The sequence below is a fragment of the Lolium perenne genome, chromosome 6 (assembly GCF_019359855.2).
Source record: "Lolium perenne isolate Kyuss_39 chromosome 6, Kyuss_2.0, whole genome shotgun sequence".
Lineage (NCBI taxonomy): Eukaryota > Viridiplantae > Streptophyta > Magnoliopsida > Poales > Poaceae > Lolium > Lolium perenne.
In genome coordinates, this window is record NC_067249.2 from 152735104 (window position 1) to 152806059 (window position 70956).

Below are 70956 nucleotides of genomic sequence, written 5' to 3' on the forward strand. Positions count from 1 at the left end.
CTCGCCGTGCCACCGCGAACGCGTAGGACACGCGCGCGACACCAACCCTGGACCGCTGCCGCCGGCGACGTTGAGCAAACCCCGCCACTGCCGCGACATGCCTGGAAGCAATGCGACCAAACCAAGCCCTGCCCGACCAAGCTGTCGCCGCCCAGAGGACTGCCATGAGGTACTGAGCAGTGCGCCGCCCTCGCCTAGCTCGATAGCTCGCCGGAGAAGCCGCGCCATGGTCGACTTCTCCACGGCCCCTCAGCACCCTCGCGTTGCTATAAATAGAGCACTCCCCTCGTCGATCCAAGCACACCATCGTCTTCCCCTCTTCTCACTCGACCACCTGCGCCACTCCACTGCCTCGATTAGCCACCACCGCCGCTCAATTGCTACACCACTGCCCGTGACCGCCGCCGAAGCTCGCCGTCGATTGGAGCCGCCCCAGGACAAGCCGACGGTACCAGGAGCTTCGCCGTCGTCGACATCGTCCCCGAGCACACTGCCCACCCTAGCTGGAGCTACGGTGAGCTCTCCGACCCCCTAGGCTCGCCGCCAGACCTTCGGCATCTCGCCGGAGAAGAAGATGACCCTGAGCCGTTAGATCAGGATCTAATCCAACGCTCCACCTTAAAACGTACCGATTCGGGTTTTAATAGCCGCTGACATGCGGGACCCACCCTGTCAGCGCGCCGTGCGTCTGTGGACCGTGGCTGGGCTGGACTGGGCCGTTTTATTCGAATCTGGCCCAGTTTCATTTCCCGCCGGCCCCATTAATTCAAATGACATTTAAACATTTCCAAATAATTTCAATACTGCCCAAACTTTGAAAATCAATAGATTCAAATTGGCTTAACCAAATTCAATGAATTTTATATGGTTGGAAAGCTAGTAAAAAGATATAAAGAATGCCACTGGTCCCATGCCAGGATGTGCTGTAGAATTAATCTGATAAAAAGAAGAAGGCAGGGACTTTTCCATATTCAAATAATTATTAAAAATCAACCAAAATAGATATTAAGTTAATTCCAACTCTAATAGCTCACATCTGACTTACACTAATTGTTTATGCAATAAAATCGTGTGGTCACTTTGCATGATCATGCCCTAGTTTAATTAATGGACAATATGGCTAGTTTATGTAGTTGATATTGTCCAAAACTATTAAGTAAATCTTATGAAGTATTATACTTCATTTAAAGCTTGTCTCCAATGAATTCATGTGATGTTTGGACCCCTGGCCAAACTCACTTATATGAATTACTTAGAGATTTAAATCATTTGTAGCATTACTAAATGGTATGAGGTGGTCTACCTCATTTAAATCATTTTCTCAAATGATAATGATGAATATTTGACTTAGGTCAATATAAGTTCACATATGATTGTTTGAGAAATTAAATCTTAAGAAGATTTCAATGAGAGGAAATTATTTCTCAAGAACCCTATGGAAACTATCATTTACATATTAAATACAAAGAGGTAAATTCTCCTCAAGCAACACAACCCATGCACCCAAACTAGATTATTTATGTGCATAGAGTAGTTTGTGTGATTATATGTGATGTATGGAATAGCCATTGAATTAGTGAGTAATTATACTCGTATTCAAATTTAGACGCTAGCACCGGAGAGTACACGGAAGAAGAAGGTTGCTACCAGGAGGAGGAGGAGGAGAATTTTGAGAACTACCAAGGCAAGCTAATATTCTTGCAAAGTGCAAAGCCCCTTGGGGCAAGGCACCATGAATCTTACCTTTTCTTACATAAGCCTATCCCAAGTTTATACATTACAAGTTTTTACTTGTTTTCTCAAGAAGTTACTTTTATAGTTAACTTTGGTCAAAGTACAAGAGGTTACTAGAGTAGTGAAGTTATTCTCAATCAAGCAAAGCAAGATAGCACCCCTCATGAATTAGAGCTAGTGCTAATGAAATAAAACTTGACTACTCTAGATGGGAACAATGTGACTTGAATTGAAATTTGAAACCTTGGAATGGTGAAGCATTCCATTGAATGATTTTTGAAGGTGATTATGACCAAGAGAAGATAGTGATTTTTGATAAACATGATATTGGTTTGAATGCGATACCTTTCCAATAGTAAGTACCCCCACAATACCTGATTATGGGTAGGGATTAACTGGAAGTTTATGCATCTTAGTATGGGTTCCCTCTGAACACACATCATAGGGGTTATGCTTGAGGCTGCCTCCGTTGTTGAGCAAAGATGTGAATTGAGGTGAATTGTACGGCCAAGCCCTGTGCAGTTCCCAGGTTGACAGTTGGTCTTCACTGGGAGGCCAAGCTCATGGGGAGAGGTGCTCATACTAGGATTTATAAGTGAAAGGTTATGGTTGATGATCCGCGTACTGTGTTACGATGATTCGGGGTAATCCCGACGGATGAAATCAAATGTTGTGGCACAAGTGTGCAACCTCTGCAGAGTGTAAATCTATTCGAATAGCCGCGTCCACGGTTACGGACGGTTGGAAAGGCCATATAGTTTCCGATGTCATATCTTTGAAAATGATGTTGAAAGAAGATGGTGAAATGACTTGTGGTGAATTGAATTGAAATCACCACTTGAATGGTGGGAATGACACTAATGTTCCCACTTGAGTTAGTTAGCACTTGAATAAGCTTTTCTCAAATACTTGTGAACAAAAACTAGCTTTATGCAAATAAACTAGAGCTTAGCAAACCTTACTAGAATGTCTAGCACTTTGATGTCTACGGGAGCTTCTATTCTTGTAGACAGTGTTGGGCCTCCAAGAGTAGAGGTTTGTAGAACAGCAGCAAGTTTCCCTTAAGTGGATCACCCAAGGTTTATCGATCTCAGGGAGGAAGAGGTCAAAGATATCCCTCTCATGCAACCCTGCAACCACAAAGCAAGAAGTCTCTTGTGTCCCCAACACACCTAATAGGTGCACTAGTTCGGCAAAGAGATAGTGAAATACAGGTGGTATGAATAAATATGAGCAGTAGCAATGGCACCAGAAAAGTGCTTTGCTGTCCAGGACTGGCGTGTAGTTGATGGTGGTAATATTGTGGACAGTACAGATGCAGTAGAACAGTAAACAAGCAGTGATTTCAGTATTTGGGAACAAGGCCTAGGGATTATACTTTCACTAGTGGACACTCTCAACATTGATCACATAACAGAATAGATAAATGCTATACTCTACATTCTCTTGTTGGATGATGAACACCACTAATTGTGTAGGATTACATGAACCCTCAATGTCGGAGTTAACAAGCTCCACAATATTCGATATTCATGTTTAAATAACCTTAGAGTGCATGATAGATCAACACAACTACACCAAGTACTAACATAGCATGCACACTGTCACCATCACACTATGAAGGAGGCATAGATCACATCAATACTATCATAGCAATAATTAACTTCATAATCTACAAGAGATTACAATCATAACCTACGCCAAGTACTACACGATGCACACACTGTCACCATTACACCGTGCAGGAGGAATAGAGTACTTTAATAACATCACTAGAGTAGCACATATAATAGTAGTGATACAAAGCACATTGCAATCATAAAGGGATATAAATAAGCACCTCACTATGCTATTCATAACAGTGAATAAGTATTCTGTGAAATATAGCCTAAGAGACCCACACGGTGCACACACTGTCACCTTTACACACGTGGGACAAGGAGTCTCCGGAGATCACATAAGTAAAATCCACTTGACTAGCATAATGACATCTAGATTACAAGCATCATCATATGAATCTCAATCATGTAAGGCAGCTCATGAGATTATTGTATTGAAGTACATAGGGAGAGAGATGAACCACATAGCTACCGGTACAGCCCCGAGCCTCGATGGAGAACTACTCCCTCCTCATGGGAGACAGCAGCGTTGATGAAGATGGCGGTGGTGATGGCAGCGGTGTCGATGGAGAAGCCTTCCGGGGGCACTTCCCCGTCCCGGCGGCGTGCCGGAACAGAGACTCCTGTCCCCCAGATCTTGGCTTCGCGATGGCGGCGGCTCTGGAAGGTTTCTCGTACCGTGGCTTTTCCGTCTCGAAGTTTTAGGTCAGGGACCTTTTTATAGGCGAAGAGGCGGCGTCAGAAGGTCAACGAGGCGACGACACACTAGGGGGGCGCGGGCCCCCCCTTGGCCGCGCCAGGGTCATGTGTGGTGGGCCTGTGGCCCCCCTCTGGCCTCTCTCGGGTGTTCTGGATGCTTCCGGGGATTCTAAGATGCTGGGCATTGATTTCGTCCAATTCCGAGAATATTTCCTTACTAGGATTTCTGAAACCAAAAACAGCAGAAAACAGCAACTGGCCCTTCGGCATCTCGTCAATAGGTTAGTTCCGGAAAACGCAGAAAAACGATATAAAGTGTGCATAAAACATGTAGATATCATCAATAATGTGGCATGGAACATAAGAAATTATCGATATGTCGGAGACGTATCAGCATCCCCAAGCTTAGTTTCTGCTCGTCCCGAGCAGGTAAACGATAACAAAGATAATTTCTGGAGTGACATGCCATCATAACCTTGATCATACTATTGTAAACACATGTAATGAATGCAGCGATCAAAGCAATGGTAATGACATGAGTAAACAAATGAATCATATAGCAAAGACTTTTCATGAATAGTACTTTCAAGACAAGCATCAATAAGTCTTGCATAAGAGTTAACTCATAAAGCAATAAATCAAAGTAAAGGTATTGAAGCAACACAAAGGAAGATGAAGTTTCAGCGGTTGCTTTCAACTTATAACATGTAAATCTCATGGATAGTTGTCAACATAGAGTAATATAACAAATGCAATATGCAAGTATGTAGGAATCAATGCACAGTTCACACAAGTGTTTGCTTCTTGAGGTGGAGAGAAATAGGTGAACTGACTCAACATAAAAGTGAAAGAATGGTCCTTCAAAGAGGAAAGCATCGATTGCTATATTTGTGCTAGAGCTTTGGTTTTGAAAACATCAAGAGAGTATAAAAGTAAAGTTTTGAGAGGTGTTTGTTGTTGTCAACGAATGGTAATGGGCACTCTAACCCCCTTGCCAGACAAACCTTCAAAGAGCGGCTCTCATTTTATTTTATTTTTTGTGTGGCACTCCTTCCAACCTTTCTTTCACAAACCATGGCTAACCGAATCCTCGGGTGCCTCCCAACAATCTCATACCATGAAGGAGTGCCTTTTTATTTTAGTTTTATTATGATGACACTCCTCCCCACCTTTGCTTTCTCAAGCCATGGCTAACCGAATCCTTTGGGTGCCGTCCAACAATCACATACCATGGAGGAGTGTCTATTTTTGGTTAATTAATTTGGGACTGGGAATCCCATTGCTAGCTCTTTTTGCAAAATTATTGGATAAGCGGATGAAGCCACTAGTCCATTGGTGAAAGTTGCCCAACAAGATTGAAAGATAAACACCACATACTTCCTCATGAGCTATAAAACATTAACACAAATCAGAGGTGATAAATTTTGAATTGTTTAAAGGTAGCACTCAAGCAATTTACTTTGGAATGGCGGAGAAATACCATGTAGTAGGCAGGTATGGTGGACACAAATGGCATAGTGGTTGGCTCAAGGATTTGGATGCATGAGAAGTATTCCCTCTCGATACAAGGCTTAGGCTAGCAAGGTTATTTGAAACAAACACAAGTATGAACCGGTGCAGCAAAACTCACATAAAAGACATATTGTAAACATTATAAGACTCTACACCGTCTTCCTTGTTGTTCAAACTCAATACTAGAAATTATCTAGACCTTAGAGAGACCAATTAAGCAAACCAAATTTTAGCAAGCTCTATGTATTTCTTCATTAATAGGTGCAAAGTATATGATGCAAGAGTTTAAACATGAGCACAACAATTGCCAAGTGTCAAGTTATTCAAGACATCATACCAATTACTACATGTAGCATTTTCCGTTTCCAACCATATAACAATTAACGAAGCAGTTTCAACCTTCGCCATGAAAATTAAAAGCTAAGAACACATGTGTTCATATGAACCAGCGGAGCGTGTCTCTCTCCCACACAAGCATTTATTCAAACAAAAGCAAAAACAAAAACACACAGACGCTCCAAGTAAAGTACATAAGATGTGACCGAATAAAAATATAGTTTCAAGAGAAGGAACCTGATAATTTGTCGATGAAGAAGGGGATGCCTTGGGCATCCCCAAGCTTAGATGCTTGAGTCTTCTTGAAATATGCAGGGGTGAACCACTGGGACATCCCCAAGCTTAGAGCTTTCACTCTTCTTGATCACACTGTATCATCCTCCTCTCTTGACCCTTGAAAACTTCCTCCACACCAAACTCAAAACAAACTCATTAGAGGGTTAGTGCATAATCAAAAACTCACATGTTCAGAGGTGAAAAAATAATTCTTAACACTTCTGGACATTGCCCAAAGCTACTGGAAGTTAATGGAACAAAGAAATCCATCCCACATAGCAAAAGAGTCAATGCGAAATAAAAGGCAGAATCTGTCAAAACAGAACAGTCCGTAAAGACGAATTTTATTGAGGCACCAGACTTGCTCAAATGAAAATGCTCAAATTGAATGAAAGTTGCGTACATATCTGAGGATCACTCACGTAAATTCGCATAATTTTCTGAGCTACCTACAGAGAATTTGGCCCAGATTCGTGACAGCAAAGAAATCTGTTTCTGCGCAGTAATCCAAATCTAGTATGAACCTTACTATCAACGACTTTACTTGGCACAACAATGCACAAAACTAAGATAAGGAGAGGTTTCTACAGTAGTAACAACTTCCAAGACACAAATATAAAACAAAATTACTGTAGCAAAATAAACACATGGGTTATCTCCCAAGAAGTGCTTTCTTTATAGCCATTAAGATGGGCTCAGCAGTTTTAATGATGCACTCGCAAGAAATAGTATTTGAGGCAAAAGAGAGAATCAAGAAGCAAATTCAAAACACATTTAAGTCTAACATGCTTCCTATTAAAAGGAATCTTGTAAATAAACAAGTTCATGAAGAGCAAAGTAACAAGCATAGGAAAACTAGACAACCTCATCTTCAAGATTTTTAGCATATAGAGAGGTGTTTTAGTAACATGAAAATTTCTACAACCATATTTTCCTCTCTCATAATAACTTTCAGTAGCAACATGAGCAAACTCAACAATATAACTATCACATAAAGCATTCTTATCATGAGTCTCATGCATAAAATTATTACTCTCCACATAAGCATAGTCAATTTTATTAGTAATAGTGGGAGCAAATTCAACAAAGTAGCTATCATTATTATTCTCATCAAGTGTAGGAGGCATAGTATAATCATCATAAAATGTACTCTCCATATTAGGTGGCACCAAAAGGCTACTATCATTATAATCATCATAAATAGGAGGTAAAGTATCATCAAAGTAAATTTTCTCCTCAATGCTTGGGGGACTAAAAAGATCATGCTCATCAAAACCAGCTTCCCCAAGCTTAGAATTTTCCATATCATTAGCAACAATGGTGTTCAAAGTGTTCATACTAATATGTTCCATGGGTTTTTTAATTTTCGAATCAAACCATCCATGTTTTAAATCAGGAAATAGAATAAGAAGCTCATTGTTGTCCATTATGCCTAACTAGTGTAAACAAGAAACAAAAAGATGCAATTGCAGGATCTAAAGGAAATAGCTTCGAGCACAAACACAATGGCGCCAGAAAAATCGTTACAGGAACCGGAGTATGAGTGCCTTTTACCTTTCCTCCCCGGCAACGGCGCCAGAAAAGTGCTTGATGTCTACGGGAGCTTCTATTCTTGTAGACAGTGTTGGGCCTCCAAGAGCAGAGGTTTGTAGAACAGCAGCAAGTTTCCCTTAAGTGGATCACCCAAGGTTTATCGATCTCAGGGAGGAAGAGGTCAAAGATATCCCTCTCATGCAACCCTGCAACCACAAAGCAAGAAGTCTCTTGTGTCCCCAACACACCTAATAGGTGCACTAGTTCGGCGAAGAGATAGTGAAATACAGGTGGTATGAATAAATATGAGCAGTAGCAATGGCACCAGAAAAGTGCTTTGCTGTCCAGGACTGGCGTGTAGTTGATGGTGGTAATATTGTAGACAGTACAGATGCAGTAGAACAGTAAACAAGCAGTGATTTCAGTATTTGGGAACAAGGCCTAGGGATTATACTTTCACTAGTGGACACTCTCAACATTGATCACATAACAAAATAGATAAATGCTATACTCTACACTCTCTTGTTGGATGATGAACACCACTAATTGTGTAGGATTACACGAACCCTCAATGCCGGAGTTAACAAGCTCCACAATATTCGATATTCATGTTTAAATAACCTTAGAGTGCATGATAGATCAACACAACTACACCAAGTACTAACATAGCATGCACACTGTCACCATCACACTATGAAGGAGGCATAGATCACATCAATACTATCATAGCAATAATTAACTTCATAATCTACAAGAGATTACAATCATAACCTATGCCAAGTACTACACGATGCACACACTGTCACCATTACACCGTGCAGGAGGAATAGAGTACTTTAATAACATCACTAGAGTAGCACATATAATAGTAGTGATACAAAGCACATTACAATCATAAAGGGATATAAATAAGCACCTCACTATGCTATTCATAACAGTGAATAAGTATTCTGTGAAATATAGCCTAAGAGACCCACACGGTGCACACACTGTCACCTTTACACAAGTGGGACAAGGAGTCTCCGGAGATCACATAAGTAAAATCCACTTGACTAGCATAATGACATCTAGATTACAAGCATCATCATATGAATCTCAATCATGTAAGGCAGCTCATGAGATTATTGTATTGAAGTACATAGGGAGAGAGATGAACCACATAGCTACCGGTACAGCCCCGAGCCTCGATGGAGAACTACTCCCTCCTCATGGGAGACAGCAGCGTTGATGAAGATGGCGGTGGTGATGGCAGCGGTGTCGATGGAGAAGCCTTCCGAGGGCACGTCCCCGTCCCGGCGGCATGCCGGAACAGAGACTCCTGTCCCCCAGATCTTGGCTTCGCGATGGCGGCGGCTCTGGAAGGTTTCTCGTACCGTGGCTTTTCCGTCTCGAAGTTTTAGGTCAGGGACCTTTTTATAGGCGAAGAGGCGGCGTCAGAAGGTCAACGAGGCGACGACACACTAGGGGGGCGCGGGCCCCCCTTGGCCGCGCCAGGGTCATGTGTGGTGGGCCTGTGGCCCCCCTCTGGCCTCTCTCGGGTGTTCTGGATGCTTCCGGGGATTCTAAGATGCTGGGCATTGATTTCGTCCGATTCCGAGAATATTTCCTTACTAGGATTTCTGAAACCAAAAACAGCAGAAAATAGCAACTGGCCCTTTGGCATCTCGTCAATAGGTTAGTTCCGGAAAATGCATAAAAACGATATAAAGTGTGCATAAAACATGTAGCTATCATCAATAATGTGGCATGGAACATAAGAAATTATCGATACGTCGGAGACGTATCACACTTACATTAGTATTAGTTTGCGAGTACTTGAAGTACTCACGGCTTTATCCCTGGCTATTCAAATGGCCAGAGTATGAAGATGAACAAGGAGATGACCAGCAGGACGCCTACGACAACTAGGAGTCTTCCGACGTCAAGCGTTGGCCTGTGGACTAGAGAGTCCTTGTATCTTATGCTTCCGCTATGAACTTGTGTTTGTTCCTTGATCAATGGATCAACTATTCGTGTAATATGGATGATGTGATTCCAAGTTGTAAGACATTATGGTTTGTAATGAATGATGACTGTGATACTTAACTATTATGCCTCGCAACAACAATATTCCTGGGATTGCGATGTATGACATAATAGGCATTCAGACTTAAAAATCCGGGTGTTGACATGAGGCATCTGCAGAGGCTGCCACCAAGTTACTGTCAGCCCCACCTTCTGGATGCTTATATAAGCTCAAGTCCAAGGACCAGCCGGGCCGTAACCATCCAAGGGTTCGGGTATATTTTCTTAAGCCACATATACATGCCATGATTTATGTCTGATATTATCACCGGCTCTGTCTAATGCTTTTTGGAATTCGGAAACACCAAATTAGCATGCTTATATTCATCATACACTAAATTTTGACTGTTCAGTTTGTAACATAGTGTTATGCACTCTCTTGTCAACATTTGCATTGCTCTGAACTATGCACTTTACACAACCTAATTCTTCCACTTACATTCAGCGCTACGCACCAGTAGTACCTCCCATGTTTCCTTCACCATCCCGATGCCGAGCTTGCGGGAATATGGCTGGCCCATGTACATACCCCGCATATAACACCTCCTATGGCTCTATCTACCTTTCTAATAACTCCTTCACAGAGTTACAGGTATGTATTCTCAGTGGTTTAGCATGAATTGGCATATAGTAAAGTTTTGTTTTTAGTCTTTCTGCTGTTACATTAGTATCAATTTTCACCTGCAGACTGTACCTTGTGAACTTCGTCCAATGATTAACCAGATGTGTCCGCATGAAGGGTCTTTCACTATGCATGGCAATGGAAAATTGATGAACACCTACACGGTCTATGAGGTGTATGTCTACAAGACGCAGGCCATCACATATTTGTATGGACATGATTGGAGAAAGTTTGCTTTTGACTACGGTCTGAAGAAGGGCGACGAGCTGAGGATCAGAAACTCAAACGGGCAGATATACGTAACTGCTTACAGAGTTGGAGACACTTCCAAATATATAATATGTAACTTTTTTGTACTCATATCCTTTGATTACTGCATTTTGAGCAGTTGTTCTAAACCATTCCCTCTGTTCTAGCTTGCTGGGTTTAACATGATCAAAGCTGCAGATCCCCTGATGGAACAGGAGCGGATGTCACAAAGGGCACCCACACCAGCACCGGCACCGGCTTCCCACTCTCCTGCATCAGCACCGGTTCCTGTACCAGCTCCGTTCTTGCATCTACCCAATGAGGCCCCTACATCAGCATTGGTTCCTGTAGAGGCCCCATATACTACACCTGCCCAGCAGGCTCCTGCATCAGCACTGGTTCCTCTAGCTACACCATTTACTGCACCTGCCCAACAGTCTCCTGCATCTGCACCGATTCCTCTAGAGGCACCGTTTATTGCACCTGCCCAGTAGTCTCCTGCATCAGCACCAGCTCGTGTACCAGCCCAGGCTCCTGCACCTGCCCCAGCCAAATCACCGAGGTCTCAGCTTATTGCTGTGGCCACCCGTGTGGTGACCAGGACGCATCTGAAGGCTATGTTCATGAGTATATGACAGCATAACTGCTCTTATCTTGATGTCTTCTCTGCTCAAAGTCTCACATGGTTCAGTCTTTAGTGCATTGGTGCCATTGACTAATTTTTGGTGGTATCTCTTGCTTTGAATCAGAAATTGCCTAAAAGTATCTCCAAGGATCTCAATGCTGGCCAAAGGGGCAAGATTTCCCTCATCATGGAGAGTGAAGGTCTCACCGTGGAGGGACGGTACTCCGTCAGTCCCACAGATGGCCGCTTGGCTGTTACTTCCAGGTGGAAAAAGTTCATTGACGGTGCCAAACTTCAGATTGGATCAAAGTTGAAGGTCAAGATCTTTCGATGCCACTGTGACATGCTGGTCATAAAGTTTGCGGTTGTCTAGTTCTGTTGTCCCATGAGCCCTTAGCAAATGCATTTGTAGTTATACTTATATAAGGTTATCCTATCTGAACTGCTAATTAATTGTATGGGTGGTAAAACACTGGCAAGTTTTTGCTCTTAGCAAGTATGTATGTATGATCAGCTATTATGATAACTAATGTTTGTGTTCATCTTAATTTGCATTTTCGTTTTAGAAAAAAACTTAATTTCTATTTTGGCTGACCTGTTAGAGAACTATCAGATTGAATCCACAACATGATTCAAATAGATTCATTACACCGAGCCACATGTCTTGACCTTGCTATACACTAGTTCCATTAATCAGTGCAAGAAGGCTTACCTGAGCTGCCTGAACCACGGCAGATTCGAATCCACCTTAGCTATCTAGCTAGAAATACAACCTTTGCAGAAAGAGGATTTGCGATGACGGGAGGCTGACATTGGGGACCCATGAGCCAGCAGCGTCGTCAACGTTTTAAAGGCGGCAGGAGATCGAAACAAAAAAAATAAGCCAAAAATCAGTTGGTAAACAAAATCCAAGAAATGAAACATTTACCTTTCTGAGAGGATGACATGCGGGACCCATGAGGCAGCAGCATCCTCAACTATTCCAAGGCGGCAGGGGATCAAAATAAAAAAAGGAAATAGCCAGAAATTAATTAGGGTCAAAAATAAATCTATCAAAGGAAACCTTTATTGTTCATAGAGGATGACATGTGGGACCGACTTGCCAGCTGCGTCGTCATCGTTTCAAAGGGGCAGGGGATCAAAAGAAAAAGGCAAATAGCCAGAAATTAGGGGTAAAAAATAAATCCAACAAAGGAAACTTTTATTGTTCATAGAGGATGACATGCGGGACCCATGAGCCAGCAGGTTCCTCAACGTTTCAAACTCGGCATGAGATTGAAAGAAAAAGGCAAGTGATAAAATATCAGGAGCCAAAAATAATCTAAGAAAAGAAATTTTATTGTACATAGAGGATGACATGCGGGTCCCATTTTGCAGCAGCGGTCTCAACGTTTCCAAAGCGGCACAAGACCAAAAGAAAAATGAAGTAGCCAGAAATTAGGGGGTGAAAAAATCCAAGAAAAGAAAGATTTCAATTGGGCTGCATCTAGACATCTGGGCCTTCGAACTATCCTCCTGGGCCTTTTGACTCGTACAATTTCAGCCCACTCCAAAACAGGAAAGTTCGGATTTATCTAAAAAAACAGGAAAGTCCTATGCTTCGCAAAAACACAAAACAAGGAGATTCAACATATAAGTTTGTTTATGTAAAAATAAATATTTAATTTATCAGTTTGCAATAGCTTAGAGCGAAATACAATGTTTATTGTCTGCAAAATAATCAAGATATCACATGTTTCTTGTACGGGGAGGCTGATGATACGTCTCCGACGTATCGATAATTTCTTATGTTCCATGCCACATTATTGATGATATCTACATGTTTTATGCATACTTTATGTCATATTTATGCGTTTTCCGGAACTAACCTATTGACGAGATGCCGAAGGGCCAGTTGCTGTTTTCTGCTGTTTTTGGGTTCAGAAATCCTAGTAAGGAAATATTCTCGGAATCGGACGAAATCAACGCCCAGCATCTTAGAATCCCCGGAAGCATCCAGAACACCCGAGAGTCGCCAGAGGGGGGCCACAGGGGCCCCAGATGATAGGCCGGCGCGGCCCAGGCCCTGGCCGCGCCGCCCTATGGTGTCGTCGCCTCGTTGACCTTCTGACGCCGCCTCTTTGCCTATTTAAGCCCCCTCGACCTAAAACCTCGATACGAAAAAGCCACGGTACGAGAAACCTTCCAGAGCCGCCGCCATCGCGAAGCCAAGATCTGGGGGACAGGAGTCTCTGTTCCGGCACACCGCCGGGACGGGGAAGTGCCCCCGGAAGGCTCCTCCATCGACACCATCGCCATCTCCATCAACGCTGCTGTCTCCCATGAGGAGGGAGTAGTTCTCCATCGAGGCTCGGGGCTGTACCGGTAGCTATGTGGTTAATCTCTCTCCTATGTACTTCAATACAATAATCTCATGAGCTGCCTTACATGATTGAGATTCATATGATGATGCTTGTAATCTAGATGTCGTTATGCTAGTCAAGTGAATTTTACTTATGTGATCTCCGGAGACTCCTTGTCTCACGTGTGTAAAGGTGACAGTGTGTGCACCGTGTGGGTCTCTTAGGCTATATTTCACAGAATACTTATTCACTGTTATGAATGGCATAGTGAAGTGCTTATTTATATCTCTTTATGATTGCAATGTGTTTTGTATCACAATTTATCTGTGTGCTACTCTAGTGATGTTATTAAAGTAGTTTATTCCTCCTGCACGGTGTAATGGTGACAGTGTGTGCATCCGTGTTAGTACTTGGCGTAGGCTATGATTATGATCTCTTGTAGATTATGAAGTTAACTATTGCTATGATGGTATTGATGTGATCTATGCCTCCTTTCGTAGCGTGAAGGTGACAGTGTGCATGCTACGTTAGTACTTGGTTTAGTTGTGTTGATCTGTCATGCACTCTAAGGTTATTTAAATATGAACATTGAATATTGTGGAGCTTGTTAACTCCGGCATTGAGGGTTCGTGTAATCCTACGCAATTAGTGGTGTTCATCATCCAACAAGAGAGTGTAGAGTATGCATTTATCTACTCTGTTATGTGATCAAAGTTGAGAGTGTCCACTAGTGAAAGTATGATCCCTAGGCCTTGTTCCTAAATACTGCTATCGCTTGTTTACTGTTTTACTGCATTACTACTACTGCGTTACTACTGCTTGTTTACTGTCCTGGGCAAAGCACTTTTCTGGTGCCGTTGCTACTACTTATTCATACCACCTGTATTTCACTATCTCTTCGCCGAACTAGTGCACCTATTAGGTGTGTTGGGGACACAAGATACTTCTTGCTTTGTGGTTGCAGGGTTGCATGAGAGGGATATCTTTGACCTCTTCCTCCCTGAGATCGATAAACCTTGGGTGATCCACTTAAGGGAAACTTGCTGCTGTTCTACAAACCTCTGCTCTTGGAGGCCCAACACTGTCTACAAGAATAGAAGCACCCGTAGACATCAAGCTATTTTTCTCGGCGCCGTTGCTTCGTGAGGAAAGGTAAAAGGCACTCATACTTCGGTTCCAGGTTAAGTACTTTTCTGGCGCCGTTGTGTGTGTGCTCGAAGCTATTTCCTTTAGATCCTGCAATTGCATCTTTTTGTTTCTTGTTTACACTAGTTAGGCATAATGGAAAACAACAAAAATATGAGAGATCTTTATGAACTTTATCTTGAATTAGGACATGATGTGTTTGAAGAGAGAATTAAAAAACCCATGGAACTTTATATGCATGCTAATGGGAATGTTATTAATATGAATGCTTTGAACACTATTGTTGCTAATGCTATGGAAAATTCTAAGCTTGGGGAAGCTGGTTTTGATGAGCATGATCTTTTTAGTCCCCCAAGCATTGAGGAGGAAATTTACTTTGATGATACTTTACCTCCTATTTATGATGATTATAATGATAGTAGCCTTTTGGTGCCACCTACTATGGAGAGTACATTTTATGATGATTATACTATACCTCCTACACTTGATGAGAATAATAATGATAGCTACTTTGTTGAATTTGCTCCCGCTATTACTAATAAAATTGATTATGCTTATGTGGAGAGTAATAATTTTATGCATGAGACTCATGATAAGAATGCTTTATGTGATAGTTATATTGTTGAGTTTGCTCATGATGCTACTGAAAGTTATTATGAGAGAGGAAAATATGGTTGTAGAAATTTTCATGTTACTAAAATGCCTCTCTATGTGCTGAAATTTTTGAAGCTACACTTGTTTTATCTTTCTATGCTTGTTGCATTATGCTTCATGAACTTGTTTATTTACAAGATTCCTATGCATAGGAAGCATGTTAGACTTAAATGTGTTTTGAATTTGCCTCTTGATGCTCTCTTTTGCTTCAAATACTATTTCTTGCGAGTGCATCATTAAAACTGCTGAGCCCATCTTAATGGCTATAAAGAAAGAACTTCTTGGGAGATAACCCATGTGTTATTTTGCTACAGTACTTTGTTTTATATTTGTGTCTTGGAAGTTGTTACTACTGTAGAAACCTCTCCTTATCTTATTTTGTTGCATTGTTGTGCCAAGTAAAGTCGTTGATAGTAAAGTTCATACTAGATTTGGATTACTGCGCAGAAACAGATTTCTTTGCTGTTACGAATCTGGGCAAAATTATCTGTAGGTAACTCAGAAAATTATGCCAATTTACGTGAGTGATCCTCAGATATGTACGCAACTTTCATTCAATTTGAGCATTTTCATTTGAGCAAGTCTGGTGCCTCAATAAAATTTGTCTTTACGGACTGTTCTGTTTTGACAGATTCTGCCTTTTATTTCGCATTGCTTCTTTTGCTATGTGGGATGGATTTCTTTGTTCCATTAACTTCTAGTAGCTTTGGGCAATGTCCAGAAGTGTTAAGAATGATTGTGTCACCTCTGAACATGTGAATTTTGATTATGCACTAACCCTCTAATGAGTTTGTTTCGAGTTTGGTGTGGAGGAAGTTTTCAAGGGTCAAGAGAGGAGGATGATATACTATGATCAAGGAGAGTGAAAGCTCTAAGCTTGGGGATGCCCCGGTGGTTCACCCCTGCATATTTCAAGAAGACTCAAGCATCTAAGCTTGGGGATGCCCAAGGCATCCCCTTCTTCATCGACAACATTATCAGGTTCCTCCCCTGAAACTATATTTTTATTCCATCACATCTTATGTGTTTTGCTTGGAGCGTTGGTTTGTTTTTGTTTTTGTTTTGTTTGAATAAAATGGATCCTAGCATTCTTTGTGTGGGAGAGAGACACGCTCCGCTGTAGCATATGGACAAGTATGTCCTTAGGCTTTACTCATAATATTCATGGCGAAGTTTCTTCTTCGTTAAATTGTTATATGGTTGGAATTGGAAAATGCTACATGTAGTAATTTGCTAAAATGTCTTGGATAATGTGATACTTGGCAATTGTTGTGCTCATGTTTAAGCTCTTGCATCATATGCTTTGCACCCATTAATGAAGAAATACATAGAACATGCTAAAATTTGGTTTGCATAATTGGTCTCTCTAAGGTCTAGATAATTTCTAGTAAAGAGTTTGAACAACAAGGAAGATGGTGTAGAGTCTTATAATGTTTACAATATGTCTTTTATGTGAGTTTTGCTGCACCGGTTCATCCTTGTGTTTGTTTCAAATAACCTTGCTAGCCTAAACCTTGTATCGAGAGGGAATACTTCTCATGCATCCAAAATCCTTGAGCCAACCACTATGCCATTTGTGTCCACCATACCTACCTACTACATGGTATTTCTCCGCCATTCCAAAGCAAATTGCTTGAGTGCTACCTTTAAACAATTCAAAATTTATTACCTCTGATTTGTGTCAATGTTTTATAGCTCATGAGGAAGTATGTGGTGTTTATCTTTCAATCTTGTTGGGCAACTTTCACCAATGGACTAGTGGCTTCATCCGCTTATCCAATAATTTTGCAAAAAGAGCTGGCAATGGGATTCCCAGTCCCAAATTAATTAATAAAAATAGACACTCCTCCATGGTATGTGATTGTTGGACGGCACCCGAAGATTCGGTTAGCCATGGCTTGAGAAAGCAAAGGTGGGGAGGAGTGTCATCATAATAAAACTAAAATAAAAAGGCACTCCTTCATGGCATGAGATTGTTGGCAGGCACCCGAGGATTCGGTTAGCCATGGTTTGTGAAAGAAAGGTTGGAAGGAGTGCCACCCAAAAACAAAAATAATTCATGGGAGCCGCTCTTTGAAGGTTTGTCTGGCAAGGGGGTTAGAGTGCCCACTACCATTCGTTGACAACAACAAACACCTCTCAAAATTTTACTTTTATGCTCTCTTTATGTTTTCAAAATCAAAGCTCTAGCACAAATATAGCAATCGATGCTTTCCTCTTTGAAGGACCATTCTTTTACTTTTATGTTGATTCAGTTCACCTATTTCTCTCCACCTCAAGAAGCAAACACTTGTGTGAACTGTGCATTGATTCTTACATACTTGCATATTGCACTTATTATATTACTCTATGTTGACAATATCCATGAGATATACATGTTATAAGTTGAAAGCAACCGCTGAAACTTCATCTTCCTTTGTGTTGCTTCAATACCTCTACTATGAATTATTGCTTTATGAGTTAACTCTTATGCAAGACTTATTGATGCTTGTCTTGAAGTACTATTCATGAAAAGTCTTTGCTATATGATTCACTTGTTTACTCATGTCATATACATTGTTTTGATCGCTGCATTCACTACATATGCTGACAATAGTATGATCAAGGTTATGATGGCATGTCACTCCAGAAATTATCTTTGTTATCGTTTACCTGCTCGGGACGAGCAGAAACTAAGCTTGGGGATGCTGATACGTCTCCGAAGTATCGATAATTTCTTATGTTCCATGCCACATTATTGATGATATCTACATGTTTTATGCATACTTTATGTCATATTTATGCGTTTTCCGGAACTAACCTATTGACGAGATGCCGAAGGGCCAGTTGCTGTTTTCTGCTGTTTTTGGTTTCAGAAATCCTAGTAAGGAAATATTCTCGGAATCGGACGAAATCAACGCCCAGCATCTTAGAATCCCCGGAAGCATCCAGAACACCCGAGAGTCACCAGAGGGGGGCCACAGGGGCCCCAGATGATAGGCCAGCGCGGCCCAGGCCCTGGCCGCGCCGCCCTATGGTGTCGTCGCCTCGTTGACCTTCTGACGCCGCCTCTTCGCCTATTTAAGCCCCCTCGACCTAAAACCTCGATACGAAAAAGCCACGGTACGAGAAACCTTCCAGAGCCGCCGCCATCGCGAAGCCAAGATGCGGGGACAGAGTCTCTGTTCCGGCACGCCGCCGGGACGGGGAAGTGCCCCCGGAAGGCTCCTCCATCGACACCACCGCCATCTCCATCAACGCTGCTGTCTCCCATGAGGAGGGAGTAGTTCTCCATCGAGGCTCGGGGCTGTACCGGTAGCTATGTGGTTAATCTCTCTCCTATGTACTTCAATACAATAATCTCATGAGCTGCCTTACATGATTGAGATTCATATGATGATGCTTGTAATCTAGATGTCGTTATGCTAGTCAAGTGAATTTTACTTATGTGATCTCCGGAGACTCCTTGTCCCACGTGTGTAAAGGTGACAGTGTGTGCACCGTGTGGGTCTCTTAGGCTATATTTCACAGAATACTTATTCACTGTTATGAATGGCATAGTGAAGTGCTTATTTATATCTCTTTATGATTGCAATGTGTTTTGTATCACAATTTATCTGTGTGCTACTCTAGTGATGTTATTAAAGTAGTTTATTCCTCCTGCACGGTGTAATGGTGACAGTGTGTGCATCCGTGTTAGTACTTGGCGTAGGCTATGATTATGATCTCTTGTAGATTATGAAGTTAACTATTGCTATGATGGTATTGATGTGATCTATGCCTCCTTTCGTAGCGTGAAGGTGACAGTGTGCATGCTACGTTAGTACTTGGTTTAGTTGTGTTGATCTGTCATGCACTCTAAGGTTATTTAAATATGAACATTGAATATTGTGGAGCTTGTTAACTCCGGCATTGAGGGTTCGTGTAATCCTACGCAATTAGTGGTGTTCATCATCCAACAAGAGAGTGTAGAGTATGCATTTATCTACTCTGTTATGTGATCAAAGTTGAGAGTGTCCACTAGTGAAAGTATGATCCCTAGGCCTTGTTCCTAAATACTGCTATCGCTTGTTTACTGTTTTACTGCGTTACTACTGCTGCGTTACTATTGCTTGTTTACTGTCCTGGGCAAAGCACTTTTCTGGTGCCGTTGCTACTACTTATTCATACCACCTGTATTTCACTATCTCTTCGCCGAACTAGTGCACCTATTAGGTGTGTTGGGGACACAAGAGACTTCTTGCTTTGTGGTTGCAGGGTTGCATGAGAGGGATATCTTTGACCTCTTCCTCCCTGAGATCGATAAACCTTGGGTGATCCACTTAAGGGAAACTTGCTGCTGTTCTACAAACCTCTGCTCTTGGAGGCCCAACACTATCTACAAGAATAGAAGCACCCGTAGACATCAGCTGACATCAGGGACCCATGAGCCAGCAGCGTCGTCAACGTTTTAAAGGCGGCAGGGGATGAAAAAAAAACCAAAAATCAGTTGGTAAAAAAATCGAAGAAAAGAAAACATTTATCGTTCTGAGAGGATGGCATGCGGGACCCATGAGGCAGCATCCTCAACGTTTATTGTTTATAGAGGCTGACATGTGGGACCCGTTAGCCAGCAGCCTCTCGACAACGTTTTAAAGGCGGCAGGAGATCGAAAGGAAAAATAAGACAAAAACCAGTTGGTAAACAAAATCCAAGTAAAGAAATATTTACCGTTCTGAGAGGATGACATGCGGGACCCATGAGGCAGCAGCATCCTCAACGATTCCAAGGTGGCAGGGGATCAAAAGAAAAAAAGGAAATAGCCAGAAATTAATTAGGGGTCAAAAATAAATCCACCAAAGGAAACTTTTATTGTTCATAGAGGATGACATGTGGGACCGACCTGCCAACAGCGTCCTCATCGTTTCAAAGGGGGCAGGGGATCAAAAGAAAAAGGCAAATAGCCAGAAATTAGGGGTCAAAAAATAACTCCAAGAAAGGAAACTTTTATTGTTCGTAGAGGATGACATGCGGGACCCATGAGCCAGCAGCTTAGTCAACGTTTCAAAGGCGGCATGAGATCGAAAGAAAAAGGCACTTGACAAAATATCAGGAGCCAAAGATAATCCAAGAGAAGAAACTTTATTGTACATAGAGGATGACATGCGGGTCCCATTTAGCAGCAGCGGTCTCAACGTTTCAAATGCGGCTTGAGATCAAAAGAAAAAAGAAAGTTGATTGTACATAGAGGATGACATGCGGGTCCCATGAGTCAGCAGCTTACTCAACGTTTCCAAGGCGGCAGGGGATCAAAAGAAAAAAAATCCAAGAAAAAACTTTTATAGTACATAGAGGATGACATGCGGGTCCCATGAGCCAGCAGGTTCCTCAACGTTTTCAAAGGCGGAATGAGATCGAAAGAAAAAGGCAAGTGACCAAAAATCAGAGGGTGGAAAATAATCCAAGAAAAGAAACTTTTATTGTACATACAGGATGACATGCGGGTCCCATTTTGCAGCAGCGGTCCCAACGTTTCAAATGCGACTTGAGATCAAAAGAAAAAGAAAGTAGCCAGAAATTAGGGGGTCAAAAAAATCCAAGAAAAGAAAGTTGATGGACATAGAGGATGACATGCGGGTCCCATGAGCCAGCAGGTTCCTCAACGTTTCTAACGTGGCATGAGATCGAAAGAAAAAGGCAAGCGACCAAATATCAGGATCCAAAAATAATTCAAGAAAAGAAACTTGATTGTACATAGAGGCTGACATGTGGGACCTATGAGCCAGCAGAGTCCTCAACGTTTCAAAGGCGGCAGGGGATCAAAAGAAAAAGGAAATAGCCAAAAATCAGAGGGTGAAAAAAAACCAAGAAAATGAACTTTTACAGTACATAGAGGATGACATGCGGGTCCCATAAGCCTGCAGGTTCCTCAACGTTTCAAACGTGGCATGAGATCGAAAGAAAAAGGCAAGTGACCAAATATCAGGAGCCAAAAATAATTCAAGAAAAGAAAGTTTTATAGTACAAAGAGGATGACATGCGGGTCCCATTTAGTAGCAGCGGTCTCACTGTTTGAGAGGCGGCAGGGGATCGAAAGAAAAAGGTAAGTGACCAAATATGAGGTGCCAAAAAAATCCAAGAAAAGAAAGTTTTATAGTACATAGAGGATGACATGCGGGTCCCATTTAGCAGCAGCGGTATCACCATTTGAGAGGCGGCAGGGGATCGAAAGAAAAAGGTAAGTGACCAAATATGAGGTGCCAAAAAATCCAAGAAAATAAAGTTTTATAGTACATAGAGGATGACATGCGGGTCCCATTTAGCAGCAGCGGTATCACCGTTTGAGAGGCGGCAGGGGATCGAAAGAAAAAGGCAAGTGACCAAATTTGAGGTGCCAAAAAAAACTCCAAGAAAAGAAAGTTGATTGCTCATAGAGGATGACATGCGGGTCCCAATTAGCAGCAGCGGTCTCAATGTTTCCAAGGCGGCAAGGGATCAAAAGAAAAAGGAAGTAGCCAGAAATCAGGGGGTCAAAAAAATCCAAGAATAGAAAGAATTTTGGTTCATAGAGGATGACATGCGGGACCCATGATCCTGCATCGTAAACGGCTCGATCGGAGAGCGTTGAACAAGATGGCGCGATCGAGAAAAAAACAATGCCAGAGAGGCTGCCATCTGGGCCCTACATCCCTCGGCGGTGTGGATTTGCGTTGACTCGGACGGCGAACCCGAGAATTCGAGATGCACCACGTCCCGGGCCACCATACGCAACGTTTTGGCCGTTTTTGTCGGGCTAGGTGGCCTCAAAAACGAGAAAAAAAACGTTTTGACATGCACAATGGAGAGACCCAAAATCGTCGGCCATGGTACACCAGAAACCACGGCGCGACTTCAACTTCGTCGGCCATGGCAACTTTTCTTGTAGTGCACACGGCTTGGGGGATATGGATAAGGCACGCTAGCGAAGACCGCCACCGAGCTCCTGGACCAAGCTAGTGAAGAAGCTCCCGCCATCACCATGGATCTCGAAAGAGGGGACAACTCAAATGGGGGAATGTTAAATTTGGAATTCCGCAATGAGAGTAGAGATAAATAGGGCCAATTATAGGCAAGCAGTGACCAAAATTGTCCCACCGCACTTTCGATGCGTGATGTATGCAATGTTACAAATCACGTGTAGGTAGCTAGTTTTCAGAAGTAAGAGTATCGAATCCACGGTGAGCTGATTTGTAATGGTTTTATTGCTTCTTGTTATCTTCACTTAAAAGTACTTGTAAGTTATCTTTAATTCCAAAGCAAGAATAAAATTAATTTTTTTTAAGAAGTTGTGAACAAATTAAATGAAGTAAACAAGACTATGCTGATGATAGTAAAGTGACTGAATAGGGATAAAGCGTTTTCAGGGGTTGTAGATGAACCACTAGCCTATGTATGGTGATTAGGAATATCGATTTTTTTTCTGTTATATATGTCTGTGTTTGGCAAGCTTCCTTATATGGATGCTCCTAGAAGTACTCTTTTACATCCCCAATTACCACTACCTTATCCCATCGCATGCCGCGCAGGTTCAATATATAATTATGGGTCTCCCATGGTCATGGTTATAGGTATTGATCCTTGCTATCCTTTATATACATGATTGACAAATGTGACAGAGATTTGTTACATGTACGCCACGTACCACCAACCATATACAACGATGATCCTTACCAACGTCCCTTGGGCAAATGTTGATGGTCGACAACACACAACATCGTTGATAAGAACCAAAACACTTCATAACTATTAGACAATCAACAAACTTTATTTCATTTCATAATTTGGCTAGGATGTTTCCATCTCCCCCAAAAGAAATGAATCTACCCGCACATGGAGGCAAATAACATCATCATCAATCTATGGATGGAAAATGAAAGATCAAATGAATACAAATATGAATCCCACTCAAGGTTAATGATTACAACGAGATGACCAATGGTGATGATGTTGAAGATGATGATCGATGTTTTGGCCTCCAATGATCCAAGCAGTCGTGATGATGGACCTGCTTCGGTGAGTTCCCCCTCTGAATCCCTCTCGAAGGTTAGATTTCATTGTTTTCTGATAGATCTATGTCTCGCTTCTCAGATCTCAGGTGAATATATTTGACGAGGTGGTATCAACGACATGGGTACGGTTAGGTGGTACGGGCGTGCCTGATTGTACCACTTGTCTTTAAATCTTCTGTGAACACCACTTCACGAATTTTTGCCTTGGCTTCATATGGGTTGTTGTTGGAAGGTATTTGATGCTCCAAATCATCATTATTTTGCACATATATGGTCCGGTATGCATTAGTTGCAAATCCTCCTCATTATTTTGAAGATCTTATGAAACAAATAGAGTAGGTGCACACCAACCGCTAAAAATATGAGATTCCCAACACTACTTAGATATTTAGTTGTTGTAAAACATGTTGCTTTTGCGCTTATCAATTCACCACGAGAGCTCGCATCATGTTTGTGGTTAGCAAATGCTCATACACGACATTGTCTAAAATGCACGCTGTGTGGGTGGTTAGCTGGAAATAGCTCAATAAGTCGTTCCCCAAGGGCTTAGCCCGGATATGCTTTGATGGGAATGCGGGCCACAATGTGGAAGATGGGCATGCATCCAATCGGCCCAAATTTGTCCACCATCGGGCCTGTCTCGACTCCATACAGGAACCAACCACTCCCTATTACGATCCAGTCGTGTGACCCTCCAACCCTAGAGGTTTGTGGACATATTTCATCATGAGTAGGAGGGCAATGTCACTGGGGCGGACGCCCCCCGGGTCATGGCTCCGCGTCAGTGGATTAGAGGACAAACGGAGAAGGATGTGTTTTCTCTTGAAAAATATCCGGAATCTCTTTTGCCAAAATAAAAAAGGGATTTCTATTTTCGTGCCCCTGGCTCCTTAGTTGTGCTCAGTTTTCCCCAGCCCCTTAGTTTTTCCTCAGTTTTCCCCAAGACCTTGTCTGAAACCCGCAGAAGGAGCTCGGATGGAGGATTCCCATTTAGTTGACGTTGGTTGGTGCTGGCAAGTGGGGCCGCTGTTGGTGCCCCGCAGTGGACACGTCTTCACTTATCCAGATCATCGTGGGATCCACAACCTGTCCTCGTTAGTGCTCCGGACCCACAGCTTACCCAGGTGACCATTGCAAAATGGGAGCCCGAGCCAGCCCCGCGCCCATGCCCGTGCCATTGCTTCCCCTTTCTTTCCCCGCGCCCCATTGTTCTTCTTCTCCGCCAGCGGCAGCCCTTCTCCAGCAGGCTGGTGATGTCTAGTTTCTCTTCGACCTCCCGTTCTTCATGGCCGCAGTATGGACCCGTGCCTTTGACAAGATGCCCTGACTGCCCACGCCAGGAGCCTCTGAAGCGGTCGATCTGTAAGATGGACGAGAACGGCAACCGTGGACGTGAGTTCCTTGCATGCGAGAGCTTGCCATATAGAGAGGGGGATAAGGTTAGATCTCGCTCCAATTTCTCTGTTTTCTCTCGATTTTCTTGTTATTCCCTCGAATTTGGGATTTAGGGTTCACGTTGTTGTTTTCAGATCCTGAAGAAATGTAGGCATTTCGAGTGGATCGATGTGTACGTTCAGAGGCTTCAATTGTAGGAATCAATTGGCGCTATTGTGGAGCGCAATTTGGGAGGGGGGGCTTGCTGTAGAAAATGCGTCGGAGAGAGGAGCCGTTCCGATTATGCCTAATGCTCCCAATGCAGGACTTGTGGACGTGAAGGGAGAACTGAAGAAAATGAACAAGCAGTTAAGGCAGCTGATCGAGTTGAAGAAGCAAGCTAATCTGATGGCTGGTTGTTTTTTCTGTTGTATAATTGCGATCGGATTCTTATCATTGCTCACCAGGCGCTAGAATTTGTTACAAGGGATACCTTGTTACAAATCCATTATTCAGTTACATGTACTTGTAGTTGTTTTCATAGTTAGTCTGTGCATTCACCGAAATTACCAACTATATTGTAATGCTAAAGAAAGTTGATAATTGTTAGAGGGGTGACAAATAATTCCAATAATTTATTCACCAAAATCCCCCAAATATGCCAAAACTATATCCCCTAAAAGAAAAGGAGGCGAAAGATAGTTGATAATTGTTAGAGGGGCGACAATAATGCATTCACCGAAATCCGCAAATATGTATGCCTCATGTTTATACCAAAATTATACCACTTTTGGGCCGTTTCAAATTACCAAAACTATATGCCAAAACTATATCCCCTAAAAGAAAAGGAAAGCGAAAGATAGTTGATAATTGTTAGAGGGGTGACAATAATGCATTCACCCAAATCCGCAAATATGTATGCCTCATGTTTATACCAAAATTATACCACTTTTGGGCCGTTTCAAATTACCAAAACTATATGCCAAAACTATATCCCCTAAAAGAAAAGGAAAGCGAAAGATAGTTGATAATTGTTAGAGGGGTGACAATAATGCATTCACCGAAATCCGTAAATATGTATGCCTCATGTTTATACCAAAATTATACCACTTTTGGGCCGTTTCAAATTACCTACAACTATATGCCAAAACTATATCCCCTAAAAGAAAAGGAAAGTGAAAGATAATTGATAATTGTTAGAGGGGTGACAATAATGCATTCACCGAAATTCGCAAATATGTATGCCTCATGTTTTTACCAAAATTATACCACTTTTGGGCCGTTTCAAATTACCGAAACTATATCCCAAACTATATCCCCTAAAAGAAAAGGAAAGCGAAAGATAGTTAATAATTGTTAGAGGGGTGACAATAATGCATCCACTGACAGAGAGAGAGAGGGGTGGCCACGAAGAGAGAGAGAGAGAGAGGTGTGGCCACGAAGAGACGGGGAGGGGTATACTGCCTGTTAGATCAGTTGATCAACGGTTCGTGGAGTCAATCTGTGTGACAACGGCTTAACCAATCAGGATAAGTTTGGGCTTCTGAGAGAATTTGTGACAGTTGAGGGCAAAACTGAGTAGTACTAACAATCCAAGGGCACATAAATAGTAAATAGACTAAGGGATTCAAACAAAAAGAATTACAAAATGAAAAATGCGTGTTTTGTACAATATAATTCATATTGGGCTACATCAAATTATTTGCAATTCAAATATACATGAGTGTGACAATTATGGCATCATTTAGACAAACTATGTTTTTGGGGAAGATGTTTTGCAAAGGGGTTTGAGTGGAAAACCATGCATATTCATAGCTACACTAGTGATTCTGAGAAGTGGCAATTTGCGGTAAAACTTGATTTATATATGTTTGTTAAGGTTTTCTAGGTGGCAGTTTGCGTAGGAAGACTCCATGAGTAGGTGCCACTATGTTTTTATTTTTTTGGATTTTTTTGCGCATGAAATGACTCAATTAGATATGTTAATCTCATTTGGTGACTCTCTGTTGACCAGCTACTTGAGGGTAAAACTAAGTATATTGCACTTGCCAGTCTAAGTACTCGAGGGGAAAACTGAGTGTAGATAAAATTTCTGTATAAGGCCCGAGGTTATAACTGAGTACACCAAACGTCCCAGGGTTAGACTCGTGTCGCGGTGCACGCTGCAGCCGTGCATAGCGGACGCGTGTTGCGGTACACGCCACCTTCGTCTTTATAGAGCCCCTCTTTCTCTCCCTCGACGCACGTTCTCACTGCAACCGCCTCTCCTGTCCCATCATCTTCTCCACAACCGAAGAAAAAATCCCGAAGAAAACCGCCCGCGATGGACAAGAATGAGATGCCCATTGCCGGCGCATCGGCCGCTGCCCCCGTCCCGGCCCCTGTCACTGCATCAAACGTAGCAGCCGGCGCATCAGCCGCCGGCGCATCGGCCGCTGCCCCCGTCCAGGCCCCTTTCGCTGCTTCCAACGTAGCAGCCGGCGCATCAGCCGCCGGCACATCGGCCGCCGCCACCGTCCAGGCCCCCATCCAGGCCCCCGTCGCTTGGGACACGTACGAACCATTACCGTACGTCGCGCCGGAGAACCCCTACGACACCAGCATCGTCGACGACGAGCCGGAGGTAACCCTTTGCTCCCTTGTTCTTATCCCATTTCAATCCTTTTGTGTTAGATCTAACGTTATTAGGGTTCGTCTGTTCCTAATTCAATCCATTTGTGTTAGATCTTGCGTTATTAGTGCTTGTGATTTGCTTTTGTTTAAGATTTGTGCCGATGATGATGAATATTTGGGCACAAATTGATTCAGGGTTTGGTCAGTAAACAATTGGTGTGTACAAATTTGTTGTGCATGATCTTTTGTTTACTCACTCAAATCCTGGATATAAGTGTGTCCAATGTAACTGAGGCTACCTCTTTTTTTCGAGCCCATATTATCATGCATGATATTTGTTCACTCTCTGTTCCATCATCGTTGCAATTGACTCCATGTTTTTTGCATGATCTTTGGTGCTACGTGACAGGTGCAGAGCAGCGACGTCGACAGCGACGACGAGTTCTTCCACACCAAGACTCGTCACGTCCTCACGAGGCTGCAGTCCGGTCATTACGATGGCCCCTTTGCTCGAGGCATTTACAAGTGCCCCTTCTGCAACAGGAAGCTCAGCGCCACCGACTTCAACTGCCTGGTGAACCATGCTGAATCCATTGGCAGATGCGGCGCTAGAGTTGGAACGACGGTGAACGTGCATGCGTTCATGGCCAAACAAAAAGCACTTGGGATTCACCTGCGCAACCTCCAGGCGAGTCACAGGCGCAACCTGGAGGCGTTGAACATGCCTACTGCACTCTCTGTATGTGACTGCTCTAACTGTAGAGCAGCATAAATTCATGTAAAATGTAGCTTATGTTGTAGGGTTTTATCGGTACTACTGTTGGATCTGTCGTGAATATATCTATGCTATGTTGGCTGCTGTATGCAGCTTATCCTATATTTTCTCTGGATTTGTGCCCTAGATTTCCTACCTGATTGGGTAAAAACGAAGGCATAAAGAAATGAATGGCGTTAAAAAATAGAAAGAGATGCTGTTCTAGATTTGCTACCAATTTGGGCTATCAAATATGAATGAGATCGAGCGAGAGAGAGGAAAAAGGTACATTGAAAACTGCTAATCTGGGCGAAAGAGACAGAAACCATTCGTGCCCACGTCTCGGACCCACACGGCTCCACACGCTACGGCCCCACACGCTACGGCCACACAAACATGGTCTCGTCCTGTCCCACGCGGTTCCTTCCTACCAGCCCCACACGACACGACCCCACTCGTCAGCACGAAACAGTCAACTTAACGGATTCCTGTCGTCTGAGCTGCTTCTGCGGGTTTCAAACAAGGACTTGGGGAAAACTGAGGAAAAACTAAGGAGCTGGGGAAAACTGAGCACAACTAAGGAACCGAGGGCACGAAAATAGAAATCCCAAATAAAAATGCCACGTGTTAGTCCTAGAGAAAATTTAGACCAAATTGTAAGTTATAGAACTACTAGGGAAGTTTTTTTAGAACAACTACTAGGGAAGTTGGCGTGGCGACACGCCGCGTCGGTTGTGTTGATTTACTTGTGTACGTGGCTAGGTTCGACATCAGCATGCTTTCGGAAGTTGTTAGATGTTAGCCAATATGCATGATATAAGAGAAGTAGTGGATATATCCACAGGTAGATATGAAAAGGTTGCATATATGAACACACATAAATTTACTTGCCCATGGGTAATCATGTATAGAAACTATGTAAGAAAACTATATCTGAAAAGTGGTGTTGGAGAATTACTGTCAAAGAGAAAATTTAATGTTGACAACTGCCACAAATTACGGCAAAAAGAATTGCGCACCCTCAAAGATTTGCCATAGGGGAACTACCACCGGGAAATTTTGGCCAAAAAGTTGTGTTTAAAAATTACTGTTGAGTAATTAAAAGAAGGAGCTGAGAAAACTAATATCGTAGACGTAGACTAACTACCGTCGACGGTCGGAAAAATGTGTCAAAGAATTGCATTCAAGTGGTTAAAAAGCAAAGACATAAAAGATATCATCGTAAGAACTAGGTAACTACCACCGGGAAATTATTGCCGGAAAGTTGCAGTCAAAAATAACGGCCAAAAACTTGTGCCATCCACTAACTAAAAAAAGAGAGCTAAAAAATGCTGCCATAGGCTAACTATGGTCTGAAAATTATGGCTGGAAGATGTGTTAAAAAATTATCGCAGGTAGCTAGAAAGAAGAGATGTTGTAAAAAATACCGACCTAAACATAGATAACTAAGCACCGACCTGATTGGTATAAAGAGGAAAACAAACAAACAAACAAAATAGGTAACGAAAAAATGAAGAAAAACAAAATTTTAGCAGGCTCAATACCTAAGCACCGACCTGATCTTTAGAAAATACTTTTCTACCAAAAACAATAGACATACTCCCTTCGTAGAAGGATATTTGAGAGGTGTTAAAATTTAGATATACCTAGATGCTAACTTTTATCGGATTTCCTATACACCGACCAGGTCGGCGCGTACCGCGCGCCGCACACCCCCGCGCGCGCGGTACGAGCCGGCCCAGTTCGGATGTTGGGCCGGGTTTTTTCTGAGTCATTTTTCTGTTCTGTTTTTTTTTCATTTCTGTTTTTTTCATTTCTGTTTCTTTTTCATTTCTATTTTTTCATTTCTGTTTATTTTTTTGTTTTTAATTTTTAATTTTTAAAATTTACATATTTTTTTAATGTAAGATGTTCTAACTAAAAAAATTTGTGAAAATTTCAAATTCAAAAATTGTTTAAGTATAAAAATTGTTCAAATGCGAAAATTGTTCAAGTATAAAAATTGTTCAAATGCGAAAATTGTTCAAGTATAAAAATTGTTCAAATGCGAAAAATTTTCAAGTATAAAAATTATTCAAATGTGAAAATTATTCAAGTATAAAAATTGTTCAAATTCGAAAACTGTTTTTATATAAAATATTATAAATTGTAAAAATATTTTTTCCAATTTAAAATTTGTTCCAATTTGAAAATTGTTCCAATCTATAAAAATGTTCAAATTTTTGAAATATTTAAATTTCTAAAAAAACAAAAATAACTTTTAAATATCGGGTCTAAAAAGAATTAGCTTTTAAAAAACGTAAAAAGAAAAAAAACAGAAAAAAGCAAAAAAAAAAAAACAAAAAAAGAGTCGGAATGTGTTGGGCCGGCCTAACAACCCGCCTGGGGGGGTGTGCGGCCCTTGGTCCGCGCCGACCAGGTCGGCGTATAGCGGCGCGTGCGGGTGCCGCACACCCCCCGCGACCAGGTCGGGTAGTTTGGGTCGCGACCCATTTAGCTCAGGTATGATTTTTTTCTTTTTTCTTTTTTCTCTTCTTCTCTTTCTTCTGTTTTTTTCTGTTATTAATATTTTTCTATTTCAAAATCTAATATTTTTTATGAATTTTTTTTTCAAAATATGGACATTTTTAAATTCAACAGTTTTAAAATTTGAACGATTTTATATTTTGTATATTTTTCAATTTTTTTTATTTTAAACATTTTCCACGTTTGAACGGTTTTTTAATTTGAACATTTTTCATGTTTGAACAATTTTCAAATTTAAACAATTTTTAAATTTGAACGGTTTATAAATTTAAACATTTTTCATGTTTGAACAATTTTCATGTTTGAACGATTTTTAAATTTGAACGGTTTTCAGATTTTGAACGGTTTTTTATATTTAAACATTTTTTTAATTTAATTTTTTTAAAATATTTTGTATTTTTGGAATCTGAAAAATAATTTTTTTTAAAAAGGAAACATAAAAAACAAAAGAAAAACGAAAACAGAAAACAGAAAAAAGAAAACAGGAAAAAAAGAAACAGAAAATAAGAAAAAAAGAAAAGAAAAATCGAAAAAGGAGGCAGCCCGCACCTAACTGGGTTGGCCCGTACCGCGCGCGCGGTGTGGGGCGCGCGGTACACGCCGACCTGGTCGGTGTATAGGGGTTGCCAACTTTTATACTCCGTACATTTTTTGTGGAACGGAGGAGTAGTTAGCTCGCACTGAGCTCCAAGGCCCATCTAGCTTTCTCCCCCGGAAGAAGCCCATCCGACTGCCATTCTCCAATCGGCAAACTGAATCGGGACAGCAGCCGCCGCTCCGACGCCGGCGCGCAGGGGCAAGGGCGGGACGCATCCGCGCGGCGGTGTCTGCCGGAGTAGCCACCGGCCTCTGAGCGGCATGAGAGACGTGCGGGCGCGTGGCCGTCCGTTGCTACGGGCGACCAGCAGCGCGCAGCAGCGAGGCGGAACCAGCGTCCGACGAGCGGGGGACGAAGCCGGGAAGAGCGAGGAAGCGCAGGCGGTGGTGGCGATGGACTTCTCCGTCAAGGATGTGAAGAGGTTGTGGTCGCTTGTTCGGAGGCAGGAGGCCCTGGCTGACAAGAAACGGAGGTGGTTGGAGTCGATGATTCACGCACCGGATAGCTGCAGCAGCAGGCGTCTCAAGCGACCCAAGTTCTTGGCGGATGCGTAAGTGCGCATCAGTTCCTTATTTATTGCCATATCAATTCTTTCTTTTTCTGGAGATTGCTCAAAGCGACAAAGACTAGTCGTTTCTTCCTCCACCACTGTATGCAATCAAAAACAAATTATATTTGCTGCTTCCATGGTTTAGGGGAAGTACTTGTCTCTAGATAGTTTCATTTTTCAAAGCTTAAATATGATGCAGCTAGGTAATGCCATTTTCAAAAGATCGCGGACCTATGGCCTTTGTTTCTGAAAAATTATCTCCACCACACTGGAAACATGCCTTTTTTTTGCGCTAACAATGTAGTGACAGGAAAGGTCTAATTGGTAGCTTTCTCTGCTTATACAGGTACTTGGCTGAATCAGATATAAGGAGTGAAGAAGTAAGCCACTGGTCTTGTAAGAAAAACGACGGATTCTACATTATAGGTTCTATATCTTTTATCTGTTGGGGCAAACATGGACACATACTGATGTAAATGAAACATGCCATGGATATTAGTTGTCGAAAAGAACATGTCATGGATATTCATTTCTAGGGCTATAGAAGTTACAGGAGAACATTTAATATGCAATGTAATCAAATGAGAAACTTAGCTTCATATGGATCTTACTACACAACTCATATGTATATTCAGCTATCTGATTTTTAAAATGGGAATGATTAGAACAAAGGTAAAGAATGCTCTGTTGTTGTCTAGCTGGAATCTCTTGTATGTGGCATATCTGTGATCTGTACCATATTTTTCTGGATTTTTGTACATGGTTACATTCAGTCAGTCTGGCAAAATTTCACCAGCGTTGTTCTTCTATTTATTTACTTACCATAAAACTACAAATACAAACATGTTGACATGACGTTTCACAGTAGCAACTTCTTCTGCATCAGTTCAATTGTTGAATTCATGCTTCCATAAAATACATATGGACTTAATTAAGAACCTTCTTTCAGGTGTCTTGTGAAAAAGTGAAAGCTAGTGTTGCAAAAAGTTCTACTCTGAAGAGCGATAGCTACAAACATCACTTAGTTCAGGATGGTCTCAGGCTTCTGAACTTACCAAGAGGTGAAGATGGATCACTGTGCCCAGAAAGTTTGAATATTATGCATAGGACAATCAATAAGTTAAGCAATGAAGCACTTCAATCAGTGGCTAGTATCATAAGCAACACAAAGTGTAGTTTCATTAAGAGTAGACCGATATTAAGTCAAATAGTAACAGACCATCTTCCATGTTACTTAGCCAAGTTGGATAATGAAGATGCCGTCATGTCTCAACTGTCCAAAGTTTTGAGAAATCATTGCAGCTACCAATCTGATTCATTGAGCCTTGTCACACCTGTGTCGCCACTACTTTTGTCATCTATGAACCAAGCTTTGGATAGACTTGATAGGATTCCTGACCAAGCTCTTGTCGCAGTGAATAGGAAACTCATTGGAAAAACATGTCTGCCAAAATTCGGACATGTTCCTCGGTCCTCTAGTAGAGGGCATCTCATTGAAATGGTGAAGAAAAGATGCAAAATGACAATAAAGCAGCTTGATGAAGGTTACTTGCCAAAGAGACTAGCCAAGGCAATGTCAGTAATAAACCTATACTGGAAGCAGAAGTCGAGATCCATGGGTATTTCACAACTAGAGTTCTTTCCCTTTCCAAAAGAAACAGCATCTTTGCAAAATGATGTCCTGAATGCTCTTTGGTCGCTTCCAAACGTCAAGCATGTTGACCTGAAATTGCTGCATCCCATACTGGATCCAGATTCTAAGTTTCGAAAGATGCAATTTAGAGTAGCTTTGAGGAAGTACTTGATGGAATGCTTGTTTGAATGTGACGAAGGTGATTTGCCAGGTGAGGCCCTTCAAGCCATAGCTTTTATAAATCAGGGTTCTCGGTATAAAAGTGTTGACCTCAGTAAACAAGGGAAGTATGCAGAAGTAGATGATGTTTTGGTTGTAAGCAGTCAACTGAGAGCTTTAGCATATGATGATGCAGAAGACTGCTCAGATGATGATGGGTTGATGAGCTTAGGGAATGTCAACTGCGGTGAGGATAATGATTTCATACTCCCTCAGACCAACTATTTCAACTGCAACTCTGAGCAACATATGGACGAGCCTTGTTCTTCAAAGGATACACCAAAAGCTGCTGGTATGGACAACTGTTGTTCCGGTGAATCTACAGGAGCTACACATCATGTTCCAGAAGCTGAACATTCAGATTCAAAAGTAAAGGATGTCAGGAAACCATGTGAAAAGACCAAAAACTCCAGAGCCACTCATTATTACAGGGACGGCATTGCCTTAGAGACGGCTGTTGATATGGATCATTGGAAGAGGTCAATCTGCTCAAAGGATCTCTCCGAGATCTGTGACGGAACTTCAACAGCCGCCCACATGATCATTGGACAAATTTTGGATAGATGGTTGATTACAGAGGATGGCTAACTGGAAGCACACAAAACATCATCTTGGAGGGGGCTTGGTTTAGAAAGTCCAGGAGGTACGTTGGTAATATCATTGTCACTTGTCTGTTCCCCATTGTATGACTCTTCTCTCAGTATGCCGAGTATAAGTTTATTGGTTTATTGTTTCCCTTTTCTAGGCACAAGAGAATCCCTGAATGTAGCTGAGAAAAACATGAAGCGTGACATTCTAGTTGACACCATGGAATACCTCTTGCCCAATTTGACGAGAAGGTTTTCTCCTTTACTGCACCTCCCTTGCACATACATTATTTTTAACTCTTTCAGAGATGAAAGTACACAAATAACAAAATGTAATACCTTGTGTTCTTGCAGTTGCATTGACAGAGTTAAGAGGCTAATGAGCTAGCAGCACCGGATCACGATCTGCAGGTGCACTATAGGGACTTGATGACTCGTTTGTGCACATTCTAACCTGCTAGCCTATAATTAGTTGGTGTCCAAATACATTATACATGTCGCCTCGAGACATTATGACCAGCAATTTCTTTGGAAATATGCTGGTTTAAATAGAAACTATTAGTGTATTATGTATTGTGAAGGCATATCTTCTTTTGATCGGTTTATTAATATCAATCAGGTGTTCTAAACATTGGCTACTCTTTCTACAATGGCAGTCAAACCTAAAAATGTTCTTAACCTTTAGGTTTTCATGAGCTATGAGCCTATAACAAATGTGTAGGTTCCAATACTCGCAACTCTGAATCTTCAAGGATATACGTCTAATTCGCCCAAGCCTCCCTCGGACAAAAGATCATTACAGCCCCAGTACGTAGTATTGCTACACCAGCATTCAAGGGTTCCTCATGATTACATATGGTGGCGTATGCTTATTCACAAATCAGATCAACCCGGCTGAAATTATCTCAACTGTACTACTCCTTCAGCTGCAGGAGGTGTAGTATTTTCTAGGAGGAAATCTGGATGTAGGAGGTGTTACAAAATTTTCAAGGATTGTCACCTTACGTTAATGCATTCATCAATCAGATGCGTAAGTACAATATGGCACTTCCATAACCTGCTCACGCACAAACATACGAAGAAACACTCAGGAAAGCAACAGACGTGCTTTGGCAATTGGAGAGCAACTGAGAAATAACACACGTTTCATGCACACATAAGATCAACACCGGCTAACACCATAACAGAATATATATGTTACACCAGGTCATGTTCATTAGTTTGGGGTAAAGGAAGATGCACATATATAACCAGGATAGAAATGCCAGGTGCCCCACCCTCCACTCGCAAGCTGGTCTTTTTACTGTCTAGTTCAATGATGAGAGCATCATTGACTGCATTGCAGAACCCTCCGAAAATCTAATGAAACAAGCCTGCACCTAGTGCCGATCTCGACGGTCATGACGCCTGTAGAGAACACCTAAATCAGGTCAGATGCATTTTCATGAGAATCATGAGTGCTGTAGCAAGCAAAGTATCCGCTCCACTAGTTCAAGATCGCACAATGATGCAGGTTATCAATGCAATGAAGTCATATTCACATGCTAGAGATCGATAGTGAACTTTACAGGAATAAATCTAAAAGCTTATACACACCAAGTAATAAGAACATATATTTTTCCTTCGTAATTTTAAGTTTCACACAGAATCTTGTGGGTTTAGTTGTCTTCTTTTGGTTCAAAATTTTCTTCTTAAAATAGCAAGCAAGGAATAGAATAAATGTGAGCGTACCCATGTCGATCATAGTCTCTAGAACTATCCCTAGGGGAACGTGACCTTCGGTGACTCCTTGAATCATAGCTACGAGATCTCCCTAATTCCTTGTCCTTTTCCCTGTCATATCTACTTTCTCGGTCATGGTAGCGATCATGGCTACTTCTACGGTCATAATCCCTGCCACTGCTGCTGCCACGCTCTCCTCTATGACGGTCCCTGCTTGACGCTCTATCGCGTTCGGTGCTCCTTTCCCTGGATCTTGTTGTTGCAGAAGACATCATTCCAACATGATTTTTAGCAAGATAATTAATGGTATAATGTTGCACTATTAGGGTACTTTTAAGTTAGGAAGCATAACAATACCTTCTGTCATATTCAGTTCGGTCCACCTTGCGCCTTTTGTTTTTTTCTTCCTGCTCACAAAAAGGACAGAAGCCAAATTCCGATCTTAATCCCCAAATAAACAAGCCATTTCAGGTACTAACACAGGAAATGCATAATCAAGAATAAGCTTCACATGACTCTACAGGAATAAGCTTCACTCAAAAGATTATTCTGAAAAGTGAAAACTAACCTGCAGTTCGGACAACTTCTCACGTACTAGCATATAACCAATATGAAGTTTCCCTCCAAAATGATCTGCTAAACGCCGATCACTGTTTGAAAGAAAAAGTTAACAAGGCTGTAACTATACATAACAATGTTGTTTCCAAGAAGTTTGTAAGTAACTATATGCCCTTACAAGGCATCTACAATCCACAAGGATAAAAGCATGCATAAAAAAAACACGCACATTCTTTAGCTGCAAAAGTAATCCTCGTAAAACTGGACCCAAAAGCCTGCTGGTGAAAAGGGAGGCACAGGCGTCTGTCAAAAATTGAAACACTTGAAACCCCATACTCCGCTATACTGATGACCCCATGGCGGAAATTCATGGTTAAGCCAAAGATGATGAAATTACCTGTCATACACGCTCAAAAATGCTCCACATATGTCACACAAGCGCAACTTCTGATCAGTCTGAACAAAGAACACAAATGCACCAAATCATCAATATAAAGAAAACGACTAAACGTGTAGGTATTGCTAAGCTTCCTGACTAGAATAGGGTCCTATGACATATGGAATCAAATGTCTCCATTCGGTTGGCAACTCTCTTCAGAAGAGGATTGAATTTTTATTGTGGGTCGCAGCAGAAAAGTCGAGCTACTTACAGTTTGCACGTGAGCCGACAATTTTGCAGAGTCTGGAACAGGATGTGGCCGCGCACCCAGCTGGTTAAAGATCAACACAAAACACATAAGATATGAAATAGTACTTTGACAACTGAAGCAGATAAGCTACTACAATTCTAGTCACATGCTCCTTAAGCATATGACCTACTACAAATTCTTGTTAGTTGTTCCAATAAATTTAAACGCTAAATATAGATGCCAACCTTCTTAAGAGCTTCTGCTTCATCGAACAGTTTTTGAGCTTCATCAATCATCCCACTCTCACCTGTTCAAAATAATGTTGTATGTAAATCATATAAGACATGGTTGTAGTGGTCAAGCAAAGGAGGCTGTAGGAAGCACGGTTAAAGAAACACACCTAGTTCTTCTGCCTTTTTGAGCTTTTCGTTAATCATTTCTTGTGTGCGTGCATCTGGAGTAGCAGCAAGAGTAGAATGTGTGGTTGATTGTGTAGCAGTTTGGAGAGCATTCACCAATGAAACACGGTCCTTATTAAAAGCTTCAAGCAGCAGCTTTGCCTTGAAAATAATAATAAAATTGTTACGCAAGCAGCAGGACAGAGATAAAGTCAGCTATATAAATAAGTTATTGCAACTCCAATGTGGTAATTTTTTTTATAGTGGCACCAGAAATACCTGCTCTTCGGCCCTATGTTCCTTGAGCTTATCAATCTCTTCAGTAGCCCGGATTTTGCCCTCAGTGTTTCCCTCAAGATCTAGATGAGAAAAATGCAAAGTTAGGAACATATAATTTAATAATAAAAGAAACTTGAAAAGTTTGACCAGAAATAACTAGGTGAAAACTGAGAAGGAATTTTTTTGTCACGTCAACATGACAGAACCTTAATAAAATAACAACACATGACTTACCAAAAGTGTCTATCTCCTTCATCTTCTCCTTAATTTGTTTGGAGAGCTCAGTTACTTCTTTACTCTGGTTTGCAAATATTTATTACATTTAACAATTTAGTTTCCATAATGAAATAATCAAACAGAGTATTAATGGGACCAAAGAGTAACTAATTAACAGGAGGTACCTTTGTAACCTCAGTGACAGAAATTGCAATAGCTGCCTTAGCATCTTCCTCCTCCAAACGCTGAAGGGCTCTTTGAATCTTTCTCTCACACTCAGCTATCAGCCTTTCTATGGTTTCTTCCGATTCACGATCATAGTTATCCATACCTTTGGCTTTGGCCTCCTCATACCTATTACTTAGTTCAGGAAGCAACAGAACATAGCCATTTTACGCAGCTGCAAACATGCTGCAATAGAGATGTGCATGCCAATTGAAAGAAAGGACGCCTCCATGTGATTCAGTGTAACTGATGATAACAACTGCGCACAACTAAAGAACCATCACTAATTCCTCAGGAATTACTACAACGATGCATGAGCAGAGTTTAAACAAACGTAGATAAAGCAAACCTCATCTTCTTAGCATGGCATTGAACATGCCCTAATAAGGAAGGCATGGAAATTTAGTTGATTGGGAAAGATTGTAGCACAACTATTGTTAAAACATACCATCAATTACTATGTTGGAGCTAGTGGCAGACCTAGAAATTTGCCAAAGCCTGGGAAAATCACAAACTACCAGTGCCTACAATACCATTTTCTTGCGAATGTAGCCACAAATTTTACATGAGGTGTAGTGTTGCGCCGCCGGCGAGCCCGGGCAAGTGCTTGGGCAGGAAGGACGCTGGTCTGCCCATGGTTTTTATAACCTAGGTATCGCAAATTTAATGCTTCAAAGTTCATTGCCTGCTCTTGTCTGTCTCTGGTCTGGTATCAGAACAACGCTATATGCAAACTATTTACACAGAGAAAATCGAGATGGAATTCGAGTAAGCAGGATACTCCTTGCGCAGCTGCAACGAATGCAGCTTAGGGCACGGGCCCATGTCCACCTTCTGCAGAACACCAACAAAACAAAAAACAAACGTATCAGCGATGGGAGGGGAGGGGAACCGGAGATAAAGTCCCGATCGGCATTCCAAGGAAGGAAGAAGATATATACGCACGGTGAGCTGGAAGAGGTCGTGGGGGCATAGGCCGGCGAGGAAGCGGCGGCAGACGTCGCGGTCGTAGTACTTGCGGCTGACCTCCCGGGCGTCGCCGTTGCGGTTGGCGCCCATGAGCTGGTCCAGCTGCTTCCGGACGGCGTCCATCGCTGGCTGCCGGCGCCGCGCGGCGGGGCTCTCCCTTGCTAGGGTTTTCGGCTCTGGTGGCGCGATGGCGACGGCGGGTTCTGGTCTTCTGGAAGGTCCTGGATGCCGACGGAATGCAGCACGGTGGGGATTTTTTTTCCGCCGTCCGATCCGATAAATGGTGCAGACAGATGCGGCCCGCGGGCCCGCGGCCCAGTGCCCTGGAGAACGAGCCCAGTTCCAGCGGCGAGAACGTCGTCAGTCGTACTGCGACCGGTTCTCTCCCCGGCGCAGCGGCGCTCTCCTCTCAGGCCTCTTCAACGCCCCGCAAGCTCCCTGCCGATCGTTTCCTTGCCGGCGGTGAGCCGTCCTGGCCCGGCGGCCCGTGAACTGCTGCCTCTGATTCCCGGTGGATCCTCCTCGAGTCTCGAGGCCTCCTCCTCCTACTCCTCGCCGGTGGCTCTGCAAGGTTAGTTGGCGTTACCGTCGGAGGCGAATTTATCATATTAATTCAGCTACTGATTGCTTGTGGTATGACCACTGCCTCAACATTTTGTCCATTCGGGGCTTGATTATGCCGTAGTTCTGTATGTAGTTGGAATTTCGTAATAAAAGAAAAACGCTCCGTCGTTGAAGAGTGGTACAGAGCATTGGTGACAGCATAAATTTTGATTTGAATGGCGACGCATAAAATTTGGCTGTACAGATTGTAGGCTGCAGTCGTATACAGAATTATAGATACTATTTTGGATTGAATTCTCCATAGTGGGTCGTTTTGCTTCTAGGAACCTAGATTGCATCAGGGCCAATTCTCTACGGCAGGCAAAAGCTACAGTGCACACTTAACAGATCCCTTTTTACAACATGGCAGACTAACTGTTTCTTTATCCATCGAACCCCCTTTATTTTTCAGGATGACATTGTACTGATTCAACCATAACTAGCTGCATTTCCAATGGACAACAACAACCTTGTGGACCCGGAAGAGCTTGCGGACACGCAAGAGGACAAGGTCCTAAAATTTCAGTGCAATCTATGTGACACGGAGGTTGTACACAGCATGACACAGCTCTTACTTCAAGCATTGGCCACCGCTTCAGTGGACAACACCACTGGCGATATCTTCAAGAGCCCATCGTCTGTTGCTGGTGGCATGAAGACAGAGCTAGCAGGGTACATGATTCAGAGATGTGAGCCACTTCCCGAATCTATGGACGGACATCAGGCTCGTTCAGATCAATTAACAAAAGCATCCATCTGGCCGGCGGAGTTCCTGTCAGACTCGGTCGATGATTTCGTGACCTCAAAGAGGAATATGATGAGCCATGTCTCTGGTTTTTTCTCTAGCGAAAGCCGCCTCAACAAAATTAAAGACTTCGTGCAAAAGTTAGAGACGGAAAACGTGTGGGCTGAGAATGAAAGGAAGGCGACCACAGAGACTATTCTGAGGAAAACCGACGTGAAATGCACTTTCCATTGCCCTGAGAGATTTGACATGCCAGAGAAGCTAGCTGAGCACGAAAGTCAATGCAAATTTAGGATAGTTAACTGCACGAATGATGGATGTGCAGTTTCTTGTTGTGCTGTTCATATCGAAAAGCATGATTCCGTCTGCCCTTTCAAGCTCTTACCATGTGAGCAGCTGTGTGAGCAACAGGTTATGCGGTCCAAGATGGACAAACATTGTGAAACAGTCTGCCCTATGAAGCTTATCAACTGCCCGTTTTATGGAGTTGGCTGTGAAACAGCCTTTGCGCAGTGTTCTCTTGATAGGCATTGTTCGGGGTTTCTGCAAACCCACCTGATGTATGTCGTCCACGTGATTACAAGACAGGGCGCTTCTGTTAATGATATGGATCAACGGTTGCAACTCCTTGAGAAGGTTAGTACTCATTAGAATGATACGATTTATTATTGACCCTTTCAAGCAATCTTTGACTGAGATGACCATATCAAGATATAATGAAAAGTCATTTCTCAATTTGTTTCTGTGTTTCCCAGTGCATAATCTAACATGAGAAACAACTAGAGTTATTTAACTCAGCAGCTTAGAAATTTTGAATGAGTACAAATGATCTGTTATAAGGCAATTTTATGCCCCCTGCTCTAGTATCACGTGCTGGAATAACTTAGACAAGACTATTGAATTGGGTTAACTTCCACAAAATTCACTAGTTCATGAGTTCCACCCAAGTTTAGTTTCAGGTTCTTAAGAGTACCCAACAGCCAGGGAATGCCAAGTTGCCAACAGCCGCTAAACTCAAACTGCAACTTATTTCATCAAGACCTCAGATAGAAAGCAATATCACAAGTGGACTGTTTCGTATTCTCGAAAAAAAAGTGGATTGTTTGCAGAGCCCTTACACGATTATACCCAATGTATTTTCCTCGGTTTTTGTGTCAAAACTAACCAACCAGTTTGTACTTGTACCATATATAATGAATTCAGTGTCTAAAACATACCTTCTAATACATCGTATTTCACTATTATCTAACATTACAAAGAGTGGATAATATTTTCTACCCCGAATTGTAATTGTTGCACTTGCAATTATAATAATTAGTTGATTCTGAGTAGTGAATAAAAATGGTGACTAGTTTTCAATGGGACATGTGTATTTTTCATAAACATTTCGGAAAGTAAATCCGGCTTAATTCTTCTTCTCAACCTTATTGCAGGTCCAGTCATTGAATGAACTCTCTGGGGCTTTAGATGTCAGGACCCTCACTCTGGTAACAAAAGAACAAGAATCGAAGATCAATAAACTTGAAAAGGATCTCAAAGCGCAAGAGACAAAGATGAAAAAACTTGAGAATGATCTCAGGTCACGGAAATGATTGTTGTCATGAACTCATCATTGCAGCCTTTACGGGAAACCAGGTGGCGCACTTTATAGTATATGTAAATAATCGATAGCATTACCATAAGGTCTACCATCCTGTTGTTCGTTGTCCATGTACAAAAATAGGGTGTAGAAAAGTCAGCTTCTTTTTTAGGTCAGTTGATAATTTGATGTAATTTTTGTTTTGTCACTTATATAACAGAGAAGGTACATGGATTTACAGGGATGAGATGGATTAGGATCATCTGCCCTCTCTTTTTCATTGGTTTGGACCTAGGTTGGCCTATTCACAATGATATGCTACTTTGCAGGAGTAATTCTTCTCCTTCTTGACAGTCAACACATTTAGAAGTGTTTGGTGTGCTAGGTGGACCTTTTTGGTCGTTTCAACTGTATTTGATTGTCTTCAAGATTGTAGGCTGCAATAGCATTACTGTCTTGACTCTTCGATGAAGCTTTCAGGTTATGGTGCAAGAAGCCTCCACATCTTGCAAATATGTTTTGTTTGTATATGTCCATGGAACTATGCAGGTGGATTTCTTCTGCGGGTCTTTATGCCGAGGATATCGCCACAGTATCGTCACTTGCTGGGCCATTTGACTCGGCTCTGAGGGTATAATCACTGGCAGCCTCCAAAATCTTGCAAACTTCTCTCCTGTACTGTACCAGAAGGTCCAGGTCATGTTAGGAAGACAGTCAAATACTGTTTATAAAAGATCAAATTACGTTCCTGATTTCGTATATGGTTTCTATGGTTTACATTAATTGAGGTTTGCATGCTTCTGCTGCAGATCAACGTGGAGTCATATTATCATATTCTTAATTTTATACCTTAAAGACAAGTGATGCCTAACAACCGAAGAGCTTGCCTGAAGCCCAATTTTTTTTTGTTCTTTCATCAATTGTTATCAGGCTGATCCATGTACTCTGGATTATAATGAATTAGCTTCTGATGCTGGATTTTGATGCAACAATTATATAAAGAGGGTAAACGGTTAGGATTCTAAACCATGCCATTTATTTCATGTTACAGATGTGAATATTATCGGTGTTCTATGTTGCCAGCACTTGTTCGTTCATAGGAGACCTTAAAATGGATAAGATGGTGTGACGTACCTCGTCAGTTGCTCCTGATTTTATTTTTGATTGCAAAATGCACCATTTCTTCATGTTGACACCTATTAAGTGCACAAAGTTTAAATGAATAATATTACCTGATGCATCTTGTGCTGCATAAACTCAGGAGTAATTTTTATTAAAGTAAACTTGATTGAAATTCAACCTACCAATCTTTATATCCACTTGACATGTTGAACTAGAGGTTGTTCTTAGAGACCACCTGCAGTGGATCTGCAACAGTAAAACCAAAGCATCAGCTACAATTGTCCTGCAGGCAAAAATATTTACGTATCTACTAGCAAAACCAAATGTTTTGTGGGCTGACATAGGGAATAAAGTGGTTAAGATAGGAATTTTGTTTGCTGTTTACTACCATTTCTATCTTAGGGTGTATATGAGTACATTATTAGGTTAATAAAAAATCATTAAGGTGTAGGTTCTAAATATTATACATGATTAACTGAATTGCGGTTAATGTTATTAAATCGGGTCCAGAAGGGCACAAGTTAGTCTTTGAAACACTTTAAAAGATACTATTCTGGTTTTACTATGTCAGAATCAGGGACGTAGGATATTTCAGAAGATGTATGCGAAATACCTCAAAGTAAGAGCCAAATGGGACATCGTGTGCCTGCTGCTTTGTTTCGTAGATCTGAAATCAAATAGGGATGTATGCTTGCATTAAAGGATGAAATAACACCATGTAAGTTGATTTGCAGTGAACCTATCAGTTTTTTTTGTTACCAAGTTTCTTTTGTCCTTCGAGAAAGAAGCATGCTGCAATTCTGTTACCGCAGTGTCCGGAGGACACAGAGGACTGTTGCACAGCGACCTGAAAGTTACTTCACGGAAATTTCCACCGTACACATCTGAGACGTGCCACTTACTCAGCTGGAGAAAAAAAACCTTCAACTGTCATGTTTGGTAATGCTGGCAGCAGCTTACTTGGTGAAAAAATTGAGACCATGAAAAGGATATGCCATAGTGCAGTTGACTAAATGTGCACCTTTAAATCTGTATCTTTTCGTGCATCTCGGTACTGCTGAAAAAACATTGCATTGTCACCTAGTATCACAGTGAAAAACTTCTCAGCTGTACCAGGGAAGGTATCCTGAAGACAGTATCATGTTGACAATTAGGAACAGAAATATAAATTATGCATATTACAAAATTGGAAATTGAACTGGGATGCTCACACTGGTTACATCTACAAGAACATGTTCATTGATGAATGGTTGGTATGTGATAGCCAGTTCAATGCTTCTGTCCTCTGTCTTTATGTTGTCTGTTCTGCTGCTAATAACATTCATACTTTCTCCTTTAGGAAGCAAATGTGATCTCACCTTTGTATACCAGTACAGATTGTCAGGTGGTTGCCATCAAATCAAAATACGAAACAAGAATACTTTCTGAATACCTGCTTTTCAGCATCCAAGGTTGCTCGGTAACTCTGTAATGCTGCCTCTAGAGCTCGAAATGTACGGTTTCTGTTCCAGAAGGATGTGAACTTGTACCTGATGCTTCCTGAAACATTAAACCAGGAATGCTCAATTGAGAGAGATAGTTTTCCAACATGGAAGATGAAAGTGACACAGTAGACTATATTTCTAGGACTTGTTGTGCTCTTACTGCCTTCAGTAGTAAATATTTACTCATGAAGGAGTATGAACTTGAAAATGAACTAGTTCAAGCTCACTGATGTTGAAATTTAATAAATCATACAAATAAAATCCATAATGGCACATAACTTTCCAAATAGGCATGCGATTTAATCATACAAGTTTTGAGCAAATTGAATCCATAATAGTATTTAGTTTTGCAATTCGGCATGCGGTTTATCTAACTTTGTAAAAATATGCCGTCGAAAAATAATTAGTAAATTTGGCTTCAGGGAGGATCTCCAAGATCACGCCAACTGAAAATAGTTTACCATTTTGGCAGCACAGTGTAGGTGCTCCATGACCACCTGCACCGGTATGAAGAAATATAGTAATAGCTGGGTTTATAAGGGAATGCTGGCTCCTCCTTATCTGCAGGGTAAAATCATGCATGTGTCAACCATCTCAACCATTTAAAACCAAATACTAAGGTCATAATAAAGAGATTCGTAGGTTTCATACCTCATATATGTCTTGTAATGGAATAATCACCTAAAAATAATTGTAGGCCTTAGAAAGGGAACCCAAAGTTCTCAAAGGAAAAAAAGGAACCTAAGAAATCCTTATGAGGATGAATTTGAAAAAAAAAAAAACTGAACTTGCCTGTCAATATTTCCATACTATCAGTGTTATTTACTGTTCCTAATTTTCTGCAGCAATTACCTGATTTGTGTTAGTTAGTTAGTTACCAAGGTTGGTGTAGTGGAGTAATAATTTATTAATTTGGATGTTCTTGTTAGGATACACCTACCAACCAACTAATCTAAAAGAACGATCTGATAGGAAGTGGAGCTATAATATACTTAACAGTTCTGACGTGGTTGATGTTCCTTATCTTACTCGTTAGTTAAAACCGTACAAGGATCAGTTTGGGCTTCACATTTTCACAACATGTACTTACATTCAATTGCTTGGCGAATACGTTAGAGTGGAAGCAGAGATGCCATGAGGAGATGCACATACGCCCACAGTGCAAGAAGGACCTTTCCAGAGCACACGAATAACTGTGGTGAACAATCTGCAAGTAGACGAGGCAATCTGTCGGTTCACATGAGTATGCAATGCTGTATGTGCAATTATCATTTGTTGAGAATTAGTACTTCATTATGAGGAAATTCGGTTATAGCTTGCAGAAGACCACTGTCTTCAATCCTCGCCAACCGTTGATTATTGAGTAGCATCTTTCTCTGGGAGTTAGTTTCAGTACATTGCTTAAAGAAGCTGGAAACATTTGATGAAATTAGAAGGATGTTTATCATCAGAAATACTGCTGTTTTTTTCCTCAAATCGATGTTACCTATCAGAAGTCGGAAGCACCTCCACTGATCTAATGCGCAAGCAGATCTGCAAGCATGATTTGGCATTGTAAATATATGCTTAACTTGATGGAAGCATAAACATGGTTGATACTGTATGAAGCACTGAGATGGACGAAGACTGCGGTTATTCATCAATTCATATCCTACCTGACCAGATCTGCTGTCCAGGTCGTACCAAGTAGCTCCTGTTTCGTCTTTGCCGAGAATAGCTAAAGTTACAGATCCGATAACTTTGCATTTGCATACATTGTCCCAGTCATATATTGTTATGGTTACCTATCCAGAAAATAAAAATATATCACAAATTTAGGCAAGCAGGTTTCTGGCATCAAATGTGCGCAGCAGCATATCTTGTTGACATTTGTGCTGAAAATTATGTGTCACTTCCAGCTACGGGATAGTTAAGAAACACGCTGATGAAACAAATCTAGACAGCCAGGTTTTTCCATACAGTTCATATACTGTTTGTGCCCGGTAACACCTTTGGTTCTGAATCATTGACACCTGACAGGAGAAAATGCAAGGATTGTTGCTTCGGAGAAGCTATGATGCTGCACCTACATGCAAGCATATGCACGCACTGTACTCTGCCAGAATTGATCATGCTGCTTGCTACTTTAGAGATTACCTTTTCCATTCCGTCGTTCAGTTCAGTATATAAAACTCATGTGGGACGCGTCAGGTGCATCGTAATTTTGGACCACTACATTTGTGGGGAAAATATCTAGAGAAAAGGGAAAACAATTCTGCCACATGATTATGGCAAAGCAAAGTGACTCTGAAATTTTTATGATGCTACTTTCTGCAACGGTGCAGAAAGTTCGTCGGCAAGCCAGTACTATACTATATACCGTGCTCTCTGAAGATTCTCCGAGAGAATGGAAAAACTAGCAGTATAGCAAGAGTGCAAAAGCATTTTGCTTTGTAAGATCAAGGCTGGCATACACCCTGTGCTTTTTCTTCCCTCTATCGCCGTTCCTTCACGCTTGAGATATTAAACCTAGAACCGCACTTTGTGGATCATCAAGGAGTGGGCAAGTTAATTAACTCATATATATTGAGACACAATTTTTTTTATTAGTTCAAGTTTGAAGTTTTGAACTGAGACATCCATGATTAGGGTCTCTTGGTGGTAGGTGGACCATTTGAGCATGAAAATGATTGGCTGGTAAAGGGGCTTACTGCGAATGGGTTCTAATTTCTAAACTAGTACCCCCTCTGATCCATAATCAGTGTTACATTTGAACTGAAGCCCCAACACTTATTATGGATCGGAAGAAGTATTTTATATTTAAAAAGAACTCTTGTTCTAAAGAAATCGTTTTTAATTAATTGCTCAAAGAAACATCGGGAAAGAGTAATGTAAAGTGGACGGCGCACTGTTGTGTTTTTTTTTGACGTTTCACTGTTGTGTTCATACCTCGGCTGGTAGCTCTCCGGCCAGGAAGTTGAATCCCTCGCCCCACACAGGATTTCTCAGGCTAGGCACCATGGAGCTGAAGCGCTTCTGGTCGCCGAGGGAGATGACGGCGTAAGGTTCGGAGGTCCCGTTCAGGTTGGCGCCGATCAGGTACTTGGCGGACACAAGCTCCACCTGACGCAAGCAAAATCACAGTATGAAGTATGAACACACACACGCGCCGCACCAGTGCTCTGCCTAGCTAGCTGTGTACGCTTGAACTGATCGAGACGAAGCGTACCTTGATCACGTACGCGGTGGTGGTTCCCCGAGAGGGAGAGCTGTCAGCCACGATTTCGATCTGCGGGGGTTGATCAGGGAACCAAGTTAGCATTGTCATTTGAGTGGGGGAAATGCGGATCAATGCACGCGGTGCACCCCGCGCACGATCGGTACGGTCTCACCTCGCTGGCGAGTCCGGGCTCGGGGGCCGCCTTGTTGCTTCGCTTTGCGCGGCGGCTCCGCCTCTGTCTCCGGCACCGGCTGTCCCGGCCGCAGGCTTCAGCTGCGGACGAAGGGGGGGAGGCGGCGGCGCTGGTGCTCGATGCAGTCTGGTCGAGGACGACGAGGAGCGCCACGGTGGCCAGGAGCGCCGCGGCGGAAATGGCGACCTCCGCCTCCCACAGCGACGGCAGGAGGAAGCGCAGCAGCCAGGAGCAGTACTGCGCGCCCATCGTCGCCACCATCTCTTACAACTTAGATGTCTAGGGAAGCGATACCGGTTATAGAGGTGCGGCCCTGACTGTCACCCGTCGGTTTGGCTCACAGGCAAGAGTGCTAAGCTTGGGCTTATTTCTTATCTAGGAAGATAAAGATTTCCAGAAAGCGTACGACCGTTTGGATTGGTCCTTCCTCCGGCAGGTCCTCCAGAGGAGAGGCGTTGACGACCGTATGATTGGCTGGATTATGCAGACGGTGATGACTGGCAGCACGGCCATCAACATTAATGGGGAAGTGGGTCCCTATTTTAGGCCGGCGTGTGGAGTGAGACAGGGTGACCCCCTTTCCCCTATCCTCTTCAACGCGGCGGTTGACTCCCTGGCCGAGATTCTGGAGAGGGCTAGGATCTCGGGCCATATTACCGGAGTGGTCGGCCACCTCATCCCTGGTGGAGGGGTGACCCACCTCCAGTATGCGGACGATACCATGATCATGTTCGAGGGCTCGGACCGGGACATCCAGAACACCAAGCTCCTTCTCCTCTGTTTTGAGGCCATGTCGGGCCTCAAAATAAACTTTGACAAAAGTGAGGTAGTGGTCTTGGGGTACCCTCCGGAAGCTCAACAGCGGATCGCTGACAACCTCAATTGTAGGTTGGCAACCTTCCCTGTGAACTACTTGGGGGTACCTGTTAGGGATTCTAGGATCCTTATTAGAGACCTCGCCCCCCTTGTGGGGCGAGTTAGAGCGAAGGCTGAACCATGGTGCGGGAGGTTCACTTCCAAGGGTAGCAAAACAGTTCTCATCGATTCATGCTTGTCTAGTCTTCCCATGTATATCATGGGCCTGTACCTCCTCCCTGAAGGGGTACATGCGGCCTTCGACAAAGAGCTATCTCGCTTCTTCTGGCAGGACAGGACAGGCCGCCAAAAATATCACATGGTCAAATGGGCCGATGTGTGCGCCCCCAAGGATCTTGGGGGCATAGGGATAATCTCCTCTCGTCACATGAATGTGGCCCTCATTCTGAAATGGGTTTGGAGGATCCTCTCTGATGATGGGGGTTTGTGGCTTAAGTTAATCAAGGCGAAATACCTACGGGGCCGGCCTCTGCTTGCCTGTGATCGTCGGGAGGGATCTCAGTTTTGGAGGGCCCTCCAGGACGTTAAGCATGAGGTTAGAGCGGGACTGTCCTTCTCCATAGGCGATGGTAGAGGGACCATGTTCTGGCTGGACCCGTGGTTGGGGGCTAGTCCCATCTGCCTGGACTTCCCGGACCTGTTCGCTATTTGCGCCGACCCACCCTGTCTTGTCACCGACGTCGCCCAGAGGGGCTGGGATATCCTGTTCCGGCGCGGGCTTACCCAGGGAGAGGCCCTGAGTCTGGCCCGGCTGCGGAACCTCCTCCCGGACGCCTTGCCGGGAGGACTAGATTCGCCTTCTTGGCGCCTGTCGCCCTCCGGTTCGTTCTCTGTGCGGACTGCGTATAGGGCCTTGTTTAGGGGGCCCCCGTTGCCTTGGACGGCTCCCCTTTTCAAAGCACCCATCCCGCTTAAGACGAAGATTTTCATATGGCAGCTGCTTAGGGATCGCCTTCCCTCTGGGGTGGAGGTTGCGAAGAGGCACGGGCCGGGCGACGGGCTTTGTCCATTGTGTGCGGTCCCGGAGACGACGACCCACATAATGTTCTCTTGCCCTGCGGCCCGCTTCCTCTGGAGCTTCCTCCAGGAGGCGCTGGGGCCTGAGTGGCAGGCCTCAGTCCTCGGTGAGTTTATTGAGGCCCACGCGAACAACACCGGAAGGAGGAGGCGCCTCTTCTGGCTGGTGTTCGCGGCCTTAACCTGGACTCTATGGACTGTGCGTAATAAGATGGTCATTGAGCGTATCCTCCCTCGACGCGCTTCTGACTCCTTATATTCTTTCTTGGCTTTGTTGCAGCAGTGGTACCCGTTGTGTAGGCAGCGGGACAGGGAGCGCCTGGACGGCATGTTGGAGGATCTTCTTGCGGCTGCCCGTCGCCTTTCTACGTCGTCCAGCCTCTGAGTGACCCTTCTCTTTGGGGTTGTATCGCTTTTCTAGTTCGTTTGGGCATGTTGTGCTGTTGCCCCAGCAGACTGTTGTTGAGTGTGGGGTTCTCGTGGTCTTGTATCTGAACCTTGTATGGATGTGGTTGCTTTATTTATAAAGCGGGGCGAAAGCCTATTTCGAGGAGGCTTATTTCTTATTTCTGGCCTAAGCCACAAAAACACCTAAATAGAGGGCGGCCCTAGCTGGCGCTCGCGCGCCAGGTTCTTATTACGCGATCGGTTTCCGACAGCCCAATTAGGGAAAAACCGTGTTTCCCTTTCTGACAGGTAGATTTCAGACAGTGCATGTCTCCCCTTTCATGTAATTAATGTTAATAATCAATGCATGCAAGTTAGCATGACAATAAGTAGAAGGTGGGATGGACCACCTTTTCTTCTCTCTCTTTGCGTCACGTGCAATCCTAATTAGCATGGCTAATCACCGCATGCAAATTTAGGGTCACCTGTCGAATATATGTAGCAGAAACCATTGTTTAAAATGATTTATCTTTCAAATGAAAGCTTCGATTTAAGATTCGTTTTCACCAATGAATCTGTCTCGACGAGATCTTCAAAACTAGCACCAAAGTTAATATGTTTCGACCAACTTTTTTTCTGGCTAAAAGTTATCAACACTCTCTATTTGAATAATCAACCCCTCCATACTTGAGTGATCAACGGTAAATGTATAAAATTATCAACCTAGTGCAGCGGAATCTTTTTTAAATTTGAAAATTCAAAACGTTTTAACTTTCAAACGACAACTTCAAATTAAGATTCACCTTCGCCAATAAATCCGTCTCGATGAGATCTTCAAAACTAGCACCCATGTTGATATGTTTCGAGAAACTTTTTTTCGGGCTAAAAGTTATCAATCCTCTCTGTTTGAATAATCAACCCTTCCGTACTTAATTGATCAACGGTGAATGTATAAAATTATCAACCTGGTGCATGCTATTGAGGGAAAGTTCTGCATGCATGCACAAATAGACGAATCCGCTGATGTCAGCGGAATCTTTTCCAAATTTGAAAATTTAAAACATTTTAACTTTCAAACGACAACTCCAAATTAAGATTCGCTTTCACCAATAAATCTGTCTCGACGAGATCTACAAAACTAGCATCCATGTTGATTTGTTTCGAGAAAATTTTTTTCGGGCTAAAAGTTATCAACCCTCTCTGTTTGAATAATCAACCCCTCCGTATTTAAGTGATCAACGGTGAATGTATAAAATTATCAATTGGTGCAGGCTATTGAGGAAAAATTCTGCATGCATACACAAATAGACGAATCTGCTGATATCAGCGGAATCTTTTCCAAATTTGAAAATTCAAAACATTTTAGCTTTCAAACGACAACTCCAAATTAAGATTCGCTTTCACCAATAATTCCGTCTCGACGAGATCTTCAAAACTAGCACCCATGTTTATATGTTTCGAGAAACTTTTTTCGGACTAAAAGTTATCAACCCTCTGTGTTTGAATAATCAACCCCTCCGTACTTAATTGATCAACAGTGAATGTATAAAATTATCAACCCAAAGTTAATTTTATTTTAAACATTTTAGCGAATCTTTTTTAGTTTAGAAGTTATCAACCCGGTGTCCTGTTATTTATCCACAGTAAATATAAATAACTATCAACCCTAAAAATCTAACTTCATTTCGAATATTTTGGCGACTTTTTTTAGTTTACAAGTTATCAACTCGGTGCCCCGTTATTTATCAATGGTAATTATAAAAAACTACCAACCCTAAAAAGTATTTCATTTAGAATATTTTAGCAAACATTTTTTTATTTTACAAGCTATCAACCCGGTGCCTCATTATTTATCAACGATAAATATAAATAAAAAATAACCCTAAAAGTATTTCATTTAGAATATTTTAGCGACTCTCTTTTAGTTTAGAAGCTATCAACCCGTTGACCCGCTATTTATCAATGGTAAATATAAATAAATATCAACCCTAAAAATTTAATTTAATTTAAAATATGTAGCAACTCTTTTTTTGTTTACAAGTTATCAACCCGGTGCCCCGTTATTTATCAACGGTAAATATAAATACCTAGCAACCCTAAAAAGTAATTTTTATTTAGAATATTTTAGCAACTTTTGTTAGCTTACAACTTAAAACAGTACTTAATTTGAGTAGCAAGTGGTAGTTCATTTGAGTTGCAAGTGGATCTTCCCACCCGTTATTTTCCCCCTTAAAAACCACTGACCCGAAAAAGGGAATTATAAAATTGATCCAAAAAAACATGAATTACCATACGAAATAACAACATAAAGGGAATTGCAAAAAAAGAGAATTATCAAAAGGGAATTGCAAATAAAGAGAATTGAAAGTATGCATCGTGCTGAAAAAAAAGAGCGAGATGCTCTGTGCATGCATGCAGCAACTTGTGAGAGCTAGCCTCGTGCTGAAAAGTTGGCTCATTAAATGCAAACCCATGAGATACTTTATGCATGCATGCAGTGTGAACGCTTTTTGCTATATGCAACTTGCAAGTGGGAACGAGGTGAGCTGTTAGTGTGAACACAAAGTTACATGTGAACGTAATTAAACACTACGAGACAAAAAAGGGAATTGCGCGAGCGCTGCCGCGCAAGGAAACAGATCGCTCGAGCGATCGTTTGCCAAGGATGGAATTCGCTAAATAGGTGCTTTTGTTTTTTTCTTTGAGATGGATGCTTTCGGTTTTAGCTTACGACTTATAAGCCTAGAGCAAAAAGCTAAAGTTAAGCATAACCAAAACATCTCTTAATTATGTCTAGCCTAACATATCAGTCTTCCCACGTCACAGAGGTCTTATGATGGCTCGCGTCAACCTTTAAAATAAAAAAATCCTAAAAAAACAAAAATAAACTGATAATTTCGCAATTGACATCATGAAACTCGGAATCATATACTGCATCCGTTTGGATTAAACCGATACGAGTTGTGCAGAGAAAGTAGTGTATGCACGTACATACCTTGCGTCGATTAAACATGTACAGAGGTAGTACTCCCTCCATCTTAAAATGTAAGGTGTCTAAGAATTAGTCAAAAGTTAACGTTTTTCAAGTTTGATCAAGTTTATACAAAAAAATATAAACATTTACAGTACTGAATCAACATGAATAGGTTCACCATAAAGTATATTTTCTTAATATATCTATTCGATATTATGTAAATATATTTTGTTAAATATTTTATCAAAGTTAGTAAAGTTTAATTTTTAACCAATCCTTAAATGTCTTACATTTTGGGACGGATGGAGTATATTGTAGCAAAACAATTCCATTGTTGTAAACAACAATGGCAACAATGGTTTGATTAAAAAGGGAGGGACGGGGTTGCGGACAGGCCCAAGCCCAATGCAATTATGGTAGTTTTTTTTCATGCATGTGACAATTTTGTTTTCTTCACATTACCATATCTCTATAGTCAATCATTTTCTACGAGCAACCATTAACTCAAAAGTTTTCTCTTGAGATCTATCCCATAGAGGTACTCAAATTGAACAAGTGATGGATTTCTAGGTTTCATCGTAAACCTAATTGGTTACCCCTCGACACCGGAGACGGGAGCCGAGGGCTTATCCTCCCTTAAGGCAACATTAAACTCGTTGGAAGCCAAACATAGCTCAATGGAATTCTTCCAGCGAGGAAAGTTACTGCCGGTCAACTGCTCGACAATATCATAGCGAATCGAAGCAGAAGCTGAAACTATACATGGACATTCATAAGTAAATCGCATGAATATAAAGTAGACATGCCAAAAACAAATCTTATCCTATGTCAAAACACCGTTGGGTAGAAATGGCATGAATTAGAATAACATTAGAGGGTTGACATGCAGAATTAATACAATGTTGGTCAAAATTATATTTGCAGTCATAACATTCTCAAAATAAACATAACATTAAAACATTTAAGGAACAACATATTTTATGTTTAAATTGACCATAAAACATTTAAAACATATTAAATATTTTAAGCAAAAAATCAGTCAGTCGATCAAAACCCTAGTGACATTCTCTCCCCTCCCACGATTAAGCGGAATCTGTGAGTGAAAGAGGCGACATCAATGGTGAGGTTCTCCGTCTTGTATGTCGGCGTGTTGGCGGTGCTCGTTAGAGGAGCATGCATTGGACCATTTCCTGCGCGCTCATCCATCGAGTATGGCTCCATGTGCCGTTTCCGCGCGCTATGGTGAGGTGGAGATGTTGTGCAACGGTAACCTACCTTTGACATTGGCGACCGGTGGCACGGCGGCCACCGCGCTTTCGAAAGTGCAAGGAGCCCCCTATGTGTGGTTTTGGTAATTAATGACAATCCATATGCACTAATATTTTCTTTGAGTTATATTTGTAGGTTTTATCTATAGGAAATTCTTGAAGCATATGTTGGCTTTGAGGTTGCAAGAAGAAGATCAACTAACAAGTATGTCTTGAGAAAGAAGATTGAGTGAGCTCTCGTGTGTATCTTCAAGACATCAACAAGATGAAGAAGTAAGAAATGGTGTGCAAGTTCAAGATGATCCATCCAATGGTAATCATGGATATGTGAAGATGCGACAAAGAAGGAGATCTCCCATAGCGGAGTATGGGAGATAAATCCACAAGACTTCATCAAGCAAGAACAATCAAGAAGGGCGTGCTTGTGACGGTACAGCATGCGTCCGTTGGGAATCCCAAGAGGAAGGTGTGATGCGTACAGCAGCGAGTTTTCCCTCAGTAAGAAACCATGGTTATCCAATCCAGTAGGAGTCAAGAGGCACGTGAAGGTCGTTGGTGGCGGAGTGTAGTGCGGCGCAACACCAGGGATTCCGTCGCCAACGTGGAACCTGCACAACACAATCAAAATACTTTGCCCGAACGTAACAGTGAGGTTGTCAATCTCACCGGCTTGCTGTAACAAAGGATTAGATGTATAGTGTGGAAGATGATGTTTGCAAAGAACAGTAAGAACAAGTATTGCAGTAGATTGTATTCGATGTAAAAGAATGGACCGGGGTCCGCAGTTCACTAGTGGTGTCTCTCCAATAAGATAAAGCATGTTGGGTGAACAAATTACAGTTGGGCAATTGACAAATAAAGAGGGCATGACAATGCACATACATATCATGATGAGTAGTGTGAAATTCAATTGGGCATTACGACAAAGTACATAGACCGCTATCCAGCATGCATCTATGCCTAAAAATTCCACCTTCGGGTTAGCGTCCGCACCCCTTCCAGTATTAAGTTGCAAACAACAGACAATTGCATTAAGTATGGTGCGTAATGTAATCAACACAAATATCCTTAGACATATCATTGATGTTTTATCCCTAGTGGCAACAGCACATCCACAACCTTAGAACTTTCTGTCACCGTCCCAGATTAAATGGAGGCATGAACCCACTATCGAGTATAAATACTCCCTCTTGGAGTTACAAGTATCAACTTGGCCAGAGCCTCTACTAGCAACGGAGAGCATGCAAGATCATAAACAACACATAGATGATAGATTGATAATCAACATAACATAGTATTCCATATTCATCGGAACCCAACAAACGCAACATGTAGCATTACAAATAGATGATCTTGATCATGTTAGGCAGCTCACAAGATCCAACAATGATATCACATGAGGAGAAGACGACCATCTAGCTACTGCTATGGACCCATAGTCCAGGGGTGAACTACTCACACATCAATTCGGAGGCGATCATGGCGATGAAGAGTCCTCCGGGAGATGATTCCCCTCTCCGGCAGGGTGCCGGAGGCGATCTCCTGAATCCCCCGAGATGGGATTGGCGGCGGCGGCGTCTCTGGAAGGTTTTCCGTATCGTGGCTCTCGGTACTGGGGTATTCGCGATGAAGACTTCTTATAGGTGGAAGGGTAGGTCAGGAGGCGTCACGAGGGGCCCACACAACAGGGCGGCGCGGGCCCCTCCTTGGCCGTGCCGCCTTAGTGTGGCGCCACCTCGTGGCCCCACTTCGTATCTCCTTCGGTCTTCTGGAAGCTTCGTGGAAAAATAAGACCCTGGGCGTTGATTTCGTCCAATTTCGAGAATATTTCCTTTGTAGGATTTCTGAAACCAAAAACAGCAGAAAACAGCAACTGGCTCTTCGGCATCTTGTCAATAGGTTAGTGCCGGAAAATGCATAAATATGACATAAAGTGTGTATAAAACATGTGAGTATCATCATAAAAGTAGCATGGAACATAAGAAATTATAGATACGTTTGAGACGTATCAAGCATCCCCAAGCTTAGTTCCTACTCGTCCTCGAGTAGGTAAACGATAACAAAGATAATTTCTGAAGTGACATGCTATCATAATCTTGATCAATACTATTGTAAGCATATGTAATGAGTGCAGCGATTCAAAGCAATGGTAAAGATAATGGTTAAACAACTGAATCATATAGCAAAGACTTTTTATGAATAGTACTTTCAAGACAAGCATTAATAAGTCTTGCATAAGAGTCAACTCATAAAGCAATAGATTATTAGTAGAAAGTTTTGAAGCAACACAAAGGAAGATATAAGTTTCAACGGTTTCTTTCAACTTCAACATGTTTATCTCATGGATAATTGTCAACACAAAGTAATATGATGAATGCAAATATGCAAGTATGTAAGAATCAATGCACAGTTAACACAAGTGTTTGCTTCTAAGATAGAAAGGAAGTGGGTAAACTGACTCAACATAAAAGTAAAAGAATGGCCCTTCGTAGAGGGAAGCATGGATTGCTATATTTGTGCTAGAGCTTTTATTTTGAAAACATAGAAACAATTTTGTCAACGGTAGTAATAAAGCATATGTGTTATGTATAAGATATCCTATAAGTTGCAAGCCTCATGCATAGATTACCAATAGTGCCCGCACCTTGTCCTAATTAGATTGGATTTACATGGATTATCATTGCATAACATATGTTTTAACCAAGTATCACAAAGGGGTACCTCTATGCCGCCTGTACAAAGGTCTAAGGAGAAAGCTCGCATTGGATTTCTCGCTTTTGATTATTCTCAACTTAGACATCCATACCGGGACAACATAGACAATAGATAATGGACTCCTCTTTAATGCATAAGCATTCAACAACAGATAATATTCTCATAAGAGATTGAGGATTATTGTCCAAACTGAAACTTCCACCATGGATCATGGCTTTAGTTAGCGGCCCAATGTTCTTCTCTAACAATATGCATGCTCAAACCATTCAACTCATGATAAATCACCCTTACTTCAAACAAGACGAACATGCATAGCAACTGATACGTCTCCGACGTATCGATAATTTCTTATGTTCCATGCCACATTATTGATGATATCTACATGTTTTATGCATACTTTATGTCATATTTATGCATTTTCGGCACTAACCTATTAACGAGATGCCGAAGAGCCAGTTGCTGTTTTCTGCTGTTTTTGGTTTCAGAAATCCTAGTAAGGAAATATTCTCGGAATTGGATGAAATCAACGCCCAGGGGCTTATTTTCACACGAAGCTTCCAGAACACCGAAAGGGAACCGAAGTGGGGCGACGAGGCGCCACCACACTAGGACGACGCGGCCCAGGAGGGGCCCGCGCGGCCCTAGCGTGTGGGGCCCCCGTGACGCCTCCTGACCTGCCCTTCCGCCTACTTAAGGTCTTCGTCGCGAAACCCCCAGTACCGAGAGCCACGATACGGAAAACCTTCCAGAGACGCCGCCGCCAATCCCATCTCGGGGGATTCAGGAGATCGCCTCGGCACCACCGGAGAGGGGAATCATCTCCCGGAGGACTCTTCACCGCCATGGTCGCCTCCGGAGTGATGAGTGAGTAGTTCACCCCTGGACTATGGGTCCATAGCAGTAGCTAGATGGTCGTCTTCCCCTAATTGTGCTTCATTGTCGGGTCTTGTGAGCTGCCTAACATGATCAAGATCATCTATCTGTAATGCTATATGTTGTGTTTGTTGGGATCCGATGGATAGAGAATACTATGCTATGTTGATTATCAATCTATTATCTATGTGTTGTTTATGATCTTGCATGCTCTCCGTTATTAGTAGAGGCTCTGGCCAAGTTTTTGCTAGTAACTCCAAGAGGGAGTATTTATGCTCGATAGTGGGTTCATGCCTCCATTAAATGCAGGACGATGTGACAGAAAGTTCTAAGGTTGTGGATGTGCTGTTGCCACTAGGGATAAAACATCGATGCTATGTCTAAGGATGTAGTTGTTGATTACATTACGCACCATACTTAATGCAATTGTCTGTTGTTTGCAACTTAATACTGGAATGGGTTCGGATGATAACCTGAAGGTGGACTTTTTAGGCATAGATGCATGCTGGATAGCGGTCTATGTACTTTGTCGTAATGCCCAATTAAATCTCACAGTACTCATCATATCATGTATGTGCATGGCCATGCCCTCTTTATTTGTCAATTGCCCAACTGTAATTTGTTCACCCAACATGCTTATTCTTATCGGAGAGACGCCTCTAGTGAACTGTGGACCCCGGTCCATTCTTAATATCGAATACAATCTACTGCAATACTTGTTCTACTGTTTTCTGCAAACAATCATCATCCACACTATACATCTAATCCTTTGTTACAGCAAGCCGGTGAGATTGACAACCTCACTGTTACGTTGGGACAAAATACTTTGGTTGTGTTGTGCAGGTTCCACGTTGGCGCCGGAATCCCTGGTGTTGCGCCGCACTACACTTCGCCGCCATCAACCTTCAACGTGCTTCTTGGCTCCTACTGGTTCGATAAACCTTGGTTTCTTACTGAGGGAAAACTTGCCGCTGTACGCATCACACCTTCCTCTTGGGGTTCCCAACGGTCGCGTGCTGTACGCGTATCAAGACTGTTTTCTGGCGCCGTTGCCGGGGAGATCAAGACACGCTGCAAGGGGAGTCTCCACCTCCAATCTCTTTACTTTGCTTTTTTTCTTGCTTTATTTTATTTACTATTTTGTTTGCTGCACTAAATCAAAATACAAAAAAATTAGTTGCTAGTTTTACTTTATTTGCTATCTTGTTTGCTATATCAAAAACACAAAAAAACTAGTTACTTGCATTTACTTTACTTACTTCATCATGTTTCCTCTTAATTTTACTGTAAAAGATATACATGTGGGACAAGGGTCTATAATTGGTAGAGATAATATAGAAGAATTTTTCACCCATGTTAGTATGCAAGAAGATCTTAAAGATATACCCCTGGCAAAAGCTGTCCCTACTTATGAAGATGCCTCTGCTTGTTTGGTACGCATGATGGAAGCTAGATTTATTAGTCTCAACCCCATGATACAACACATGTTTCTTACACTTTCTGATATGGAGAGGGGGGAGAAGAGAGATTTTGTTTTAAAAGTCCTAGTGCGAGAATTTAAGGATATAGCCAAAGAAGCTAGAAAAGTTTTTATTAAGCATAAGAGGCTTGGTATGTTCACCGATTTTAAAAGAATACTTGAAAAGATGGATATGGATAGAATTAAGTACACTAATAATGTTAATGATGGTGGGGAGATTAAAGCACCAATACCTTGTAAGCTTCTAGCAATGCATGAAGCTCTAGATGATAATTATGCTTGGCTTGTTCCCTAAAATTTGTTTGATGAGAGTAGCAAGCCCAAGATTAATGAAAAGGGAGCCTCTGAAACTTATGTATCCAAAATACAATGCATGGTTGAGAAAACTCCAAACCCCGCTGTAGATGCATCATCTCTTGATAATACTTGATACACACTTTCTGCGCCTAGCTGAAAGGCGTTAAAGAAAAGCGCTTATGGGAGACAACCCATGATTTTACTACTGCAATTTTATTTTATATTTGATTCTTGGAAGTTGTTACTACTGTAGCAACCTCTCCTTATCTTAGTTTTGTTGCATTGTTGTGCCAAGTAAAGTCTTTGATAGTAAGGTTCATACTAGATTTGGATTACTCCGCAGAAACAGATTTCTTTGCTGTCACGAATCTGGGCCTAATTCTCTGTAGGTAACTCAGAAAATTATGCCAATTTACATGAGTGATCCTCAGATATGTACGCAACTTTCATTAAATTTGAGAATTTTCATTTGAGCAAGTCTAGTGCCTCTTAGAAATTCGTCTTTACGGACTGTTCTGTTTTGACAGATTCTGCCTTTTATTTCGCATTGTCTGTTTTGCTATGCTTGATGGATTTTTCGAATCCATTAACTTTCAGTAGCTTTGTGCAATGTCCAGAAGTGTAAGAATGATTATGTCACCTCTGAACATGTGAATTTTGATTGTGCACTAACCCTCTAATGAGTTGTTTTAAGTTTGGTGTGGAGGAAGTTTTCAAGGATCAAGAGAGGAGGATGATACAATATGATCAAGGAGAGTGAAAGCTCTAAGCTTGGGGATGCCCCGGTGGTTCACCCCTGCATATTTCAAGAAGACTCAAGCGTCTAAGCTTGGGGATGCCCAAGGCATCCCCTTCTTCATCGACAACATTATCAGGTTCCTCTAGTGAAACTATATTTTTATTCCATCACATCTTATGTACTTTGCTTGGAGCATCGGTTTGTTTTTGTTTTTGTTTTGTTTGAATAAAATGGATCCTAGCATTCATTGTGTGGGAGAGAGACACGCTCCGCTGTTGCATATGGACAAATATGTCCTTAGGCTTTACTCATAGTATTCATGGCGAAGGTTGAATCTTCTTCGTTAAATTGTTATATGGTTGGAAACGGGAAATGCTACATGTAGTAATTGGTAAAATGTCTTGGATAATGTGATACTTGGCAATTGTTGTGCTCATGTTTAAGCTCTTGCATCATATACTTTGCACCTATTAATGAAGAAATACATAGAGCTTGCTAAAATTTGGTTTGCATAATTGGTCTCTCTAAGGTCTAGATAATTTCTAGTAAGAGTTTGAACAACAAGGAAGACGGTGTAGAGTCTTATAATATTTACAATATGTCTTTTATGTGAGTTTTGCTGTACCGCTTCATACTTGTGTTTGTTTCAAATAGCCTTGCTAGCCTAAGCCTTGTATCGAGAGGGAATACTTCTCATGCATCCAAAATCCTTGAGCCAACCACTGTGCCATTTGTGTCCACCATACCTACCTACTACATGGTATTTCTCCGCCATTCCAAAGTAAATTGCTTGAGTGCTACCTTTAAACAATTCAAAATTTATTACCTCTGATTTGTGTCAATGTTTTATAGCTCATGAGGAAGTATGTGGTGTTTATCTTTCAATCTTGTTGGGCAACTTTCACCAATGGACTAGTGGCTTCATCCGCTTATCCAATAATTTTGCAAAAAGAGCTGGCAATGGGATTCCTAGTCCCAAATTAATTAACAAAAATAGACACTCCTCCATGGTATGTGATTTTTGGACGGCACCCGAAGGATTCGGTTAGCCATGGCTTGAGAAAGCAAAGGTGGGCAGGTGTGTCATCATAATAAAACTAAAATAAAAAGGCACTCCTTCATGGTATGAGATTGTTGGCAGGCACCCGAGGATTCGGTTAGCCATGGTTTGTGAAAGAAAGGTTGGAAGGAATGCCACCCAAAAATAAAAATAAAATGGGAGCCGCTCTTTGAAGGTTTGTCTGGCAAGGGGGTTAGAGTGCCCACTACCATTCGTTGACAACAACAAACACCTCTCAAAATTTTACTTTTATGCTCTCTATATGTTTTCAAAATCAAAGCTCTAGCACAAATATAGCAATCAATGCTTCCCTCTGCGAAGGGCCTTTCTTCTACTTTTATGTTGAGTCAGTTCACCTATTTCTCTCCATCTCAAGAAACAAACACTTGTGTGAACTGTGCATTGACTCCTACATACTTGCATATTGCACTTGTTATATTACTTTACATTGACAATATCCATGAGATATACATGTTACAAGTTGAAAGCAACCGCTGAAACTTAATCTTCCTTTGTGTTGCTTCGATACCTTATACTTTGAATTATTGCTTTATGAGTTAACTCTTATGCAAGACTTATTGATGCTTGTCTTGAAAGTACTATTCATGAAAAGTCTTTGCTATATGATTCATTTGTTTACTCATGTCATTTACCATTGTTTTGATCGCTGCATTCATTACATGTGTTTACAATAGTATGATCAAGATTGTGATGGCATGTCACTCCAGAAATTATCTTTGTTATCGTTTACCTGCTCGGGATGAGCAGGAACTAAGCTTGGGGATGCTGATACGTCTCCGACGTATCGATAATTTCTTATGTTCCATGCCACATTATTGATGATATGTACATGTTTTATGCATACTTTATGCCATATTTATGTATTTTCCGGCACTAACCTATTAACGAGATGCCGAAGAGCCAGTTGCTATTTTCTGCTGTTTTTGGTTTCAGAAATCCTAGTAAGGAAATATTCTCGGAATTGGACGAAATCAACACCCAGGGGCTTATTTTCACACGAAGCTTCCAGAACACCGAAAGGGAACCGAAGTGGGGCGACGAGGCGCCGCCACACTAGGGCGGCGCGGCCCAGGAGGGGCCCGCGCGGCCCTAGCATGTGGGGCCCCCGTGACGCCTCCTGACCTGCCCTTTCGCCTACTTAAGGTCTTCGTCGCGAAACCCCCAGTACCGAGAGCCACGATACGGAAAACCTTCCAGAGACGCCGCCGACGCCAATCCCATCTCGGGGGATTCAGGAGATCGCCTCCGGCACCCTGCCGGAGAGGGGAATCATCTCCCGGAGGACTCTTCACCGCCATGGTCGCCTCCGGAGTGATGAGTGAGTAGTTCACCCCTGGACTATGGGTCCATAACAGTAGCTAGATGGTCGTCTTCTCCTAATTGTGCTTCATTGTCGGGTCTTGTGAGCTGCCTAACATGATCAAGATCATCTATCTGTAATGCTATATGTTGTGTTTGTTGGGATCCGATGGATAGAGAATACTATGCTATGTTGATTATCTATCTATTATCTATGTGTTGTTTATGATCTTGCATGCTCTCCGTTACTAGTAGAGGCTCTGGCCAAGTTTTTGCTAGTAACTCCAATAGGGAGTATTTATGCTCGATAGTGGGTTCATGCCTCCATTAAATCTGGGACAGTGACAGAAAGTTCTAAGGTTGTGGATGTGCTGTTGCCACTAGGGATAAAACATCGATGCTATGTCTAAGGATGTAGTTGTTGATTACATTACGCACCATACTTAATGCAATTGTCTGTTGTTTGCAACTTAATACTGGAAGGGGTTCGGATGATAACCTGAAGGTGGACTTTTTAGGCATAGATGCATGCTGGATAGCGGTCTATGTACTTTGTCGTAATGCCCAATTAAATCTCACAATACTCATCATATCATGTATGTTCATGGTCATGCCCTCTTTATTTGTCAATTAGCCAACTGTAATTTGTTCACCCAACATGCTTATTCTTATCGGAGAGACGCCTCTAGTGAACTGTGGACCCCGGTCCATTCTTAACATCGAATACAATCTACTGCAATACTTGTTCTACTGTTTTCTGCAAACAATCATCATCCACACTATACATCTAATCCTTTGTTACAGCAAGCTGGTGAGATTGACAACCTCACGTACTGTTACGTTGGGACAAAGTACTTTGGTTGTGTTGTGCAGGTTTCACGTTGGCGCTGGAATCCATGGTGTTGCGCCGCACTACACTTCACCGCCATCAACCTTCAACGTGCTTCTTGGCTCCTACTGGTTCGATAAACCTTGGTTTCTTACTGAGGGAAAACTTGCCGTTGTACGCATCACACCTTCCTCTTGGGGTTCCCAACGGTCGCGTGCTATACGCGTATCAACAACTCACATGATATTCAACAAAGAAATAGTTGATGGCGTCCCCAGGAACATGGTTATCGCTCAACAAGCAACTTATTAAGAAATAAGATACATAAGTACATATTCAATACCACAATAGTTTTTAAGCTATTTTTCCCATGAGCTATATATTGTAAAGACAAAGAATGGAATTTTAAAGGTAGCACTCAAGCAATTTACTTTGGAATGGCAGAAAATACCATGTAGTAGGTAGGTATGGTGGACTCAAATGGCATAGTTTTTGGCTCAAGGATTTGGATGCACCAGAAGTAATCCCTCTCAATACAAGGCTTAGGCTAGCAAGGTTGTTTGAAGCAAACACAAGTATGAAACGGTACAACAAAACTTACATAAGAACATATTGCAAGCATTATAAGACTCTACACTGTCTTCCTTGTTGTTCAAACCCTCACCAGAAAATATCTAGACTTTAGAGAGATCAATCATGCAAACCAAATGTCAACAAGCTCTACGGTATTTCTTCACTAATAGGTGCAAAGTATATGATGCAAGAGCTTAAACATGATCTATATGAGCACAACAATTGCCAAGTATCAAATTATTCAAGACATTATACCAATTACCACATGTAGCATTTTCTGTTTCCAACCATATAACAATTAACGAAGCAGTTTCAACCTTCGCCATGAACATTAAGAATAAAGCTAAGAACATATGTGTTCATATGCAACAGCGGAGCGTGTCTCTCTCCCACACAATGAATGCGCTAGGATCCAATTTTATTCAAACAAAACAAAAACAAGAACAAACAGACGCTCCAAGTAAAGCACATAAGATGTGATGGAATAAAAATATAGTTTCACTAGAGGTGACCTGATAATTTATTGATGAAGAAGGGGATGCCTTGGGCATCCCCAAGCTTAGATGCTTGAGTCTTCTTGAAATATGCAGGGATGAACCACGGGGGCATCCCCAAGCTTAGAGTTTTCACTCTCCTTGATCATATCGTATCATCCTCCTCTCTTGATCCTTGAAAACTTCCTCCACACCAAAATCAAAACAAACTCATTAGAGGGTTAGTGCATAATCAAAAATTCACATGTTCAGAGGTGACATAATCATTATTAACACTTCTGGACATTGCACAAAGCTACTGAAATCTATTATATATTAAAAGCAAATTACGTGCTAGCCAGAAATTAGAGAATTACGTGCTAACCAGAAATTAGAGAATTAGCTAGAAAATCCCACAATAATCAGAAAGATCTGGCCTTTAATTTTAGCGGACTAACATAGTACATCCGTTAGATCTAACTTCATGTAAATTACCCACCAATACCATTGATAAAGGAAACGTCTCTCTTTTCCCTAATTTTTTCCGTCCCTTAGGAAAAACTATGTTCAGCCCTTACAGCGGGGGCGCTGTGCAACAGACACCAGAGAGAAACGATAGGAAATAGCATGGCACATGAATCATGCCTCGATGGTTTCTCACGGCCGAGCGCCTATAGATCCTTCCACTTTTCCACGGCGGACGAGTGATCGTCGAGTCTTCCATGGATGGTCGCGCGACTCATTGGAGAGAACCGATCCAGATCGCAAGATCGGCAGTATCCATGCATGAGACAACAGCCTAGGTACGCTCTGAACGTGATTTAACACCGGCAGGGTTGGTCCATGCCTTCGATGGAGATGCATGGCGTGGCTTACGATCTCCTCTAGACTCTGTAACATGCTTTAGGCTTAGGATCCCTTAAACTATCACATGCTTTTTTAGCCTCGGTGACTAATTTATTTTTTCAACATGTACATATGCCTACGTTTACAGGAGATGGGGGTAAATTTGAACAATGGAAAGCTGATGTAGTGCTTAATGGAATTGATGCGCTACAGTGTCAGTAATCCATTAATTTATTTTATGGGCCTAGAAGAGACGTAGAGCAGTACCCTGGATCTATTGATTTTTATGGATGATTTTATATACACGACCGATTATGTAAGTTGCAGCAAATAAACTTTATATTATTCTGAGCCAAATTTGGCCAAGCAAAAAGGAGGAAAACAAGAATCAAATGGTAAACTAGATATTGATGAGATCATATATTTTTTGTAAGCAAAATTAATTACATTATTTATCTTGACACAATATTTGTGCGGAAAGATTACTGGTATACAATAACTAGCGATTATGCTCCATTGTCTTCAAGAGCACATACGGATATGAGGTAATCTTTTGAACATATAATTATTTTCATGTGTGCACGTGTTTTCTTGGTATAATTTATTTTATGATATCACGAATATCAAATGTCTCACATGACTGTGAAATATAGAAGAACTTAATACTTGATGATTATCTATTATTATATACTGAAAGCTATAAGGTGATTTTTGGAAGCACCACATTAGTCCAAATCTTTGTAATTATTTTGATAGTCGGAGCTAAAAGTTGTAGCTAAGATTTTAGTCAGAGACAAAAAGTCGCAACTCGTGTAATTATGTGTGTCATGTAATTATGTTCCATGAGATTGGCTTTTGTAGAGTCCTTTCCAAATACATTTAAAAAATGAACCCTTCCTCTATACATGTTGCATGAACGCCATTCACTCGCTAATCATGTACATGCCAACGGTGAACATACTAAGCCTATGCAGAAACTTATGGTGAGGAGCATCGGTGCACCCTGGATTGGTGTCACTATTTTTTGCATCTCGGACCACCGATAGGCTTTCTGAAATTTAATTATGGTGAGGATTGAGGCTCATCTTCTGCAACCTTGATGTGGAGATGCACGGTGCCTGAAAGGTAAGACCTAATCCAGCACTTTCACACTCAGCCCTGCCATAAGTATATGTACTCCCTCCATCCAATAAAATATGTTCCAATTTAATATAAATTTGGATGTATATATATACACATTAAATCATGTCTAAATACATTTAAATTTAGATAAAGTTGAGAAATATTTTGTTAGATGGTGAGAGTACTATTTCTTTGATCTTTGTATTTTCTGCTATAATGGGATGGAATTTGGAGTCTAAGGGTCAGCCAAGGTAAATGGATGCACACAATATAGTCTAGGAAATTGCATACTCGGAACCATGTCCTGGTCGATGACACGGCTAGGCAAGGGTCCAAATAGAATGCAGTATCAAAAGTCTATACATACGGCCAGCTTTCGTACCTGATCATTCATAAAACGTTTGCACATGTAAACGCCGTGATTCTGCAAGAGATAAGCCAGGATATATATACAACATTCACCATGATCATATAATAAGATAAATGTAATACTCACTAGGATTTAAAAACTCAGTTGGAATGATTAATCAGGGTATCCCGGTCTGTAATAAGATGTGCATATGTATCTTCCAAAATAGGACTTTGACCAAAATCTATAGACATCCTAATTTTCGAAGGAGAGAGTATGTGATAGGTTCTGACATGCTTTTTCTGAAGAAATTGGGATCTGACCTGCTCTTAAATTCTCTGTATAGTTCAATTCAGTCACATGATCAGTAATGTGCATTATAATCGAGGTTGTGTATATTTTGAGGTACGCCATATGACCCATGTTAATGCTACTCCTCCGTTAAGAATCTGAATATATACGTTGCATACTATGACAATATTTCAGTTCATTTATCAAATTAATGTTGTACAAGTGTACAAATGCACATCCTTATTCGGTAGTCCTTGGTGTGCTGCCCAAAAGGTACGCAATTTTGATTGTCTGAGTTTGACTATGACCTACATCTGAATGCATTAATTCTTATTGATCGTTTCTTTAGGTATATAAATATCTGAAGGTCATTATGCTGCCCCGTAATACATATAGTGTATGTTTAGCCATGGTAATAACTAATATTGTTTTGACCAATCTGTAGAAGTGTTGATATTCCTGGTGGTCCATAAATCGTATAGAAGGTCGAAATACAGTAAAACGAATATCCGCTGTGGTTTGTATGAGTTAGTTATTCTTATATATACTTTTCATATTTTACCGTTAAGTTTACATATTGTTAAATTTAGTGATCCTTCTATGATACTTATTATCCGTTATCTTCTTATTACTAATGGCTTTATAGAGGTCCTACATAACATCTGCTCATCTGCATGTCCTTGATTTTTCATTGAGAGCTTGATCTCTCTCAATGAAATCTCTTATTCATATGTTCACAATTCGTTTTTGCATCATTGGTTTGATGCTTAGAATTGTACTACTGGAAACCACATTATTCTCTTATCCATTCTATATTCAAAAGATACGACATATGATAGGAAAACTTCTTAACTTCTATTATCAACCTAATACTGAAGTCATTTGAAGTGATCTTGGGTTAGACGGAGGCTATTGCATGCCACCTCACCTTTGTTGGCATTTTAATGTTAGGTTTTCATTATCTGAACTTATACATATATGTTTTTAACAAGGTTTTAGAAATTTTCCACTCTGCAGAAACTATCGATATGAATTCGAGATTATTAAAACTTGGTTCACAATTGTAAAAAGCAAAGTAGTATACTATTCAAATGATGTGATGTTGCACGCAAACTTGTGGGTTAGTCTTTGAAAGATTATGTGACCAATACTGGAGTTTTTCAAGTGGATTTGAGCTAGAAGTTATAGTCGCCGGACCATAATCTACCACAGTTGGTGTCAAACTGAGAGACATACGAAGCACAAGATGTGCATATAGTTGATGTTCGTTTATCTGTAATTAGGTATAATGATGATGCTACTGTAGGAGTGTCAATGCCAACCTGCTGGATTGTTCTATGATGAAGTAAACACAAATAAGGTTTTATCTTTGGTATCGACAAAGCGGAAGTTTGAATTGGTTTTAGAGAAAATTTGTTCCTAGGAAAGTTCTCTACTAAGATAGTTGGAGGTCTGGGACTAGAAATATTAAGCTTTTTTTTATCAACATACTAAACTTCAAGAAAAAAGTTTGTGTTGCTCTAAGACTTTGGAAAGATATATTGGATTCATTACGTTCTACGTCTTTTTCATGGTGTAATCAAGTACGTGCCATTTTGTATCTTAGACGGTCCTCTAATTATGAAGATTTAAGTAGGCATCTCATTCCAAAGGTAGTTTTCATTAGCTATGTAATTTTTAATCATGTGATAATTCACCAAAAGTATTCAGATAAAATAAATTATTTGATCTGAAGTATTGGGATACTTTGGCGATTTTGTTGAGCATATTCATAACCGTGGACATAATCGAGTGGTGCCATGGGATTTGAAAAAGGTTACTTAGTGTGGACCTGTTGTACGTGAAACTTATTAAATTTCTAAATCTCTATGAGCAATGCGGTATAGTCATGTTAATTATATACCTATATATATAAAAACCCTAAGATTTACCATTCCATTAACTATGATGCATGACTTTGGTCACTGTAGATGGCCAAATTTACTACTGCAGATATGCCCAGTTTCTCCTTTACTTTTTTTGAACCTTTTAATTGGTTGTTACCGGCTGTTTCACGTATTCTTATTTTACATTTGCTGAGGCTCCTTGCCTTCCCCCAGTCCCGGTTATTTCAGTCAATACAATTAATACATGATCGGGGATATCAGAATGGAAGATAGCACACGGAGAGTGAAAATAAATTAAAATAGAGTAACGGTGGATGTTCTAGAATATGTGGTGTTGTTTGGGAAATACCAATAATAATTTTGTCATAAATGAAAATGGTGCAATGTTCATATTGACTAACCAGGGATATTTTCTTAACATAACTTATTTTATGGCATCTACGTAATAATATTCTCTACAAATACATGTTTTCCCTAATTATATAACAGGGAATTAATTTGCCGGCTATATTGGATGCTTTTAAGACGTTGCCCTCGCATTTGCGAGGGCCACCTGGCTAGTTAATGGAATAAAGAAATCCATCAAACATAGCAAAACAGGCAATGTGAAATAAAAGGCAGAATCTGTCAAAACAGAACAGTCTGTAAAGACGAATTTTTCTGGGGCACTAAACTTGCTCAGATGAAATTGCTCAAATTGAATGAAAGTTGAGTACATATCTGAGGATCACTCACGTAAATTGGCAGATTTTTCTGAGTTACCTACAGAGAATACTACTCAAATTCGTGACAGCAAGAAATCTGTTTCTGCGCAGTAATCCAAATCTAGTATGAACCTTACTATCAAAGACTTTACTTGGCACAACAATGCAATAAAATAAACATAAGGAGAGGTTGCTACAGTAGTAACAACTTCCAAGACTCAAATATAAAATAAAAGTGCAGAACTAAAATAATGAGTTGTCTCCCATAAGCGCTTTTCTTTAACGCCTTTCAGCTAGGCGCAGAAAGTGTGTATCAAGTGTTATCAAGAGACGAAGCATCAACATTATAATTTTCACAACTTTTCACAATAGGTATCTTAGATGCTCCATTATCTATAGTGGTATTAAGGGCTTTGTCAATTTTAGGCCTATATTAGTTTTTTGGTTTAGGCACCTTAGAGACATACATGAACTTTTGCTCCTTACCCACATAAGCTTTCTCCTTAAACTTGAGAGAAGAAAAAGTTGTACCCAAGGTTCCCATAGCTTCTTCAAGCTCACTAATCCTATGGGTTTGATTATCATGAGTAGCACAAGCTTCTAAGACGGCAATTCTCTCATTAATTCCACCTAGAGATTTATCAAGTTTATCAGTGCTATTAAGTAATATTTCCATATTAGTCTC

At 41.5% G+C, this 70956-nt stretch overlaps 4 protein-coding genes across 15 annotated transcripts; 2 read left to right on the forward strand and 2 right to left on the reverse strand.

The window, feature by feature from the left end:
• The first annotated feature begins 31390 nt into the window (after positions 1-31390).
• LOC127307187 (uncharacterized) lies at positions 31391-34908 on the forward strand. 7 transcript variants are annotated; one of them, XM_051337904.2, is made up of 6 exons: positions 31392-31832; positions 32179-32212; positions 32782-32893; positions 33248-34327; positions 34430-34523; positions 34626-34908. In XM_051337904.2, exons 1-4 carry the CDS (start codon positions 31543-31545, stop codon positions 34270-34272), a joined length of 1461 nt encoding a protein of 486 aa, XP_051193864.1. In that variant the 5' UTR covers positions 31392-31542; the 3' UTR covers positions 34273-34327; positions 34430-34523; positions 34626-34908. The 7 variants fall into 7 exon arrangements, with proteins under 7 accessions (XP_051193862.1, XP_051193864.1, XP_051193861.1 ...); XM_051337902.2 differs by having other exon boundaries at positions 31391-31832; positions 32782-34335; XM_051337901.2 differs by having other exon boundaries at positions 32782-34327.
• A 486-nt stretch (positions 34909-35394) lies between these two features.
• On the reverse strand, positions 35395-39525 carry LOC127307188 (U1 snRNP-associated protein usp106). 4 transcript variants are annotated; one of them, XM_051337911.1, is made up of 13 exons: positions 39244-39524; positions 39080-39132; positions 38259-38427; positions 38092-38155; positions 37858-37937; positions 37581-37740; positions 37426-37487; positions 37202-37261; positions 36949-37007; positions 36562-36643; positions 36351-36400; positions 36003-36239; positions 35395-35678 (listed from the first exon to the last, which is right to left on the reverse strand). In XM_051337911.1, exons 1-13 carry the CDS (start codon positions 39388-39390, stop codon positions 35651-35653), a joined length of 1251 nt encoding a protein of 416 aa, XP_051193871.1. In that variant the 5' UTR covers positions 39391-39524; the 3' UTR covers positions 35395-35650. The 4 variants fall into 4 exon arrangements, 3 of the variants coding, with proteins under 3 accessions (XP_051193871.1, XP_051193870.1, XP_051193872.1); XM_051337910.2 differs by having other exon boundaries at positions 36003-36245; positions 39244-39521; XR_007855249.2 differs by lacking the exons at positions 35395-35678; positions 36003-36239 and adding an exon at positions 36781-36826 and having other exon boundaries at positions 39244-39525.
• Positions 39526-39564: 39 nt separating this feature from the next.
• LOC127307189 (uncharacterized) lies at positions 39565-42951 on the forward strand. 2 transcript variants are annotated; one of them, XM_051337914.2, is made up of 4 exons: positions 39565-39838; positions 40283-41251; positions 42049-42250; positions 42524-42951. In XM_051337914.2, the coding sequence occupies exons 2-3, from the start codon at positions 40325-40327 to the stop codon at positions 42205-42207; spliced, it is 1086 nt and encodes a 361-aa protein (XP_051193874.1). In that variant the 5' UTR covers positions 39565-39838; positions 40283-40324; the 3' UTR covers positions 42208-42250; positions 42524-42951. The 2 variants fall into 2 exon arrangements, with proteins under 2 accessions (XP_051193874.1, XP_051193876.1); XM_051337916.2 differs by lacking the exon at positions 42524-42951 and adding an exon at positions 42436-42474.
• Positions 42737-48506, reverse strand: LOC127307185 (BAG-associated GRAM protein 1). Of its 2 annotated transcripts, none has more exons than XM_051337899.2 (17): positions 48172-48505; positions 48009-48068; positions 47729-47902; positions 46456-46584; positions 46287-46333; positions 46090-46210; positions 45891-46007; positions 45452-45481; positions 45262-45361; positions 44749-44855; positions 44528-44674; positions 44338-44442; positions 44076-44222; positions 43930-43983; positions 43499-43562; positions 43329-43390; positions 42737-42872 (listed from the first exon to the last, which is right to left on the reverse strand). In XM_051337899.2, exons 1-17 carry the CDS (start codon positions 48451-48453, stop codon positions 42765-42767), a joined length of 1854 nt encoding a protein of 617 aa, XP_051193859.1. In that variant the 5' UTR covers positions 48454-48505; the 3' UTR covers positions 42737-42764. The 2 variants fall into 2 exon arrangements, with proteins under 2 accessions (XP_051193859.1, XP_051193860.1); XM_051337900.2 differs by having other exon boundaries at positions 42754-42867; positions 48172-48506.
• Positions 48507-70956: the final 22450 nt, after the last annotated feature.

What these genes read in the sequence shown, in the direction of transcription:
- LOC127307185 (XM_051337899.2), bottom strand. Translation starts at nt 48,453, where the DNA reads ATGGTGGCGACGATGGGCGCGCAGTACTGCTCCTGGCTGCTGCGCTTC. An exon ending in CCGAATTTCCTCATAATGAA is followed by an intron (nt 46,008 to 46,089) that starts GTACTAATTCTC and finishes GTCTACTTGCAG; the next exon opens with ATTGTTCACCACAGTTATTC. An exon ending in TCAAGTGGATATAAAGATTG is followed by an intron (nt 43,391 to 43,498) that starts GTAGGTTGAATT and finishes TGCACTTAATAG; the next exon opens with GTGTCAACATGAAGAAATGG.
- LOC127307188 (XM_051337910.2), bottom strand. Translation starts at nt 39,390, where the DNA reads ATGGACGCCGTCCGGAAGCAGCTGGACCAGCTCATGGGCGCCAACCGC. An exon ending in GAAGGAGATAGACACTTTTG is followed by an intron (nt 37,938 to 38,091) that starts GTAAGTCATGTG and finishes TTTCTCATCTAG; the next exon opens with ATCTTGAGGGAAACACTGAG. An exon ending in AAGCAGAAGCTCTTAAGAAG is followed by an intron (nt 37,262 to 37,425) that starts GTTGGCATCTAT and finishes ATCTTTAACCAG; the next exon opens with CTGGGTGCGCGGCCACATCC.
- LOC127307187 (XM_051337902.2), top strand. Translation starts at nt 31,543, where the DNA reads ATGAGAGACGTGCGGGCGCGTGGCCGTCCGTTGCTACGGGCGACCAGC. An exon ending in CCCAAGTTCTTGGCGGATGC is followed by an intron (nt 31,833 to 32,178) that starts GTAAGTGCGCAT and finishes CTGCTTATACAG; the next exon opens with GTACTTGGCTGAATCAGATA. An exon ending in CAGATATAAGGAGTGAAGAA is followed by an intron (nt 32,213 to 32,781) that starts GTAAGCCACTGG and finishes ACCTTCTTTCAG; the next exon opens with GTGTCTTGTGAAAAAGTGAA.
- LOC127307189 (XM_051337914.2), top strand. Translation starts at nt 40,325, where the DNA reads ATGGACAACAACAACCTTGTGGACCCGGAAGAGCTTGCGGACACGCAA. An exon ending in GGTTGCAACTCCTTGAGAAG is followed by an intron (nt 41,252 to 42,048) that starts GTTAGTACTCAT and finishes ACCTTATTGCAG; the next exon opens with GTCCAGTCATTGAATGAACT.